General features: G+C 35.8%; 5 protein-coding genes across 6 annotated transcripts in view; all 5 read left to right on the forward strand.

Annotated features, from left to right (window-relative positions):
• Positions 1-799, forward strand: part of LOC138163480 (olfactory receptor 4C3D-like) — a 4990-nt gene extending 4191 nt beyond the window's left edge. The window contains exon 2 of the mRNA XM_069090938.1: positions 779-799. Coding sequence (XP_068947039.1) covers positions 779-799 — 21 coding nt within the window. The remainder of the gene's footprint in view (positions 1-778) is intronic.
• A 9460-nt stretch (positions 800-10259) lies between these two features.
• Positions 10260-11168, forward strand: LOC138163481 (olfactory receptor 4C6-like). Its single transcript, XM_069090939.1, has one exon. The coding sequence runs from the start codon at positions 10260-10262 to the stop codon at positions 11166-11168; it is 909 nt and encodes a 302-aa protein (XP_068947040.1).
• A 12591-nt stretch (positions 11169-23759) lies between these two features.
• Positions 23760-28741, forward strand: LOC138163482 (olfactory receptor 4C6-like). 2 transcript variants are annotated; one of them, XM_069090941.1, is made up of 2 exons: positions 23760-24655; positions 28708-28741. In XM_069090941.1, exons 1-2 carry the CDS (start codon positions 23763-23765, stop codon positions 28739-28741), a joined length of 927 nt encoding a protein of 308 aa, XP_068947042.1. In that variant the 5' UTR covers positions 23760-23762. The 2 variants fall into 2 exon arrangements, with proteins under 2 accessions (XP_068947042.1, XP_068947041.1); XM_069090940.1 differs by lacking the exon at positions 28708-28741 and adding an exon at positions 26744-26746 and having other exon boundaries at positions 23763-24662.
• Positions 28742-37950: 9209 nt separating this feature from the next.
• LOC138163483 (olfactory receptor 4C6-like) lies at positions 37951-38859 on the forward strand. Its single transcript, XM_069090942.1, has one exon. The coding sequence runs from the start codon at positions 37951-37953 to the stop codon at positions 38857-38859; it is 909 nt and encodes a 302-aa protein (XP_068947043.1).
• Positions 38860-55455: 16596 nt separating this feature from the next.
• LOC138163484 (olfactory receptor 4C6-like) lies at positions 55456-56364 on the forward strand. The gene has a single exon (XM_069090943.1). The coding sequence runs from the start codon at positions 55456-55458 to the stop codon at positions 56362-56364; it is 909 nt and encodes a 302-aa protein (XP_068947044.1).
• Positions 56365-72089: the final 15725 nt, after the last annotated feature.

Raw genomic sequence — 72089 nt, forward strand, 5'->3', positions numbered from 1 at the left:
CTCTAGCGTCTTCCACTATTCCTCAGTTTTTTGTATGTATGTCAAGATACAGACATGGAGATATCAATATATCAAGATATTGATATACTTATAAGGATAGATTAATCATTAAGTCTCCACCATAAAATATAAGGTCTTTGAGGATAAAGAATGTTTTACTTTCATCTTTGTATTTCCATTGCTTTGTATAGTGCCTTTTTGTATCAGATATTCACCAAATATTTGTTGATTTACTTATTCCCTATTAAATTCCATTTTATCACTATAGGCACAATGATTTAGTTTATTTAATTTTTTCTGAGTGTCATTGAAGGTATCTATTGTCCCTTCTTGGTTTTGTTGGGTCTAATTGATAAACTTGTTATCTTTGTGCATGAGAAGCATATCTATATCCTCCCAGAAACCCTCCATGGGAGATTTCCCAAAATGCTAGAGGTTTCCCTGTTCTAAAATTTTAATATTTCAAAAACCTTATTGCAGTATTTATGATCTTGATTAAAACTAGCCCACATTCTTGTCCAGTCTTCCATTTTGTTGATAGATGCTAATGACACTTCTTTAATGCAGCTAATTTTTTTTTGTTAGTTTGCTGCAGGCCAGTAGTACTCACTGTACAGTACCTCTCTATTTCCCATAATTATAGTATGGATAAGGAAACTGATGCTGAGAGAAATTAAAACACTTTACTGGAACACAAGACTCATAAGTTTCTAAAGTAAAATTTGAATTTAGATCTTCCTAACTCCAGCTCAATGGTTTATGAAAGAAATAATCAAAGGAAACTTTATTATCATCTTAATGGATTTCTTTGATTTTGACTCATTGCTGGTGAATAGTATTGTAAGTAACGATCAGATTCTATGGAGGAAGTGTGGAGGGCTTATGAAAGACAGATCTCCACATGAATCTTCTCTGCCAGTGTTATGTCTCCAAGATATCATCCCAACATCATTAAGTATAACATGAATCCATTATTACCTCATGGGCTCCATCAAATTTTGTTCACCTTTCAACATTTGCAATATAACAAATCATTAGACAACGAATGTGGTGATTTTTCCTTCGTCACCTGTATTGTTAACCTTACCTAGGGTCATTCACCTCTCCATTCCTCAGTGAAATGATGAACTCATTTGCATGCTGATTAACTGAGCAGTCAACAGAGATCTAGCCTCAGAGGGATCCCCTTGAAATGATGCAATATTACTTGGTGCTATTGCTAAGAAAAAATATATATTACTGCATGCACTTTTCATTTCTAAGTTCACCAAAGGGTGAACATTATTTTAACTATATGTCTTTCTAAAAATGGGTTCCCTATACATCTAAACTACAGTTAACTATAAACTCAGGTGGGCATTACCCCAATGATTTTCCATACTCCTGATTTTTTAAATAATTCACTGTGGTAAAGCATTATTGAAATCTTCTGTAACCATGTGGTGGGCTACTATACTAGATCTTTGTGTTTTTATAGGACCTATGTCACATCTCTCTCTTCAACTGGAGAAATACCAGTTCCATGAAATTCTACTGAAGGTAAGCTTGTCATAAAACCTATAATGGAGGGAGATATGATCCTATTAAATCCTCTCTAAGATGAGGAATTTACATTATAAGCTTGTTATATAAGCTTAGAGAGATACAGTTTGTTCAGGGTCACATAAGTAGGGAAAAGCTGAGGTGGTAGTGTGACTCTTAAGGCAGAATAAAACAGAAAAGGGAACTATTCAGCCCAATGAACTATGCACCCCAGAGAATGGATGCATATTTTCTGATAGTCTGCAGTCATAGAGAGATGCCTCTGTATGAATGGCACCTGTGTTTCTAGATGGAAAATAACTTCAATCCTGAACATATGCCTTGGGAGAACTCGAGCACAGCTCTTGGGTGCAGAGAGAGCTGAGTACCTGAGGTAACAGATGATCATGCCATTGACAGGTGCCCCAAATACTGTGATGAATATTTTCCTGCTTTCCATTTTTTTAATGTTTTAATTGAAAGGTGTTCTGAGGAAAATCAGAGCCTAAAAAGGAATTTGACTTACAATAAGGGAACTTCCAAAGAGCTGCCTGGGAAGGAGAGTGAAGTAAGTGCATTTTTTTTTATTTTGAAGCCTGTTTGAAGATAACAGATTTCTTTTCAAATACTCTTTCATATGCTCATAGATTGAGAGATGGAAGGGATTTTAAAGGTCCCCTAGTCTAGCCTTTTTGTTTTACAGATGAAGAAAATGAAGCCCAATAAATCAAGAGATTTGTCCATGGCAGGGATGCTAAAAGTTCTTTGAAGTTTAGATTCAGTCAAAGGGACACACTTGAGGACCTAGAGGGCTATATGTGGTCTCAAGGCCATATGTTCCCACCCCTGGTCTAAGGTTTTAGAGTTTGTTAACAGTAAAGTCAGTACTACCACTGGATTAAAGTAAAATAAAACAATCAACCTCAAAAGTGTAAGGCACAGAAGTGGATAGCTTTGTTTTGTTTTTCTGAAACAAAAAGGGGGCGGTATGTTCTGGTTGTTTTTAATGGATTGAAAGCTGTCTATAACTTGTGACAATGAAATAAGCTAGTAAAAGTTTGGGTTTCCTTGAGAGGAGGGGGAATGATTTCTATGACTAGTGTGATGACAATTCCACTGAAATCTGCTTTTGTGAAAACTCCTTTGAAGTAATGGTTTTTGATATGGAAACTATGTTTTATGAAGCATTTGTAGGAGAGCAATTCAGAATCTTAAGGGACTTGAACCCATGAAAAATAAGGATTATTAGGTGGGACAAGGCATATTGAGACTGGAGGGAAAAGTATATTGAGAGAAATTGTATTTTTAATCAATTACTTGAGGGGACATCTTGAGGCTTAAGGATTAACTTTATTTAGTTTGCTTCCAAAGGGTCAAAGATCAACAAGAGGGAAAAGTGGCAAAGAGGATAATTTTGACTTGATGTTAGGGGGGAAAATGAAACAAAAAAGAAACAAAAACTTTCCTTTAAATTTGATATGTCCAAAAGTAAAATGGCCTGCCTAGAGCGATTGTGGGTTACCCCTTCCTAGAGGTCTTTATTCAGAAGCTCCACTACCATTCATCATGTATGTCATTGTGAAGATTCTTGAAGTTATGACTTTGCCTAGTACTATGCTTAGGTCCCTTCCTCCTCCCAAATCCTAGGATTCTGAAGGCTGTGATTTCTTTCCCTCTTAGAATTCCTAGCTTCCTTCAAAGAACACATCCAATGTCACCTTCTACATGAGGCAATTCATAATCTGCCCAGTAGTTAGTGTTCACTCCTTCTTAATATTACTTGACATAATTTGCATCTATTTTATATTTGCTAGCATATAGAATGTTTGTTTTAATGAGAAGTCGTGATTTGTTCAAGATCATATAGCAAGTAATATTCAGAACTAATAGCATATCTGTTGATTATTTAGTGTGATAAATATGCATTTTGAACATTGAGCAGCAGTTTCATCAGGAGAGAGGAATTCAGATGTGCATTTTGCCTCTGGAAGCCAGAAACTATACCATTTCTATAATTTCAGGGAAAAACTCTAGAGAATTACTTGAAAAACATAGAAGTCTAGACACTTGATCAAGGTCTCATGATTACTAAGCATTAGAGTTGAGATATTAACTTGGGTCTTCCTGAATCAAAGCCCAATCATCCATCCTCTATAATACATCCCCCTTCCTAAACATCCTGGAAAGGCATTTTGGAGACAAATTTTTAAAGTCTTTAAGAGCTAAACATATGGGATGGTATCATTTGTGTATAACAATATAAAGTGGAATCTAATATTCCTTGAGTTGGGGAGTGATATGCAATGTCACTATGACTTGTGCTTTGGGAATATAAATCAGGCAAATTTTTAAAGCTTGTAAGGAGGAGAAATTAGAGGTGGGGAATCAATTAGGAAGCTACAGCAATACTAAAAATCAAAAGATGCTAAAAATTGAAGAGAGAACTAGGGTGGTAGCTATAGAATGGTGACATAAGGACATATTTAACAGATTATATGGAGATAGAAATAATAAGATGTAACTAGTCAGATGGGGAAAAATAAGAAAGAGTGACTATTGAAGAATTACTCTGAGATTGAGAAACTTAACTGGGGAACAGGAGGGATACTGATATTTCCAACAGAATGTCTAGAAAGCTAGAAAAATGTAGTGGTTGAGAAGATTTAAACTGATCCTATATTAGTAATTTGTTAGTCCTAATTTCAGTTAATTGGTTTTTTTCATATAATTGCTTTTGTCCTGCAATTGCTTAAGTCATAGTTTTTTTGTTTCTGAACTTTGTTCAGAATTCAACTGGTCTGAAATGGGTTGATTTTGGAAATCCGCCTCTTCAGCTAATCACTTATCTATTCTTGCCTCAATGAATTTTGGTAACCTTAGAGAGTTTGTAAACAATCAGGAGTCAGGCCTGATAGCTTTACTCCACCCAGTTATCCTTTAAATATATCTGGTTTGCTGTCTGAAAGTCTGGGCCACTGTCTCACACCTGGACTCAAACAAAGAGGATTTCTTATTCTCATGAGATAGGAAAAGTGGTCATTGCTAGTTCCCATTACCACAATTCAAATCAATCATGTTGTGCCTTGTGCCTCAGCTTTGTAATCAGTTATGTTCCACTCAATCCCATGACATCACCTCTCCTATTCTTTTATCTGTACTCCCCAAAATGTATTAAAGGGGAACTGTCCTTTTGTTCGGGGTCTATGACATACATGGAGACAAGGCATTGAACCATTTATGGACAGGAAGCATGCCCCTGCTAATAAATATTATGCTTGGAGATTTGCTTCCTTTATCTTTATCTCAACCTTTACTCAAGACAGGCTTTAAAGGAAAGGTAACATGTTAATGTAATTTATTTTAGATATATGACTTTTGAGCTTACCATGGGATATCCAATTCTAAGTAGTATCAGAAAATGGTGATGTGTGTGATTAGAGCTCAAAAGAGACAACTGTGAATATACATACACATGTGTATACATGTGTGTGTCTATGTACATACTTCACATACACAGTATATAGTTGATGTCTGTATAGGTAAAGCAAAGATGCAAATAATGCATACATACATGCACACACACTCACCCAAACACACAACCATAGAGTTCCAGTTTTTTTTTCCTCAACTCTAACCACCACCACCACCTAATTTGTTTTAAGGATTAGATGAAGTGTTGCTCCCTAAAAGAGGACTATTTGGATCCTTCTAGTTATCAGTGCCCTTTTAATTCAATTTTTATATGCCTCAGTTTTGTGGATTATCCTTGTACCGCAAGTACAAGTTTTATTTTATTTATTTTTATATTTATTTTATATTTATTTTATATATTTATTTTATTTATTCCTTCTTACCAGTTTTATTAAATCTTGACAGAAATAGAAGATATAATTCAAGGAAATAACAGTAAATGCAATAATACAAGGCTACATTTTGTCTATCTCTGTCGCTTCCTCTCTGCCTCTCTCTGTCTCTGACTCTGTCTCTGCCTCACTATCTGTGTCTGTCTCCCTTTCCCTAACACACTTACACACACATATAAACACACATGCATATTCAGGAGTGGTCAACATATTAGAGGTTGAGACATTTATTATGATCCTTCAAAGGAGATTTACCTGGTACTTGGGGTATCATCAAGAAAGCCATATTACCAAAATTAAAATGGAGAAGTATAGGCTATTCTGAAGGTGAAGTAGGTCAACAGTATCAAATGCAATAGATTTGAAGAAGGACATGGATGGAGAAAAACACTGTAATTATAATTATAATTAAAATATTGTGTAACTTTGGCAAGAAAGATTCAACTGAGTGATAAGGTTAGAATACACATTGCCTAGGATTTTAAAGTGAGTGAGAGGAGAGGAATTGGAGGAAAAATATAGATGAATTTTTGTAGGAATTTATCTGATAAGGGGAGGAGACACATAGGGTCACAATTTGAGAAAATGGGAGAATCAAGTGCATTTTTTTCTTCCAATATGAAGAATATTTGGATGTCACTTTAGGCAACAAAGAAGTTGTCAGTGGATGGAGAGAGTTTGAAAAATGTAGCAAGGTATGTTTTCAAGAACAAGCTTTTGGACAAGATAGGAGGGCATGAAATTAAGGCCACGAGTAAAGATTTTGGCCTTAGTGGCCAAATGATTCTCCTATGATTCAACAGCTGGAAGAAAGAACAAATGAGAAGCAATATATAAAGGAATAGAGATTTAGAGTAGGGGAGAAGAGAAAGATCAAAATTGATTGCTTTTATTTTTTTACGTATGAAAGGTTGCCATCAAGAGAGAGACAGATAGAGAGAGACAGAGACAGAGATGTAGAGACAGAGACAGAAACAGAGAGACAGAGAGACAGACAGAGACAGATACAGAGAGAGAGAGAGAGATAGAGACAGAAAGACAGACAGAGAGAAGTGATGATGTCAGGTAGTTTGAGGAACGTAGGTGGTGTAGCTCATAGAGAATAGGACTTGGAGTTAGTTGAATCTGAATCTGACTTAGCTACTCATCATCTATGTGAACCCGATCATTCTGCTTAGACTCTTGCAGCTTCAGTTTCTTCATATGCAAATAATAGGGATTTTAATATCAACTACTCAACAGGGTTATCATGAAGATAAAATGAGATAATACATAAAGAGTGTTTTGAAAATCTTAAAATTCTTTATAAATATGAACTAATAGTTATTTTCATCAGAGTATTTTTTTGCTATAACCTTTATAGTGAATTAAATAAATTCAATTGAAGAAGAACATTTTTTTGTCCTTCAAAAATGAGAATCCTGATAAAATATGATTTTAAAAGTCTATTCAGGATGCAATGATGTCCTTCACTGCTTTAAAATATTGTATTTTATTTTTTTTAAATGAGAAAGGAGGGGGAGCTAGGTGGTGTAGCAAATAGAGGACTGGCCCTGGAGTCAGGAGGACCTGAGTTCAAATCCAGCCTCAGACACTTTGATACACTTACTAGCTGTGTGAACTTGGGCAAATCACTTACCCCAATTGCCCAGCCTTCCCCATTCAAAAAAACATGAGAAGGGAGATGTGTGAAATAATTAAAGTTAGAGTTTGTCAAGTCATGAGAAAAGGGTAAGTAATTTCAGCATTGAGGTAGATGAACTGGTTTACAATAGAGTGAAAATTGAGAACAGATGATAGTGAAACTAAAATACAGTGAGATAAATGAAGATAATTTAAGGAGAAGAAGTGGGAGGAGAAGAAGTAGGAGAAAGATAAGTGAGAGAAGGAGGAGGAGGAGGAGGAGGAGAAGAAGAAGAAGAGGAAGAAGAAGAAGAAGGAGGAGGAGGAGGAGGAGGAGGAGGAGAAGGAGAAGGAGAAGAGGAGGATGAGGGGGAGGAAAGAAGGAAGGGAGGAAGGGAGGAAGGAAGGGAGGGAGGGAGGAAGGAAGGGAGGGAGGGAGGAAGGAAGGAAGGGAGGGAGGGAGGAAGGAAGGAAGGAAGGAAGGAAAGAAGGAAGGAAGGAAAGAAGAAAGGAAGGAGAGAAGGAAGGAGAGAAGAAGAGAAGGAAGGAGGGACAGAAGAAGGAAAGAAGAAAGAAAGAGAAAAAAAAGGAAGGAAAGGAGAAAGAAAAAAAAGTGATAGAAGACAGGAAAAATGCCTTGGTATGCTAGAAACACCCTGGGGAAGGAGCATTACAATTGCCTCTTCTCCTTTCAATCAATAATCAACTAGAATTTATTAAGTTCCCATTATGTGTCAAACACTGTGCTAAGACTGAAGATACAAAGAAAAACCTATTTAGATTGAAAATCATTTTTTGTTTTGTCTGAAGATCAATTGCTATTATCTAGTCTATATAGTCCCATAGAGTTTAGTTCTTTTTTTAATCATGCTGAGGCTTTTTTCCCTTCTTACTGCTCCTTAACCAGTCTCTTCATTCATGTCTATTATTGTGGAAAAAAGGTTTGCAAAGGTCAGGGATAAGTAGTGTAGGTTTGGACAAAAACTATTCTAAATCAAATATTAGGAAAATGGATTAGATACATTTAACTAAACTCTAAAATCTGTCTCTTTCTTCTTTTCTCTGTGCCCCAATCATTTCTTAATCCTTTCTTACTTGTGGTAAGGGAATGTGGCAACATTCTGAAGATCAATGATTAATATTCTAGGACTGAAATTGAAAGGGGAGGAAGGAGAGGGGAGGAAAGTGTTATAATGAGCAAAAATTTTAGCTACAGCTAAGAAATTTGAATCCAGAGGCAAGAAACTGACAAATATATACTACAGAAATTTTAAAATTTGGGGGCAGCTAGGTGGCACAGTGAATAGAGCACCAGCCCTGGAGTGAGGAGGACCTGAATTCAAATATGACCTCAGACACTTAACACAAAAAACTAGCCATGTGACTTTGGGTAAGTCACTTAACTGCAACTGCCCTCCAAAAAAGAAAAAAAAAAGAATAATAAGAAGAAATTTAAAAACTCACTGTTAGAGGTCTACGATGTGAGAGATTAGAGAAACCCTTCCATGTTTCAAAAGGAGGGAGAACATTTGAAGTCTTCTGTCAGTCTTTTGGAAATGGTTTTCTTCTGTCAATAAACATTTACTAAGAATGTAGTATATTCCAGACACTAAACTATACATTGGCAAGGATGTAATTATAGTTATTATAGATACACACATACATAATGTGTGTGTATTTATAAATAGTTATAGATAAGTAGATGGAGGGAGAGAGAGAGAGAGAGAGAGAGAGAGAGAGAGAGAGAGAGAGAGAGAATGAGGATAAAGTGAATCTTTGTGGGAAGATACTATCAGCAAGCAAAGAGAGAAGTCTTTTTCAAAAGTTGGGAGTTCAAACTGAGATTTCTAGGAAGCTAGGAAAGTTTATATATTTCAGATGGGAGAAGGAAGCATTACAGATACAGAGGACAAAAAGGCACATAAATGAGAGATGAAGTGTCATTGGCTGGCCAAAACAAGAGAGACCATTATAGCTGAATTGTAGAATGTATGGAGGGGAGGAAGGTGGGATAATAAGAATATAAAGAAGAAATAAAAAGGTTATTATGAGGATCAAATTAGATAACATAAGTATAGTTGCAAATTAAAACCAAACCAAACCAAACTGGAAGAATAGGAAGGGTGAAGGTTGAGAGGGGTCACAGTTCTGCAACCAGTGGCAAGACATTTAGTGTTAAACAGTAGTTTTCCCCTGTGTAAAATGGGGGTTGATAGCTCTTGACCTGAGCGTGAATGATCCATTGCCCAAGGAACTCATGAGTGAAAAGAACTTTGAAACATTAGTGTATAACATAAATAGCAGTTTAAAAAAAAACATTTCAGGGTTTAAGAAAAAAATAAACCTTTAATTTTATGATTTCAGGACACTCCCAATGAAGAAATCCCCCATTAACAATACCTTTAAGGAATTGCCTTGTAAGTGATGTTTGTAAAGATTTGCATAGGGCTCTTATAGGTGAAAGGATGTTCTCAGCAATGTAGAAGAAATGTGCCAGCAGTGAGAACAAATAGTACTTGTTGCTTCTAATTGACTTTTGGCTAATCTTATTCCCTTCCTTCCAATGGCCCTTTGGAATAGCACTTGTTTATATGAACAGGTTCATGAAAATTTGAATTTTGTGCCTTTAGCATAAATAATTTAAAATTGTACCTAAATGATATGTTTTCTGTTTCATTGTACTTTTTCAACAGGAATGCTGATTACTCATTTTTCCCTCCATTGGGCTTCCAAATCAGATGCTTGCTGACATCAAAGAAAATAAAATCTGCTTTTTAATGATGATGATTGCCAATTTCTATAATTCATGAAGTACATTTTTTCCCAGAAAGAATTAAAGTTCCATACAGAACATTGAAAATTATCTGAAATTGTGAGTGAATCAATTAGATTTTTATGAAGAGTAATAACTCATAGATGTATTGCACTTTAAAATATTCAAAAAAATTCACATAAAATATTTCATTTGTTCCTCATAAAAACTATTTTTTAAATTTTTTAATTTGAATTATTTTTAAAATTTTAAAATTATCTTTATTTTACCGATGAGAAAACAAAAGGCTGAAAGATGTTAAGTGATTAAGCAGGTTGAGAGAACTCAATGTTTAGAAAAATATTTGAATTCTGGTCATCCTTACCTCATGCCCAGTGCTCTACGAACTAAAGATAAGGAAGAAAGAGAGAAAAGAGAAAAACAAAATACAAAACAAAAGAGATGAGAATAATCAAGAAATTGGCAGAGGAATAAACAAAATGGAAAATAAAAATAACGTAACCAAATTCATTCTGTTAGGCCTTACACAAAGTCCAGAGCTTCGAAAAATTTTCTTTGTCAGTTTTTTAATCATATATGTCATCACCATCACAGGGAATCTGCTCATTGTTTTAACCATGACTGCCAGCCAGACTTTGAGATCACCCATGTACTTTTTTCTAACCTTCCTATCCATCATGGACGCTACTTACTCTTCAGTCATTGCTCCTAAGATGGTGGTGGATTTACTCTATGAGAAGACAACCATCTCCCTGAAAGGTTGTCTGACCCAGCTGTTTGCAGAACATTTTTTTGGTGGTGTTGGAATCATTCTCCTAGTGGTCATGGCTTATGATCGCTATGTGGCCATCTGTAAACCCCTGCACTACATGGTGATAATGAATCCTCGTGTGTGCCACCTGCTGGTTGCAGCAGCCTGGGTGGGGGGTTCCATTCATGCCACCATACAACTCCTCTTCATGGCCCGTCTTCCTTTCTGTGGCCCTAATGTTATTGATCACTTCATGTGTGACTTGTTCCCATTGCTGAAACTGGCCTGCATGGACACCCAAGTTCTTGGCCTTTTAGTCATTGCTAACAGTGGTGTAATGTGCCTGTCAATCTTTCTCATACTAACTGTATCTTATGTCGTTATCCTCTCTTCCCTGAAGGGTGGTAATTCAGAAGGAAAGCGGAAGGCCTTTTCCACCTGTAGCTCTCACTTCACAGTGGTGGTCTTGTTTTTTGCTCCCTGTATATTTTTGTATGTGAGGCCAGTAGCTACTTTTCCTATAGATAAAGCTGTATCTGTATGTTTTACTGTGATTACTCCTATGTTAAACCCCTTGATCTACACTCTTAGGAATACAGAGGTTAAAAATGCCATGAGGAAGCTCTGGATCAAATGAATGCTTTTGATCCTTCTAGGAAGTTAGATTAGTAACTGAAAATCACTCATATGTGACAGAAGGATACACATGGTTTTTTTTTGGGGGGGGGAGGAAGGGCATTTGTGGTTAAGTGACTTGCCTAAGGTCACACAGCTAGTTTTTGTGCTAAGTTTCTGAGGCCGGACTTGAACTTAGGTCCTCCTGACTTCAATGCTGGTGCTCTATTCACTGTGCCACCTAGCCATGCAGATACAAATGTTTTGTTTGAATATTTTTATCACTACACATACTCCCTTCATATAAAGCACTACAGAGGTATATTTCTAAATGAGCTTCCAGAACTTAAGAAAAATATGTATGGCACACTATTAAATTTAATCTTCATTATTAACACTTTCTTAAATCAAAATGATGAATATAGCCATTAGTCAATCCATGATTTGATTGCTAATTTCTGAGGTTTAAATTTTCTCACTGAAAATTTAACAAATCCCTCTTTGAAAGACAGTTACAGCCGGCCCCAAGTATAGCTCTTTTTGTACCTGCACTGCCTATTATTTCCAGTGCCATAAGTTGTGATAGATTTTTTTCTGACAGTTAATTTCATTTTACCCTATCGACCCATTAGACATCAAACTACCAGATTTTCACTTGCAAATTTACATGGATGAGTGAATTTAAAGAAACCTGTCATAGTCTTTACAGAAATGTCTAAAATGCATGGTGCTCTATAAAGAGGGATAGAATTGCTGAAACTCAGTCTGAACTAGGAGTTATCTTTTAAAAACATATTCAAATTCAATAAAATATGTTTTCAAAACCAAAACCCAAAGTGCTCACTCCACAAGAAATATAAATGTTGCTCTCCCCCGAAAAGGTAACAGAGTAGAGAGCAATGAAATTTTTATTTCTATTAGAAGAATGTGTATTTGAATCATTTCTCTCTCTATTTACTGTCTAATTTTTCTGGAACAATTTACTTAAATTTTGTGACTCATCTTTGATACACTTCCGCTAGTTCTCTTCTGGGTAGGACTGGCATAGATTAATAATTACTTTATTCATTTAATTTATATCTACATCTTCCATCTCAATATACATCTAAATCTATGTATATATCTATATCCACCCCCTTTTCCATCTCTATTTCTTCACTATTATCTTTTGAGGAATACTATCCTTGAGAGTAATGTACACTCCTTGAAAATAGAAACAATTTTTCATTTTTGCCTTTATGCAAACCGTGCTAAGCCTGTTCCCTTGCACACAGATACTCGATAAATGTTTGTTGAACTGAATGAATGAGATGAGTTACTTAGCTGTGGTTGTTTCATTTGCACCAGTTAAAATATCAGCTTAATGTGGGCAAAACTGCCACTGCTTTGTAACACAGCCTGGTATAAGGAAGTTAATTAAACTTATTGATATATTTATACCTACTAAATTTGTCTTTTGAAATCAGATAAAGCATAATCTTTGAATTAATTTTTAAATCAGAATGTCATTCAATATATATGTTGTCCTATCCTGCTTTAAGTCATATCCAAATTAATAATTGTGTGTGAGATGTGTATCCAGGTCCTAATAAAAACATTCCGGAGAGTCTGTTCCAAACGTGGTAACAGTTTTCCTTTAGGTGTTTATTTTTAATATTCAGAGGAGAGTAGATCAGCATTAGAGCTCTTGGTATGTTACATGCCCTCCTTCTTTTATTTGTCTTCCATTTTTGGAGGATAGCTTTTTCATGAGACTTACTTTATGTGCTACATTTTTAAAAATAATTAGCTACCAGTCACTTATACTCTCTATACTACATTTTTTCAATTTCCTTTGAATCATATGCAATTTTAAGTCTTCTGCAGTAATAAAATAATCATATTTTCTTGCTGAATTTCATCACCAGAAGGGAATTTTTGCCTATAAGTTGGGCTTTGGCCCAACTGAAAATTGAAAATCACTGAAATTTCTACATGATATCAAATTCCAATTAAATTATTTGCTTATGGCAGTGCTCAGAGATATCCATAGTGATGAAACTTGAAACTTTCATTTAAAAAAATTTCCATTGAAACTAAAATAAATATGTACACTCTTAGGAATGCAGAGGTTAAAAATGCCATGAAAAAACTCTGGATCAAATGAATACCTTTGGCTCTTCAGTAAAAGTCAGCTTACAACTGGATAAACATTCATGTGTGGCAGAAGGATACAAATATTTTGATGGAATAATATTTTAATAAAAGCACACACTCCTTTCTCTAGCTAAGATCACAATTCTTTCATAAATTTCCACCTGGAGTTTTCCTAGGCCATATTTTTGGAAATCTTTGAGAGAGGTTATAACTGACATGTTAAAGTCATGACAAAAACTCAAATAGTACCTAAGACACACGGCATGTAAGATTTTTCATATACGTAGATTTCTATGTATAAATAATTAGTGTAGTTACTATTTTTAAAGCCCATTAAGCTTTGTAAAATACTTTAGATATAGTTTCTCAAAGGAATTTACAAATAATGCCTCTTTTTGTTCTCACAACATTCCTCAAAGGCATGTGCTATTATTATTATTCTCATTTTACTTGCAAAGAAATTTAGGCAGATACAGTATATAACTGATTTCCATAGCGTCCCAAAGATACTCATTGTCTGATTAAAAAAATCAAAATAATATCTTGCTGATTTAAGCCCATTGTTCTATCTACTGTATTCCATACCTCACCACCTTCCTCCATTTATGGCTCTGCAGAGAAGGGAGAGAAGTGCATTTCCTCATGTTTTCTCTGTGATTAGATACAGGTATTATGATTACATATTATTCAGTTTCTTTTTTCACTTTGTTTTAATGTCAGCTTTCTGTGTATATTGTCAAAGTGATTGTGAATATTGAATGTTGCTTTTATTTAACTTTTTTTTCCTTGCTTCATTTGTAAGCATTCCCATGATTTTCTGATTTCTTGAGTTATACTTAGAGTACTATCCAGCTGTGTATTCCATTCTGGTTCCATGATTTCTGTAGCCATTTTCCAATTAATTGCATAAACTTTCCCCCACCAGTTCTTCACCACTATGGAACAGCATTATGAATGTTTTTAATTATTTGGATTTAATCCTTAGAATTCTTTTTTTTGTATAAATTTATTTCTAGAAGCTTTGGGCCAAAAGTGTCTGTTTATATGATATTTTGTTATTTTATTTTTTTCCACATCACTCTAAACTGTTTTCCTAAATGGACTGAGTAACTCCCATTTTTGCCCCATTGCGTTATTGTGCTTGTCTAATTAGTTCCTATGAAATTGATTATTTACTTCTCCCCTCCATTTTTTCCCAATTTAGTAGGAGGGAAATGTCACATTATTTCATCAAAAATGTCTCAAAAGATAATTACATGGAGTTAAAAGATATATGTGCATCATTAGATAAATGTCATTCATTTTTCTTTGCCTTAGTACCTTCCCATATTCTCTTCTAAATCTGATTACATACTTTCTGTTTCAGACAGTAGACAAGGATAAACTCTTCCTTTGGCCTTCATTTTTGGATTCTTAGCTTGAAAAATATCATCAAGGATGTATAAGAAGACCTGAGTTTTAGGCCAAACTCAGATACTCACTACCTGTATGGTCTTTAACAATCCGCCTACGCATCACATGCCTTTGTTTCATCTGCAAAATGGAAATACCTGCCACAAAGAATAGAGCACTAGGTTTGGAATCAGAGAGATTCATCTTCATGAGTTCAAATATGGCCTCAAATACTTACTATCTGTGGGATCCCTGGGCAAGTCACTTAACCCTGTTTGCCTCAGTTCCTCAACTAAAAAATGGGCTAGACAAGGAAAAGACAAATCACTACAGTATCTTTGTCAGAAAGAAAAAATAATCTTGATTTTTTTTTCATGATGGGGTCATGATGATTTGGAGACAAATGATATCACTAAACAATAAAACTTCCCAAAGTAGTTGTAAAGCTATAATGAAATATTTGGAAAGGTCTTTGAAAACCCCAGAAGACTATATTAATGCTCGCCATTCTCTTCCCCCTCTCCTGTATATTATTTCTCGTCATCTTCCTCCTCCTTCTCCTTCTACTATTACTACTACTGCTGTTGCTGTTGCTGCTGTATCTTTGAATACTGCTATTTGCTTATCCTTGGTCCCACTTCAAGCAATAACTAGGTTAAGGCAAACGTGAATTAAAACAAAATGGTGCTAATAGCACTTACGTTTTCATATCTGCATAGAATCCATTTATCACTTATTTAGCACCAATTAGTTAAAGCAGGAAGCTATTGACAAAATCTTTCACCTCTCAAGCACATCCTCCTAAGCAGCCATACCATCCCCAATATCCTACTCTACTTTCCCCTAACACATACACCAACATGCAGCCTTTCCAGAAGTTCCTTCATGGTATCCTGGAGTCTCCTTCATGAATGGTCTTCATCCCTCTCCGGCTGCTCTGCTATCTATCTCATTTCCTCAGGACTTTGTCTATCAAAGTTTCCAGTCTGAGTACCTCCCCTCTAGCTTTTCAGCTCCATTTTATGTTACCTTTCCTCATTAGAATGTAAGATCTTGAATGGCAGAGTATCATTTTGTTTACTTCTATATGTATTTAGAGAACACTGCTTGAAACAAATGAAGTTCTTATTACATGCTTTATGGCTGACAGACTGGTTGCCATGCTTGGATTTTCAGATCTTTGTCACATGCCTAGACAAAAGTGCAGTCCCTGGAATGTAATGGGATTCTAATAAATACTTGTCAAGTTATGCTGTGTCTCCCTACTTTAGCAGGCTCCACATGTGATGAGAAAGCTTCAAACACTAAGGAAATAGAGAAAGCCAGTACCCTTAAATAATTTAATTTACTTCTTAGAAGGCTGGCATGGTGAGAATTTTTGCTGTTGTTTTTCTCTAACATAAAACCTACATTAGTCTAATTACGATATTAAACTTGTTCCTAGAATAGTCTTCTGGAGAAAAAACAGATTTAACTCTTCTTATTTCCCTTCCACTTGACATCCCTTCTAATATTTTAAAAAAGTAATTGTTTCCACTGCTCCCCAGCCCACGACACACCCTGACTCATCTCTTTAGGCTCACCTTAGAGTTTGCATAGGATTATTATAACGGATTGGACATTGAGTCAGTAAGATATAGTTCCAAACCCTCTCTCTTTTCAATGTTCCTTTCTCGCTGACTCTCAGCTTTTGCATCCATTGTATGTGGATAAAACCAATCAATGATCACATATTCTATATCAGTCAATGAGCAATCACTAATCACATATGTCTAGAGTGATTTTTTCTGTTTGTGCTGGTGAATCAATGACCATCTCCAGTTGTTAAAAAGGGAAACCTTCTCTCAGAATGTCAAACTTTCAGTGAGAAAGATAGCATTACCTCAACTTGCTTTGTTTCATTGTATTTCATGGGTTGATATAGTTAGAGACTGTTTAATTTCTTACATTTCTGGGTTCAATTAAGACATCTCGTTTCTTCATTGGAAGATAGGATCTGCTTCAGTAAAAACTTTACTTAAAGAGAAAACCTGATTGGAATAATTAAAAAAAATCTCTTAGAACCTTATTAAACTTGAGATACTGAAAAGGAATAATCAGAATTTAGGAAGTCAAAAAAGTGCCCTGAAAAACTGCAAGGGGTTCTAGATTTCTGCTGAGTTACATCCATTCATGGGGAAAAATTCTCTGTAAAACTTTTACCTAACTTTAAAGGAAAGAGAGATACTGAACTGCATTGGTTTACCTTTACACTAAGACAACTTTGGGCCCGATGTGTCTACACTGGATGTCAATAGGCAACCTTACAAAACCTCATAAGTAAGGTTTAAAGAAGGGCTCTATGGATAGGTTGAGCTAATAGCTCAGGATTAAAAAGAAGGAAAAAGAATTTTAAAACTCAAGGAATTCCCATTCCCATGGGTCAGATAATATGTAAACAATCTGTTATGTAGGAGAAATAGATAGAAATTGGAAGGAAATCTCAAATGCGAAGGGAGAATAAGGAAGGGCTAGGAAAGGGATGATGATGATTGATGATGATGATGATGATGGGCCTCTAGTCACCAGCCTCCACTCTGGTAATGACTTCATTCCCTAAGTGTACTAGCTCACTCCTGCTGAGCTCAGCAATAGCTATAAAGAAGGACAGAGGTATGATACTATATTTATAATGGAGCTTTCAGGAAGAAAAAAAAAGTATACATGTACTTTTACATTTAATATTCATTATTAATATTTTCTTAGCTATAAACAATGAACAAAATTATAAATCAAAGCTTGATTTGATTGATAATTTCTGAGATGTAAATTTTTTCCCTGATTATTTAACAATCCCCTTCTCTGCAAGGTGGTTGGAATTGGTCCAACACAGCACTTTTGGAATCTGCACTGTCTCTTATTTCCAGTGCAGTAGGTTGTAATGAACTCCTGCCAAATAACTTCATTTTAACTTACCACCATCTCCCATTAGATATCTAGCTATCAGATGTTCAGTTGTATATTTCCATAGAGCAGATTTTAAGAAACTTTCTACAGTCTTTTGTTTTCAGAAATGCCTAAAACACACTGCTCTGTGAAGAACTGAAACCAGTCTGAACCAGGAGTTGGCTTTTAACAAATTCACATTAAATAAAATATACTTTGAAAACCAAATGTTTCCACCACAAGAAATATAAGTCTTACTCTCTCCTGAAAAAGAAAGCAGAGAAGAGAGGAATTATTTATTTTTTTTTATTCAGAGAATCTGTACTTGAATTCTTTATCTATCTGTTTATAACCTAATTTTTCTGGAGCAATTAATTTAATTCTTGTGACCTTTTCTCCATACACTTCCTCTGCTCCTCTTCTAGCTAGGCCTGGAATAAATTAATAATTATTTCATTCATTTAATTCATATCTTCATCATCTATCTAAATCCACTTCTATATCTATATTTATGTTTTTTCCCTCATTCTTTCTCTGTTTCTTATCTATCATCTTTTGAAGAGTAGTATCTTTGAGTAGAAGGCAAACTCCTTGAAAGTAGGAACAAATTCTCATTTTTGTCTTTATCCACATCATACCAAGTCTGTTCCCTTCCACAAAGTAGATAACTTGATAAATGTTTGTTGAAGTGTGTGAATGAGATAAGTTATTTATCTGAGGATGTGTCAGTTGCACGAGTTAGAATATGAGCTTACTGAGAAGAAAACTGTCCCTGCTACTTAACTGTGCCTGGTATGCAGAAATTGCTTAAGATTCTTATGGACAGATTTATGTCCACTAAATTTTTCTTTTGAAATCAGGTGAAGTGGAATCATTGAATTAATTTTAAAATTATAAAGTCCTTCAATGTACTTGCTGTCTCATCTTTCTGTGGGTCATTGTAATGTAATGCCAAGGAAAGGCAACTTCCCAAGGTTCAGAATACCAGCATAGGTGCTCTCCATTTTATTCAGTGACAAACCAAGAACAGAGAAGATCAAAACATGACATCATTCAAAATACAGCATTTACTAAGGGTGATTAAATAATCTCCAAGTACTACCCCACCCCAGGACCTTACATTATGGTGTAGTCAGCAAGGAGTACAAAGCATAGTGCCTCTATTTGTTCCAGGATCCATGGCCATTTAGATTGAGATTGTAAGGCCAAGGATCCTGGAGGGGTGGAATGTGATAGTAATGGAATATAAAGATCCCCCTGTATTGGCTTGGTCTTCAAATTGATTGTGTTAAAACCAAGCCAATACAGGGGGATCTTTATATTCCATTACTATCACAGTCATGTGAAAAATAAGTATGTGTGAGACACACGCCCATGCCCAATTAGAAACATTCCAGAGAGTCTGTCAAAAAGAGATGAGTTTTCCTCCAAGTGTTTTAATATTCAGAGGAGAGCAGGTCAGCATTAGTCCTCTTGATACTTTAATGGCCCCCTCTTTTATTTTCCTCAACCATTGCTTGAATGACACTTATTTTGTGCACCATGTTTTTTTGTTAATTTCTACCAGCCATTCACACTTGAGTTAATTAAAAGAAAACATAAGTCTGAAGATGTTGCGTTCCTACAATCTGTGTGACATTTGACAAATCAATTTCTTTTCGCTTAATATCCAGGCAAAATCTGATTCCCACTAGAGAAGTATATTTGACACCAAGGAAACACAAATGCTGAAGTCCATGGAGATGACTCTAAAGTTTTCTTTAGTTAATGTGTTTATAACATTGCAATTATCATCAAGAGCTGTGACTATTATTTGTGATAATGAATAAAACTTTTGGAGGAGTTGCAATTATTTTGATGTGTGGTTGTAAGTGTATAGTGGGTACAAGATCTTTTTTTACACCTTTCAAATTTGAAAACACATTTACACTTCCTCTGTGTAAGACTGGTTGAACTGAAAGAGACAGTGCTAAGCTTCTTATAACACAGAATTCTAACTTCTTGTTCTGATGTGATGCACCTTCATATGATTGAGAAATACAAAGAACCTTAGAAATCGTTTTTCTATCATAAGCATTTTCTCTCATTTAAAGATGAGAATAGTGAGGCCCACAGAGATGAAATGACCAAAGACAATTGCACAGGGTACAAACAAAAGAGCTGTTTTTCACCTAGGTTCTTTGACTCCAAAACCAGATATGTTTTCATTATATCACTGTCACATAGAGGCATCTCAGGGACAGTTTTCTGGATGTTATGAACACATAAATAAAAGGGAAATTTAGAATCATGTCTATGGATATTCCTATGGGGTTCTGTGGTAGCAAATGGACCTCTCCAGTGGGGATCATATTCTTCTGGTGCAGCAAGTATCTCCTTTGTCATTGGGACATCAGCACCATATTCTCTAAAATCAGTAGGGATTGACGGATTTCACTACTATTTCATGAGTGCCACTACATTTTATTCAACTATCTGCTTTAGGGCTATAGCCACAAATTAACAAGGGGAAAGTAGGAGTTGATTTTCTCTTCACCACCACCAATTTTATCTGACTCAATTGATGTTCTTTCCACAATTCACACTGAAAAAAAAATAACTCACTATCATGCTGGTTAACTTACCAGTCACAGGAGACACATTCTCAATGGGACACCAGTGCAATAATGAAACAGTATTTAATGCTTTTGTTATCTAGAAGATAATCATTGGATGTCCCTGAAATTTCATCTTCATCACAAGATGAATATTGTTTTAACTATTTATCTTTCTGGAAAGAGGTTCCTTATGAAACTACACCATGATTTCTTAAAATCTCAATTGAACAGTGTTTAAAACACTTCTCAAACTCTTGGGGTTTCCTTTTCCTATTTCCCCCAATCTCCAAGTGTTATATGACAATTCAAAACCTCTTCTGAAAATCACAAGGTGGGTTTTTATGTAAGGTGTTTGAGTTTCCATAGCAGACACTTCAATTCTTCATCTGAAGGAGTGCCAGTTTTATCCAGTACTACAAAAGGTAAACTGTTCAGAAGAGCAAGAGAGGAAAGACATCTTCGAACTGAACATCCTCTCAGGTAAGAAACTGAAGATCTGGGAAATCAAGTGATTTGTCTAAAGTCAAGATAGTAGGAAGTAAAACAGGTGGGATTCTGACTTCTTATACTCTATAAAATAAAATGGCCATAATGCAAAGAGAGGAAGGAATCCTGCAGAGTAATTATTCCATGGTTTATGCAAAGTTTTGTTCATATAAAGAGGAAAAGAAAAAGCACTTGTGCAACTGGAAGGCAACCAACTTGTCCATGAGCACGTGGGTGAGGAGGACTTATTTCTGAAATCTTGGGTACAGAGTTTGGTAACCAGGGCTCCAGATCATCAGGCTATTGACTGGTTCCCAAATGCATTCTCTTTCTTTCTATGAATTTTTCCTTATATTTGTTAGTTATAAGAGATTACTCCTCAGTCAGAAATAAAAATAAAATTTAACAAAGGAGCACCACACAATAAAAAGGAATTGCTAAAGGATTGCATTGAAAAACCCATAGAACATGGGCCTTTTAATGTCTGACTGAAAATAACATTTCATTTCAGAAGATATTTCATAGAATCATAAATTTTGTGATTCAGATATACTTAGAAGATATCTTTTGTATCCCCAATTATTCCAGATGAGGTTAATGATGCTTAAAATTGCTAAGTGACTTTTCTCACAACCATAGATTTACAATTTGGAAGCTTGAAAATGTTGAGCAAGATTTTTACTTCCAAATCCAGCGTGAATTTTAATCGACCACATTGCCTGGACAATTAGACCATAGACTGTCAGAGACAGAAGGCACATCAGATATTCTGCAGTTCAGTTTCACAAAACATATGGGAAAAAATATTTTCCAATTTGAAAGGATTATTGAATCTGTAGATAATGGGAAGTTTGAAAATACAGTTCACTAGTTCACATAGATTTTAGCAAAGATTTTGATAAATTATTCTTTTTTATCCTTGTGGATAAAATTGATGGTAATACAGTCAGATGGATCCATGAGTGGATAGGGGGTGGTAATTAAGGCATGTTATTGTTCAGTGTCAGCATGGGAGCATGAATGCTGTGGGCTTCTCCAGGGATCTGTGTTTGGTGCTATGGCATGCTATTTCACAATGTTATTATTATTCAAATAAAGTATACTTTGAAAGCTTATCAAATATTCAGATTAAATAAAATTTAAAGGAATAGTTAGGATAGTTAGAAAATTACAGAATGAGGATTCAAAATTATCTAGACAGCCTAGAACATTTGGATGAATTTGAGATCAAATTTAATAGTTCTAAATATAAAGTCACACTTTGGATGATATTAAACTGAAATTAACTTTAAAATACATGAAGAAATAGGCAAAGAAGGACTGTAGTTTTCTTTTTGAAAATCTCGGGATTTTAATAACTACAAGCTAAAAATGGCAACAGCGTGACATAGTCATAACTATAAAAAAGACTATGAATTCTTGAGATGTCTGAAGAGGAATGTGAAAAGTGACTTCCAAGAACAGGGAAGCAACAGTTACAGTATATTCTAACCTTGTCAGAATTCATCTGTACTGTTGTGTTTGACTCTAGACAGTTTGATTTAAGGAGCACTTTCCTAAAATTGCAATGTAATCATAGTGGGGGAACCAGAGGAGTGATGAGGTGGTTGTTGCGGGAGTAGTGACAATGGTATGGTAGTAATATATATTGAAGTCATAGCAGTCATTGTGATTGTCATAGTGATAGCAATAATCGTGGTAGTGTAGAGGGTGGTAGAGGAGGACAGGGAGGAAGAGGAGGAGGAAGAAGAGCAGAAGAGGAAGAAGAGGAGGAAGAGACGGAGTAGGCTCAAGACAGTTTGATTTAAGGAGGACCTCAATAAAATTGCAATCTCTTCATAGTGGGAGAATGACAATAGTGTGGTAGCAGTGGAAGTGCTATGGCGGTAACACTTATTGAAGTCATAGTGTTGATTATCATTGTCATAGTAATAGAAATGGTGGTGGTGGAGATGGTGGCAGAAGAGGGGGAGGAGAAGGAGCAAGAGAGAGGGCAGGAGGAGGAAAAGGAAAAGCAGTAGTTCTCATCATTCTACATGCAGAGACTAGATATTCCTTCGTCAGGTACGCAATAGTGAGGGTTCTTTAAGAATTAAACATACACATTTGACTTCTGGGATGTTGAGGTCCTTCCTCCTCTGAAATCATGAGATATTGTGGCTGTGCTAGTGCATTCCCTCCCTGTCTGATTCCCTAGTTATCTTCAAAGGGAAGATACAATCTCTTATGTGTTGCTTCTCCTGCTTCACCATATTGTAAATATTTGAACCTTTCAAAAATTACTTTGAATAGTTTTGTACCTTTTATATTTATACAATTTTAATTATCAGCTATTGTTATTATTACTCATACTCACTGATCTTTTTTTTCCTTTTTTTTTTAAACCAGATATGTGATTTCATTGTATTAAAGAATCTCCTAACAAAAAAAGCTTCCATTACCCCTGCACTCCATCCAGTGCTTTGCAGCTTTTGGACTTAAAGAAATACCTAGGTAACTATAGACAAAGTGATTTGCCCAGAGCTACATAGCCAGAAAAGGGGCATGAAAGTTTTCCTGACTCCAAGATTAGTATTCTATCTACTCTCTTATCTCAACTAAGCTTTTTAGATCATCCCTTTCCATTTTACTTTAAAAAACTCATTAAATTTATATACAATTTCAACTAAAATATGAAATAAGTAGTTGCAACATAAGTATGTAATTTAAAACAATAGGAGTTATATTAATCATTGATATACATGAAGTTTACTCATTTCTCCCTTCACTGGGTTGCAGACAAACTACTTACATGACAGGAATTTACTATCACCAATTACTTCTAGGATGAAAAGTTGAATAATATTTCTTAGCACAGAGGATGAGCTTTCCCTTCTTTCCCACTGTACAAAATTCATGCCTAGAAGAATAAGCAGTTGCATGTGGAAGACTCATTCATGACTGACTCAACGTTGAATTAAAATAACTGGATATTTGAGGTGAGATATAGGCAAAATCTCATTAAAGGTAGAAATGAAGAGAAAAGGAAAGAACCAGTATGGCTATGGCAAAACCAGGATGTTGCCAGATGATTGACCAAAATGGAGAATAAAAGCAATCTAACTGAATTCATTCTGCTAGGCTTTACGCAAAGTCCAGAGCTTCGAAAAATATGCTTTGTCACTTTTTTAATCATTTATATAATTACAATTATAGGAAACTTAGTTATTATCATAACCATGACTGCCAGTCACACTTTGAGATCACCCATGTATTTTTTTCTCACCTTCTTATCTATTGCGGATGCTATCTACTCTTCAGTCATTGCTCCAAAGCTGGTTGTTGATTTACTCTATGAGAAGACAACCATCTCCCTGGAAGGCTGTCTGACTCAGCTCTTTGCAGCCCATTTTTTTGGTGGTGTTGGAATCATGCTCCTCGTAGTCATGGCTTATGATCGCTATGTGGCCATCTGCAAACCCCTGCACTACATGGTCATCATGAGTCCTCATGTGTGCCACCTGCTGGTGGTAGCAGCCTGGGTGGGGGGCCTCATACATGCCACCATACAACTCCTCTTCATGGCCCGTCTTCCCTTCTGTGGCCCTAATGTTATTGATCACTTCATGTGTGACTTGTTCCCATTGCTGAAACTGGCCTGCATGGACACCCAAATTCTTGGCCTTTTAGTCATTGCTAATAGTGGAGTACTGTGCCTATCAATCTTTCTTGTGTTAATTGCCTCCTATGTTGTTATCCTCTCTTCCCTGAAGGGTTGTAGTTCAGAAGGAAGGCGGAAGGCCCTTTCCACTTGCAGCTCTCACTTCACAGTGGTTGTCTTGTTTTTTGCTCCCTGTATATTCCTGTATGTGAGGCCAGTAGCCACTTTTCCCATAGATAAAGCTGTATCTGCATGTGCTTCTATGATTACTCCTATGTTAAACCCCTTGATCTATACTCTTAGGAATGCAGAAGTTAAAAATGCCATGAGGAAATTCTGGATTAGTTCAATGCTTTTCACTGTTCAGGAAAAGCCAGCTTACTAATTGAAAATCATTCAAATCGAGAAGAAAGATACACGTGTTTTAATGAAATAAGATTTTAATCAAAACACATATTCTTTTTAATGGGGTGCTTGGGGTGTCTATGTTTGTAACATCAGTTTGTAAAATGAATTTGTTAAACCACTTTGTAAAATCTCATCCCCCCCCCCCCCCCCCAGCCTCAGAGCATTGACTCTGCCCCTTACCCCTGCCAGCACTCTGCCCAGCAACAATTCATGAACTGTTTATCTTTGCTTGGTACAATAACAAGCTACAGCTATTAATCCTTCACTAAACCATGTATAAACTTTTTAGCTTAGGCAAATGTTACCTCCCCCTAGTATAATGGCCAGCTGCACCTATGAATCCTTCAATGCACTATCTGTAATCATCTTCAATGCACTTATCTCCTCAGCCAATTATACACACACTGATTCCCCATTAGCCTTGGTTCCCACCATCCATCTTGTCAAACATGACACTGATGGGTGGCAGATTAGGTTCTTCTCAGTCAGCCCTAAACTCTAGTTGACTTAGTGACGTTTCAAGCCTAAAAACCCACCTCCAGGTAGCCCCCACCCCCGAGTATTTTCCAGTGAATTATGGGCAATACTCCTGCACAGTGATATTAAAAGTGTATGTTCCTTTAAGCACTGCACACTCCTTAACTCCTCCATAACCCCACCCTTACTCACCTAGTTAGCATAATTGACATCTGATTTACTAATGTAACTCTTTATAAACTATACCTATGACTTTTGTAAGTTTGCACGTTCCCTAAGACCTGCTGCCCGCTGTATAGAGTAACAATAAACTTTTACAATCCTGATTTAAAAGATTGCTTGGACCTTGTGAATTCCTTCCAGACTGCTCAGCAGGGACTCCGGTCATTAGAGCCCATGTGACACCTATCACCCCCTCATCACTTTCACTAGCAAAGATCACAATCCTTTCATAAATTTCCACAATGACATTTCCAAGGTAATTTCCAACATATCTTCGAGAGAGGTTAAATTGATTTGTTAAATACCTGACAAACCTAAATATTAATTCAATCTGACAGCATGTAGAATGATCACTATCCATAGTCTTCTGTATAATAATAATGATGATAGTTACCATTGGTATAGACCATTAAGGTTTCTAAAATGTTTTAGATATAGTTTCTCAAAGCCCTTTACAAATATTAACTGAGTTTGCCCTCACAACACCCTTCAGGGGTAAATGTTATTATTATCCTCCTTTTACATTCAAGAAAATTTAGGCAAATATACTATATAGTTCCCCATAGTATCACACATATAATCATTGTCCAATAGGAAAAATAAATTCAAGCTGATATCTTGCTGATTTAAAGTCAATGTCCTATCTATTTTACCACCCATCTACCTCCACTTATACCTCTACAGGGAAAACAGAGAAGTGCATTTCCTCATATTCTCTCTGGGATTAGACTAAGGAATTACAATTATATATTACTCAATTTATTTGTTCACTTTGTTTTTAATATTAGCTTTCTGTGTATATCGTCAAAGTCATTGTGAATATTGTTTTTCTCCTTTCCTTTCCTTTCCTTTATTGATAACTGTTCCCATAATTTTCTGAATTCTTTATATTCCTTACTTCTTGGGATATAGTACTATCCTTTTTTATATTCCGATCTTGTACCATAATTTCTGTAACTATTTTCAGACAAACAGGATATACTTTACTTCTAACTATTTGCCATTAGGAACAAGCAGTCATGAATATTTGTTTATTTGGATTTAATCTCTGTAATTGTCTTTTTTGAATATGTCTGATTCTAGAAGATTTGGGCCAAAGGGTATCAATATTATATTTAATTATTTTATATTTAACAATTTTTTTTAGCATCACTCCAAACTGGTTTCCAGAATGGAAGGACTAATTCAAAATTCTACGATGTTGTAGTATTGTTTCTGTCTTTAAAAAGGTCCTCCAAAATTGGCTATTTCCTTTCCCCCCACACTTTCCAATTTGGTATGAATGATTTATTACCTTATTTCATTGGAAATTACTAAAAGATAATTACATTGGGTAAAAAGATATATTTATGTCATTTGATAAAAGTAGTTTGTTTTCCTTTGCCTCAATTCTTCCCATATTCTCTTCTAAATTTGATTATATACTTTCTGTTTGGGACAGTAGTAATAAAGATGAACTCCTCCTTTGACCTTCATTAAAAATATTATTTACTCTAAGTTTACAAAATTCAGTTCCACAAGTTTTTGAGTTCCAAATTTTCTCCCCTCTTCCTTTTCACCTCCCCCCATGTTGGCATATGATCCAATATAGGTTCTACATATATCTTCATATTAAATATTAGTCAGGTTGTAAAGAAGAATTATAACCAATGGAATGAATAACAAGGAAGAAGAAACAAAACAAAACAAAAAATGAACAAGAGAGAGCAAGTATTTTGCTTCAGTCTGCATTCAGATTCCATAATCCTTTCTCTGAATGCAGATAGCCTTTACCATCATGAGTCTTTTGGAGATGTCTTATAACCTTGCATTGCTGAGTGAAGCCCAGTCTATCAAAGTTCGTCGTCACAGATCCAACATGTCTGTAATTGTATACAAAGTTCCCCTGGTTCTGCTTTCCTCACTGAGCATCAGTTTATATAAGTCTTGCCAGGTTATTATGAAGTTCATCTGCTCCTCATTTCTTATAGCACAATAGTATTCCATTATATTTATATACCATGACTTATGCAGCCATTCCCTAATTGATGGGCATCCCAACAATTTCCAGTTCTTGGCCACCACAAAAAAGAGCTGCTACAAATATTTTTGTTCACGTTGGCTCTTTCAGGAGTTAGCTTTTAAAAGTAAATTCAAATTGAATAAACTTGCTTTAAAAACCAAGACCCAAAGTGTTTACTCCACAAGAAATATAAATCTTGCTCTCTCCTGAAAAGGCAACAGATTAGAGAGGAATTTTGTTTTTTAATTTTTATTCAGATAATCTGTACTCAAATCTGTTCTCTATTTAGTACCTAATTTTTTTAGAACAATTTACTTAACTCATAACTCATCCTCCATACATGTTCCTCCAGGTATAAATTAAAAATCATTTTGTTAATTTGATTTATATCTTCCATATGTCTAAATCAAAATGTATAATTACATATATATTTATAGAAATTAGCAATTCATCTTTCTATCTCTATTTCTTATGTATTATCTTTTGAGCAATACTATCCTTGAGTATCCTGCTCCTTGAAAGCAGGAACAATTTCTCATTTTTGTCTTTATGTATCACATACCAAGCCTATTCAAGTAGATACTTGACAAATGTTTGCTGAATTATTATGAATAAATTGTAATATTTCTAAGGATGTGTCAGTTCCACCAGTTAGAATATTAGCTTATTGAGGGGAAATTTATCCCTGCTATGTATCAGTTCCTGATACATAGAAGTTGCTTGAAATTATTTTTGATGGATTTATCCCTGCTAAATATATGTTTTGCACTTTTCACCCAAATAAAGTCAGATCTAAATAATTGGAAGAATATAAGTTATTCGTGGTTAGGCCGAGTTAATATAATAAAAATGACAATTTTACCTAAATTAATTTGCCTATTTAGTGTCATACCAATCAACTACCAAGAATATTTTATAGAACTAGAAAAAATAGTAACAAAACTCATGTGGAAGACCAAAAGGTACAAAATATCAAGGTAATTAATGAAAAGAAATGCTAGGGAAGGTGACATAGCCATAACAGATGGTAAACTATGTTATAGAGCAGAAGGCATCAAACTACTCAGTATTGGTTGAGGAATAGAGTGGTAGATCAGTGGAATGAAATACATACTCAAGACACAGTAGTAACTGAATATAGCAATCTACTATTTGATAAAGCCAAAGATTCCAGATTTTAGGATAAAAAACTCATTATCTGAAAAAAAAACTGCTGGGAAAACAGGAAAATAAAATGGCAGAAAGTGGGCATAGACCAATATCTTAAACCTTACACCTTATACCAAAAGAAAGTCTACATGGATTCATGATTTAGATATAAATGGTGACACTGAAAGCAATCTGGGAAAACAAGGAATAGTTTACCTGTCAGATTTGTGAAGAAGGAAAGAATTTATGACCACAGAAGAGATAGACAACATTACAAAATGGAAAAGGGATAATTTTGCTTACATTAAATTGAAATGTTTTATACAAATAAAGCCAATGTAACCAAGATTAGGAGGGAAGAAGAATTTTGGGAAATAATTTTTACAAACAGTGTCTCTCACAAATGCTTCATTTTTAAAAACATACAGAGAACTGAGTAAATTTTCATAAGAATACAAGTTATTCCCCTATTAATAAATGGTCAAAGGCAGTTTTCAGAGGAAGAAATAAAGATATCTATAAACATATGAAAAATACTCTAAATCACTACTGATCAGGGAAATGCAAATAAAACAACTCAGTTACCCTATCTCAACTGTCAGATTGGCTCAGATGACAAAACAGGAAAATGACAAATGCTGGAGGAGATATGGAAAAAACAGAACACCAATTTCATTTTTGGTGGAGTTGTGAACTGATCCCACCATACTGGAGAACAATTTGGAACTATACCCAAAGGGCTATCAAAAAGGGCATACCCTTTAAGCCAGCAATACCACTTCTAGGGATGTATCCCAATGAGATCATAAAAATGGGAAAATTACCCATATGTACAAACATATTTATAGCAACTCTTTTTGTGGTGACAAAGAACTGATAGACATCTGGGAGAGGTCTATCAATTGGGGAATGACTAAACAAGTTGTGGTATATGAATGTAACAGAATACTATTGTGCTTTAAGAAATGAGGAGCAGAGGAATTTCATTATGACCTGGAGAGATTTATAGGAACTGATGCTGAGTGAGGGGAGAAGAACCAGGAGAACATTGTACACAATTGCAGATACATCATATCTGTGACGACTGACTTTGATAGACTGGGCTGTCCTCATCAATGCAAAGTTATAAAACAATTCCAAAGGACTCGTGATGGAAAAGGCAATCCACATGCAGTGAAAGGAGTATGGAATCTGAATACAGACTGAAGTCTAACTCTCTTTTTTTGTTTTGTTTCTTCTTCCTTGTTATTCATTCCATTCCATTCCATAATTCTTCTTTGCAACTTGACTAATGTTTAATGTGAAGGTATATGCAGAACCTGTATAAGATTGCATGCCACCATGAGGTGGATAAGGGGAAGGGGGCAGAAAATTTGGAACTCAAAAACTTGTGAAACTTAATGTTGCAAACTACTAGGAAATATTTAAATTGTATATAATATAATGGATTTATTACATATACATATATGTGTATGTATGTATGTATATATATATATATGTATATGTGTATATATATATATATATATATATATATATATATGAAACAAACAATTTTCCATTTTGAAATTAGGTAAAGCAGAATAATGAGATTCATTTTAAATCAGAATATCATTCAATATATATTCTGTTACATCTTGCTTTGGGTCATGTCTAAATTAAGTATGTGTGAGATGTGTTTCCATGTCTTATCAGAAAAATTTCAGAGAGGCTGTCCTAAACCTGGTAACAGTTTTCCTTTAGGTATGTTTATATTCAGAGGACAGTAGGTCAACAATAGAGCTCCACATACTTTAAAGGACCATCCCTTTTTTTGTCCTTATTAACTTGTTCATTTACTTTTAGTTTACAAGATTCAGGGCCCCATTTCTTTGAGTTTTAAATTTTCTTCCCCTCCCCCCCCTGCCCCACCCCATGGCAGCATACATTCAGGTATAGGATCTACAGATGCTTTCACATTAGCCATTGGTCAGGTTATAAGGATTGTATAAGATGGAATGAACAATGGGAAAAAGGAAACAAAAATAAACAAGAAAAAGAGAGCAGGTAATTTGCTTAAATCTGCATTCAAATGCTGTTCTTTCTAGTTCTTTCTCTGAATGTAGACGTCTCTCTCCATCATGAGTCTTTTGGAGTTGACTAATAGCCCTTCATTGCTGAGTCCAGTCTATCAAATTTGGTTGTCACACATATGTTGTGTCTGTAATTATGTACAAATTTCTCCTGGTTCTGCTCTTCTCACTCAGAATCAGTTTGTATGAGCCTCTCCAGGTAAATATGAAGTCCATCTGCTCCTCTTGTCTTATGTCACAATAGTATTCCACTACATTCATATACCATAACTTGTTTAGCCATTCCCCAATTGATGGGCATGCCTTAATTTCCAATTCTTTACCACCACAAAAAGAGCTACTGTAAATAATTTTGTACATTTGGATCTTCCTCCCACCTCTGTGATCTCTTTGGGATACAAAGCTAGAAGTGGTATTCATTGGTCAAAGGGTATGCAACTTTTTATAGCCCTTTGGACATAGTTTCAGATTACTCTCCAGAATGGTTGAATGAGTTCACAACTCCACCAGCAATATATTAGTGTTCCAATTTTTCCACATCCTCCCCAGGATTTATCATTTTCCTATTTTGTCATCTTAGCCAATCTGACAGATGAGATGTGGTACCTCAGAGTTGTTTTCAGGGTGAGAGGGGGTGATTGGAGCAGCTGGGGTTAAGTCTGCCATCCTGGTCCCTGGAAGTCCAGATAGGGGCTTTTAAAATTTCTGGGCTGTGGATTGGTAGTCCCAGGACTAGAAGCTGCCCCTGGAAGGGGCCCTGCACTTGACTCTTACCCTGCTCCATACAGTCCCAGCCCTACAGTGATAAGCCTGGCAATGGCCCTCATGTTTGGTTGGTCAACTTGCTGCCACCTTGATCAGGCCTCATCCGGGCCTCTGCATGCTGTGTGTCCATGACTCTGCTCCAGTTGGGGTCATCTTCCAGGCCTCTGTGCTGCCTAGGGTCATCTTTCAGGCCTCTGTGCCACTGGGGTGGGAAGTCCACTTCTGGAGGACATCTTTTTATGAGGCCTATTTTATGCACAACATTTTTTGATACTTTGCTGATAGTCATTCACACTCTCTATTAAATCTTCTCTATTCCCTTTGAGTCACATGTAATTTCAAGTCACACACACACACACACACACACACACAAACAAACTAGCCCTGTAACCTTGGGCAAGTTACTTCTACCCAATTGCCCTCCAAAAGGCAAAAAAAAAATTATTAGGTAATTGAAGGAATTAAAAATGTTGATAGAAAATCAAGACTGAAAGCCAGAAGACTTGAGTTCAAATAAAGACAATGGGATCGTACATATTGAAGCTTATAGAAATGATTCTAAAGATTCCTTTGAATAATATATTCATAAAATCATCATCATTATCAATTATTGTTATTATTTACAATAATAATATAATTTACTTTGAGAAGCTACAGTCATCATTATGTAATTGTATGGGCTGTATATAGTGGTGACAAGATCTTTTTAAACCTTTCATATTAGTCAGCAAATTTACTGCCTTCGTATAAGACTGTTTGAATTGAAAGAGATAGTGCTAAACTTCTTGTAAGCTCACATCCTAACATCTTCTTCAGAAAAAAAATGATGGAATTTCATAGGATTTAGAAACCTATGGGAACTTAGAAATCATCATTTCATTATAAACTTTTCCTCTCATTTTATAAATGACAAGAAATGGGTCCATGGAGATGAGTTGACCAAAGAAATGTAACAAAGGGTATTAAGAGAAAAGTACTGTTTTGTTCCTAGATTCTCTGATTCCAAATCCAGAAGTATTTTTTTATTTTACTGCAAAAATGACAAATCGTTAAGGATTGTTTTCTGGGCATTATGAACACATTAGCAAATGGTAACTTTACAACTATCCCTATGGACTTCACTGTTTTGGGTTCCTTGGTTGCAAATAGACTTGCCCTTGGGGATCAGATTCTGTTGGAACACTAAGGATCTCCTTGACCATTGATACATCTTTAATATTGTCTTCTCCAAAAATAGTAGGGATTGATTGTTTTCCCTAGTATTTCATAGGTGCCACTACATTTCATTCAACTATGTGATTTAGTGATATAAGCACCAATTAGCTAGTGGCAATTATGAGATATTTTTTTCTCTTAATACTACCAACTTTACCTTACTCAGTTGGTATTTTCCCCCTCCCCCCACCTCATTTGGAAAAAAAATGAGCTCACTGTCATGCTGATTAACTCACCAAACACTGGAGACACATCTTAAATGGGACACCATTGCAATAATGAAACAGTGTTTAATGCTATAGTTATTCAAAAGGTAATTAATGGATACACCTGACATTTCACCTTCATCATAAGATGAACATTGTTTTGTTTGTCTTTATGAAAAGAGGTTCCTTATGAAGTTAAATGATGATTTATTGCAAACTCTATTGAACAGTGTCTAAATTATTTCTCAAACTCGAGTTTTTTTCTCATTTTTTCTCCTCATAACTAAGTGGTGTATGATAATTCAAAATCTTCTACAAAGCACAAGGTGAGGTTTTACATTGGATATTGGGGCTTCTACCCCAGTAATTTCAATTGTCACTCTTCATCTGGAGCAGTGCCAGTTTTATCCAATCCTGCAAAAAGGTAAGCTGATCAGAAGAGCAAGAAGGGAAAGGCATCTTTCAATTGAACTTTCACACAAGTAAGGAGATGATGTTTCAAAAATCAAGTGATTAGTTCTAAGTAAAAATAATAGGATTCAAAATAGGTCTAATTCTGACATCTAAACCAGTGTATAACATAATAGCCAATCTTACATAGGGAGAGAATTTGGGAACCTTAGAGAGTAACAGCTGCATGCTTTCTCGAAGGTTATGGTCACAGTGATAGGAAAAGAAGCAACACAGATATGGGAAAAGAAGTGCATCTGGAAGGAATCCAATTTCTGTCTGAGTATGCAGGTCAAGAGAACACAGTGCTGACCTCCTTCCTACTGAGAGTCTGTTAAACAAGGCTCCACACCATCATGCAATTGACTGGTTCCCAAAATGCATTGACATCATCTTTTCTTCTATGTATTTTTCTCCCATCGTTTTTAGTTATAGGACTCTATACTCCCCCACCCAAAGAAAAGTAAAATAATATTTAGCAAGGGAATACCACCCAATACAAATGAATTGCTAAAGGGTTGCACTGAAAAGACCATTGGGTTGTGGGTCTATTAAAGCCTGAGCAAAAATGATATTTCTTTTTAAATATTCATGACAAAAATCAATTTCATGAAGTAAATGTTATTAGAGGACATTTAGTGTATCCCAATAAAATCCAAATGAAAACAGTAAAGTCTAAAGTTGCTAAGTAGCTTTCCTCCAATCTGCAAATTACTATTTAATAGCTTGAAAACCTGGAACAAGGCTTTGGATTTCAAGTCCAGCAAAAATTTCAAAATACTACATTGTCTATGAGATTAGATCCAGGACTTTCAGAGCTGGAGGGGTAGTCATATATTTCATAGTTCAACTTCATAAAATATAAGAAAACATTTAAATTTTCTATTTTATAGTATTATTAAATCTTTAGATAAAGGGAAATTTGAAGATATACTTTACATTGTTCATCTCAATTTTATGCATTTTTTAAAAAATTAATTATCTCTTCTTATTCTTGTGCAGAAGATAGATGATAATACAAAAATATGGATCCATAAGTGCTTGAATGGTGATAGTAATAAAGACATGTTGTTAATTGTTCAATATTAGCATCGGAGTATGACCTTAGTGGGCTTCTGCAAGGATCTGTGTTTGGACCTATGCTATTTTGCAATGTTATCATCACTCAAATAAAGTATACATGGTTAAATTTATCAAGTTTTCAGATTAAATAAAGTTTAGTTAAGATTGGTTAGAGGATTACAGAGTGAGGATTCAAAATTATCTAGACACCCTAGAGCATCAGGTTGAATTTAAGAATATCAAGTTCAATAGGACTAAATGTAAAGTTTTGCCTTTGGGTTATATTCAACTGAAATCAACTTTAAAAATATATGAAGAAAGAGGCAGAGTTAAGTATATAGTTTTATTTTTTTAAACCTAGGGATTTCAACAACCACATGGCATAGTCAATCATAAAAATATCTAATGAAATTTTGGGGTGCCTCAAGAGAAATGTGTCTTCCAAGAATGGGTAAGTTATAGTTATACTATATTCTGATCTTATAAGACCTTATCTTTAGAGTTTTGTTTGGGTCTAGGCACTGTGATTAAGGAGAACTTTCATAAATTGCAATGTCATCATACTAGAGGAACTAGAATATAGATAAGTGGGTGATTGGGGAAGTGGTGGTAGTGAAACGGTAGTAAAACTTATCATAGCCATAGATGTCATAGTCATCACCATGGTAGTGGCAATTGTAGTAGTGATGGTGGTGGTGGCGAAGGAGCAGGAATTGAAGGAGGAGGAAGAGAAGGAAAAAGAGCAAGAGGAAGAGGAGGAGGAAGACACAAAGAAGTTCTCATGGTTCTACATTCAGAAGCTAAACATTCCTTTGTCGTTATTCCTTGTAATATTGAGGATATTTTTTTAAGGATTTGTTTTGAATACTTGAATGTTGACATTCTTCCTCCTCTGAAATTTTGGGGCTCTATTGTTTTACTAGTCCTCTCCCTCTCTCACCTCTGCCTCTGGGATTCCCTACTTATCTTCAAAACATGGGATAAGATCCAATCTACTAGGTTCTGGTTATCTTCATTCACCTCATTGTCAATGTTTGCACATTTTAAATGTTACTTTGGATAACTTTGTATTTCTTATATTTACTCACTTATATACATTTAACAAATAAATATCAAGTGATTTGCTAAATTCATACTGTTAGCAAGTGATATAATCAGATCTGTCAATAAATTATGGATAATCAGTACAATTAAATGAATTTTGAGCTCTGATCAATTTTATCAGAATAGTTATTCTAGTGTTTGAAATTCCTCCAGAAGCAACATTGTACATTTTTTCCTAAACTCGAATAAGTCTAAATGCATTGCTTGAGGGAGAGAAATTAAATTACTTCCTTGAAATCACATAACCACTATGCATTAGAGTTAGTATATAAACCTTGTTTTTTCTAGCTCAAAGTCCAGCATTATTACAATTGTCTCTGAAACATTATTTCATTTATTCATCAAACATTTATTGATAACAGAAGAAAAAGGCATGTTGACAGACATTGAGTATGCAAGGGTATATATGAAATAGTCCTAACCTTAAAGAAAACCTCTCCTTCCTTAATGTTGAAAACTAGATTACGAAACGAATAGACAAGGCAAAATGGGTCATGTGTCATTGCTTGTGCTATTTATTTCTGTGGAAAATGATTCAAATAAATATGTAAGAAAACCAGGGGTAGACAGATACCACCATAAATAAAAATTGTAGATAATCCCTAAAGGGGTGGGACATTAGCAAGCAGTGTATAAGAACAGACCTTTCAGAAGGAGAAACCCAAGCTGAGCTTTGAAGGAAATTAAAGATTAAAAAATGAGTTGCAGGACTGCATTTCACACATGAAGAAAGGGCCTGTGCAAAGCATGGGAGCTAGAAATGGGATGTCTCTCCTGACTGGTCATTTTATTGACTGAATGGTACTTGTCAGTGGGCCAGTGTGGCTGGAGTATAGAGCAAATGATTGGAAGTAATTTGTAATACTTCTGGAAATTTTCAAGTGATTCAGAAGCTTAAAAAGCACTTTGCATTGCATTTTAGGGGCAAGAGGCATTTGAGTTTCTTGAGATCACTGAGGCTTCTGGAGTTAAAACATTGGATGGAGTATCAGTATCATCTGTATAGGAATATTAATTTCCCAGTTAAATGAAAATGAGTGGATTGTAAAGGGGAGAAATTGGAGGTAGCCTAACTAAGTGGTTGCTGTTATTCAGTTATTCCAGTTGTGTCCAACACTTTGTGACTCCCTTTTGTGTTTTCTTGGCAAAAATCCTAGAGTGGTTTATCAATTCCTTATCCAGCTAATTTTACAGATGAGGAAACTGAGGTAAACAGGGGGGAGGGACTTGCCCTAAGTCACACAACTTGTAATTTTCTGAAGTCAGATTTTAACTCAGGAAGATGAGGAAGAAGGAAAGAAAGAAAGGAAAAAAGAAAGAAGATAGTAGTGAGGGAAAAGAGAGGTAGAAAGACATGTTCTAGAGGAGGGGAGTTAATAATGAAGGGAGGGAGGCAGGGAAGCATAAAAGTTAGGAAAACTATAACAAGAAACCATAGGGGAGCATTACTACCATTGGCTTTTCTCTTATGGTCTCAACCAATTTCTTTATTTCCTACCAGAATACGAAAAGTAAAACCAAACCAAAACAAAACAAAAGCTATATAAGCAAGACTAAATAGGTGGCATGTTAGCAGCATATTAACGTATATGTGGGTGTATTAATGTGTGTGTTTTGTATGTGTGAACACATGTTTATGTAAATGTAATATATAATAAATACATACATACATACATAATCTTTCCATCCTCCCCTACAACAAATTCATATGTATGTGTCTATGTGGAAACTTTAAAGTGTCAGTTATTGTTATTATTATTCATATTCAATGAAGTTTTTTTTTCATTTTAAGCAGACATGATTTCATTGGATTCAAGAATTTCTTAAAAAGGAAGCTTCCATTACCCCTGCACTCCATCCACTGCTTGCAGCTTCTTCCCTTAAAGTGATACCTAGGTAAATATAAGTGAAGTTATTTGCTGAAGGCCATATGTGGCCAGGGGCAAGGCAGGAAAGATTTCCTCACTCCATGAATATTATTCTCCCTTATCTCAGTCAAGTTTTACACCTGCCTTTCTCATTTGACTTAAAAGAGACCTACTCATTAACATTATGTACAATTTCAGCTAAAATATGAAATATGTAGTTGCAGCATAAATATATAATTTAAAACAACAAATAGGCATTCTATTAATCTATTGGATTTCTGTCATTGATAAACATGATGATGACTTATTTCTTCCTTCATTGGGTTATGGACAAACTAGTTAAATGAAAGGAAATTACTATCACCAGTTGCCTCTGAGATGAAAGGAAAATGAATCACATTCCTTAGCATTGAGGATGTTGTATACTTTCATTGACACTGTACAAAATTCACCTGAAACAGAATAAACAATTTCATTAAGAAGACTAATGACTCATTCTACTTGTAATTAAAATAACTGAAATTTTCAAGTGAGTTATAAGAAAGGGATCATTAGAGGAAGAGATGAAAACAAAAAGGAAGAATGAATAAAACTTTGGGAAAATCAGGAAGTTACCAGATGATTGACCGAAATGGAAAATAAAAACAATGTAACTGAATTTATTCTGCTAGGCCTTACACAAAGTCCAGAGCTTCGAAAAATTTTCTTTGTCATTTTTTTAATCATTTATATTATCACAATTATAGGAAACTTACTCATTGTCATAACTATGACTACCAGCCAGACTTTGAGATCACCCATGTATTTTTTTCTAACCTTCTTATCCATTGTGGATGCTATCTATTCTTCAATCATTGCTCCTAAACTGGTTGTGGATTTACTTGATGAGAAGACAATCATCTCCCTGGAAGGCTGTCTGACTCAGCTCTTTGCAGAGCATTTTTTTGGTGGTGTTGTAATCATTCTCCTTGTGGTCATGGCTTATGATCGCTATGTGGCCATCTGCAAACCGCTGCACTACATGCTCATCATGAATGCTCGTGTATGCCAGCTCCTGGTGGTAGCAGCCTGGGTGGGGGGCTCCATACATGCCACCATACAACTCCTCTTCATGGCCCATCTTCCATTCTGTGGCCCTAATGTTATGGATCACTTCATGTGTGATTTGTTTCCATTGCTGAAACTGGCCTGCATGGATACTCAAGTTCTTGGTCTTTTAGTCATTGCTAACAGTGGTGTAATGTGCCTGTCAATCTTTGTCATTCTAGTTGTCTCCTATGTTGTTATCCTCTCTTCCCTGAAGGGTGGTAGTTCAGAAGGAAGGCGGAAGGCCCTTTCCACCTGCAGCTCTCACTTCACAGTGGTGATCCTGTTTTTTGCTCCCTGTATATTCTTGTACATGAGGCCAGTAGCCACTTTTCCTATAGATAAATCTGTATCTGCATGTGCTACTATGATTACTCCTATGTTAAACCCCTTGATCTACACCCTTAGAAATACAGAGGTTAAAAACGCCATGAAGAAACTCTGGATCAGATGAATGTCTTTCTATATTTGGGAAAAATCAGTTTACTTATTGAAAATCATTCAATATAATCATAAGGATACAAATGTTTTAATGGAATAATATTTTAATCTGTGTACATACTCCTTTCATTTGCAATAATAACAATGTTTTAAAAAATGTCCACCTCTATATTTCCTAGGCCATTTTTCCCTATAAATCTTTGAAAGAGATTATATGTTAAAGACATGACAAAACCCAAATATTAATTGAAATGGAAGGCATGAAATGTATTCTATATTCATAGTTTTCCACATATAAATCATGATAGCTCACATTCGTATAGCCCATTCAGGTATGCTAATTCCTTTAGATATAGTTCCTTACGTCACTTTACAAATAATACCCAATTTTGTCCTTGTAGTGTCCTTCAGACACATGTGCTATTATTATCCTCCTTTGACAGGAAAGGAATTTTAGGCAGATGCATCTTACTGCCACAGAGTCTCACAGATACTCTGATAAAAAATTTCAAAATAATATCTTGGTGATTTAAGGTCAATGTAATTTCTTTTTTACATTCTACCTGCAGAGAAGTCAGAGAAGTGGATTTCTTCACATTGTCTCTCGGATTAGAGCCAATCATTATAATTACATATTATTGAGTTTGTTTTTTTTTACCCTTTTTTAATAACAGCTTTTTGTACATATTGTCAAAGTGATTGTAAATATTATTTTTGCTTGTTTTCTTTGTTTCATTTATAAATATTTCCATGATTTTCTGATTTCTATGTATTTTTAATTTCTTAAGTTATAGTTATACTACTATCCTGCTGCATATTCCATTCAATTTCCATGATTTCTATAGCCATATTCCAAACAATTGGATATACTCCCTTGTGATAGTAATGGAATATAAATATTCCCCTGTATTGGCTTGGTTTTCAAATTGATTGTGTTAAAACCCAGAGCTTGTTAATCCCACCTGTGGGATGGACTTGTTGATGTGAAAAGAGAGTCCTGAACTGGGAGGAGCTGGTGATGTAGATTTTGGAGAGACAAGAGAGAGGCAGAAGAACTTTTTGGAAGCAGCACCCTCGTGGAGGCAGAGAGAGAGACTGAGAGGATTGCGGAAGGCCACTTTGAATCGCCCTGGACTTTTGAGACCTGTCCCCAGAGCTGCCAAGGACTGAGGAGACATGGCTGTTTTGCTGGTACTTTGTCTGTCTGTTTTGATGTTGTTTTGCCAGATTTGTCCACTGGTGAAAGACAGTCCTGACAAAGAAGTCCTGAAACCTGGCTGTTGGCTAAGAGTTACTGAGACTGTCCTGCAGACACAGAGTGAATAGTGTCCACTGGTGAAGGGCAGTGCTGTTGTTGCAGGGGTCTGGGAACATTTCTGTTGGTTCAGAGCTACTGAGACTGTCCTGCATACAGAGAGTGAATACTGTCCACTGGTGAAGGACAGTGCTGTTGTTGCAGGGGTCTGGAGACTGTCCTGCAGACAGAGTGAATACTGTCCACTGGTGAAGGACAGTGCTGTTGTTGCAGGGGTCTGGGAACCTTTCTGTTGGTTCAGAAGCCCTGAAGAAGGATTTTCTTGTTGTATGTTTACAGAAATCCTGGGAGAGGGTTTTGCTAATGTTTTCAGGGGTTCTAGGACTGTTCTACAGACAGAGGATGAATTAATGAAGAGACTGGCAATGTATCTTGTGGCCTTGCTAAGCCTTGTCTCCCCAGGAACTAAGATTGCTGAGAACTTGCCTCATGTCAAGATGAAGAAAAGATCTCCATTTGGGTATTAAGTGCTGTGCTTAAACTTGATGTAACTCTGGGGTAGATTCAATTGTGATCCAGGGGTGGGTAACTTTTGACCTTTTTGTGTTCTATGGTTGAACAAATGAATATACTTTACTTATGTTTGGAAACTAATCTCCATTTGAGAAGAGGGGCTTTGTGTGGACTAAATGAAGGTACAGCCTAGGGGTGGAGTAGTATTTAGAACAGGGACTTTGTAATTGATTGAATGAATGGAAGGTCCTGGGGTGGGGTAGTACTTGGAGATTATTTAATCACACTTAGTAAATGCTGTATTTTGAATGATGTCATGTTTTGATCTTCTCTGTTCTTGGTTTCTCACTGAATAAAATGGAGAGCACCTATGCTGGTATTTTGAACCTTGGGAAGTTGCCTTTGCTTGGCATTACATTACATCCCTGTAGCAGCAAGCACCCTAGAATACCCAGGGTGGCTGCCAACACAGATTCTTAGATCTGCTTTTCTAAAGGAAAGCAACTCAAAATGGGTTAACAATATTGCTTTAATCAATCAAACATATATAGTTTACCTAGTTCAGGGAAAAATTTCAGCACCCAAACTTCAGATTATACAGAGGTTACAAGGAGAAGTTACAAGACAGAGAAACATTTTAGCAGACAGGCTTCCAAACTGTCGAACCATTACATACATCCATACCTAATCACAGGTACTAGAGAGGGAAGCATCAACATCTGGGTTTTTCAAAGCCTGGGGGCTCTCAACGGCTGCCCAGAGTCTCATCTGGTCAAATCACACCACATTTCTCAAAGTGAGCCTCCCGCAAAAGTCTCACATCAAGGTTTATATTGCTTTCTCCAGGCTCAGAGAATATAACAATCCTCTTGACCCACTGCCCAATCACAAAGTATCTCTTGAAAAACAAACCTCCCACAAAAGGCTCCAGGTGCACTTAAGCTTAGGTGCAGGGAAGATCTTAAAAATTTACACTCCCATAACACACCCCTCTCCTTACTAATTCTTTGTCATTATGGAGGTGCATATAGGAATGCTTTTATTTATTTGGATTTAATCTCTATAACTGTCTTTTTTTGCAGACATCTATTTCTAGAAGCTTTAGGCCAAAGGTTATCTATATTTTATTTTGTTGTTTTATAGTTTAACAATTTTTTTTAGCATCACTCTAAGTTGTTTTCCAAAATGGATTGAGCAATTTACAATTTTACCCCCATTGTTGCATTGTGCCTGCCTAAGTAGTTCCTCCAAAATTGAACATTTACTCCCCCCCATATTTTCCAATTTAGTAGGAGCAATATATTTCATTACATCATTGGAAATGTCTCAGAAGATTATTACATTGGGTAAAAATATATATTTGCATCATTGGATAAAAGTATTTGATTTTGCTTTGCCTCAGTGTCTCCCCTTATTTTCTTTGGAATTTGATTATGTACTTTCTTTTTGGGACAGTTGTAACAAGAATAATTTCTTCCTTTGGTCCTCATTTTTGGATTCTTAGCTTCAAAAATATTAGCTTGGATCTATAAGATAACCTGAGTCATTTTAATCCAAACTCATATACTTACCATGTGAGTGAAATTGGACAATCACCTAAGCACTTCATGCCTTTGTTTCATCTGCGAAATAGGGATAACAATATCACCTACCACAATGGATAGAGCAGCAGGTTTGGAAACAGGAGGATTCATCTTCATAATTTCAAATCTCGTCTTAGATACATACTAGTTGTGGGACCCTGGGTAAGACACTTAACCCTATTTGCCTCAGTTCCTCATTTGTAAAAATGAGATGAAGAAGGAAATGACAAATCACTAGACTATCTTTGTCAGAAAGAAAGGAAAAACAAAGCATGTTCATGTAATTGTGAAAATTTGGAGACAAATGATAAGACTAAACTGTAACATTTCTCAAGGTAGCTGGGAACATAGAATGAAATATTCTCCAAGTTCTTTGAAAACCTCAAAAGACTATGTAAATGCTAGCCATCCTCTTCCTCCTCTATATTACTACTACTGCTGCTGCCGCTACTATTACTATTTCTTCTACTGTTGCTGCTGCTTCTGCATCTAGGACTACCACAACCTGGGTTCCACTAAAAGCATCCACTAAAACAAGGCATATGTGGCTTGAGACAAAATTTAGATGGTGCTAATAGCACATACATTTTTATATCTGTATAGAATCCACTTATAAGCTATTTAGCAAAAATGACTAGTTAAAGCAGAAAGCTATTGATTGACAAATTCTTTCACCTCTCAAGCATATCTCAGTGAAACCCCTCCTAAGTGGCCATACCATCCCTAATGTCTTAATATTTTTCCCCTAATTCAAACATCAGCAGGCGGCTTTTCCAGAAGTTGCTTCATGCTATCCTGGGGTCTCCATCAGTAATGGTCTTCATGGCCTCCCAGGCTGTTCTTCTATAGCTCTCATCTCCACTGGACTTTCTTTATCATGCTCTCATACCTGAGTACCTCACCTCAACTTTTCAGCTCCAGTTTATGTGTTAATTTCCCTTATTAGAATACAAGGTCCTCAATTATAGGAACTGTCATTTTTTCTACTTCTATTTGTATTCAAAGAAAGGGGCCAGGAATAATTGAAGTGCTTTATGACTGACAGGCTGGTTGTCATGCTGGCATTTTCACATCTTTGTTACAAACAGTATAAGTTTAACCTTTGCATCCCTGGAAAACTTTGTAGTCATAGGAATGTACTTGGACCCTAATAAATGCTTGCCAAATCATAGTGTGATTTGTCTCCCTTCTTTAGCAGGCTCTGCACATGATGAGAAAACTTCTACTTATAATACTAAGGGAATAGAGAATCCTCACCCTTGAATCATTCCATTTCCTTATCAGAAAGCTTTTATAGGGGCGGCCAGGTAGCACAGCGAGTAAGAGCACCAGCTCCAGTGTTGAGAAGACCTGGAGATCGAATCCCGGGCTCAGACACTTAGCACCCACCCAGAAACACCTGGCCCTGTAACCTTGAGCAAGTTACTTAAACCCAATTGCTTAGGGGCGGCCAGGTGGCTCAGCGAGTAAGAGCACTGGCTCCAGGGTCTGGATGACCTGGATCAAATCTGGGCTCAGATACTCAGCACCACACCCAGAAATAACTGGCCCAGAAATAACTGGCCGTGTAACCTTGAGCAAGTTACTCAACCCTGATTGCCTTAAAAAAAAAAAAAAAGAAAGCTTTTATAGTCAGAATTTGTTACTTTCACTTTTCTCTGACTTAAAACCTACATTTGTCTAATTCTGATTGCCATCTATCACTCCCAGGACAGTCTTCTGGAGAAAAAAAATATAATAAATTTAGCCCTTCTTCTATCTCTTCCACTTGATATCCCTTCTAACACTAAAAAAATGTTTCCACTGTTCCTGACCCCACAATACACTGAATCATCTCTTTATGTTCACCTTAGAGGTTGCATAGTATCGTGATGAGACTGGACTTAGAGTCAGTAGCATACAGGTTCAAATCCTCTCTTTCCAATTTTCCTCTATTTCTGAATCTCATTTTTTTTGCATCCATCGTATGTGAATAAAATAAACTAATTAGCACAGATTCTAACAATCAATAAGCAATCACTTAACACTTATTATGTGCCTGGAATCTTTCTTTCCATTTGTGTTGGTGAATCGATGATTATCTCCTGTCGCTAAAAAAAGGGAAACTTTTTTTTTCAGAATGACAACCTTTGAGTAGGAAAGAGGATATTACCTCAGTCCTTTTTTTTGTTTTTTTTTTCCCTTTGGATTCAATACATTATATCTAGAGACCATGGAGTTTGTTGCATTTTGAAATTTAATTGACATCTCTTTTCTGGATTGGCAGATAGGATTTGTTTCAGTAAAACCTTCACTGAAAGAGAAAACATATTTGGCATGATTTTTAAAAGTCTCTTATAACCTAACTAAACTTGAAGCAATGAAAAGAATAAACAGGGTATAGGAAGTCAAAGAAATGCCCTGAAAAAAAAAAAAAACATACTGCGAGAGATTCTAGATATCTGTGCAGTTGGATCCATTTATGGGGAAATATTCTCTGCTTGCAAAGCTTGATTCACTTTTGAGAAAAGAGAATTACTGAACTTGACTGCTTTACCTTTAGACTAAGGGAACTTTAGGCCCTAGATGACTTACACTGCATGTCAAAAGGCAGCCTTTAAAAGAGTATTAGTAAGATTTCAAGAAGAGCCCAATGAATCTACCAAGTTAATAGATGAGGATAGAAACCAAGGCAAAAAGACAATTCTAACCCTCAAGAAGCTCATATTCTCATGGGTGAGATAATTTGTAAACAATTTGCAATATGAGAAATCAATAGAAACCGGAACTAAATAACAAATGGGAAGGAAAAATAAGGAAGGGCTAGGAAAGGGATGATGATGATGGGGAGGAGACTCATGATGCAGATGTCGCTGTTGATTATGATGATGATGTTGAGGCTCCAAGTACAGATCTCCAATCTGGGAGTGTCTTCATTCCCCAAGCCTTCTAGCTCACTCCTGCTGAGTTCAGCAACAGTTAAGAAGAAAGAGAGGTATGATAACATATTTACAAAAGAGCTTTCAGGAAGAAAAAAAGAGTAGGAATATACTTTTAAGTTTAATATTCATTATCAATCATAATGAACAAAATTATAAATCAACCCATGAATTGATTGCTAATTTCTGAGGTGCAAATTTTCTCCATGAATATTTAACGAGTCTCTCTTTGCATGACAATTGGAAGTGGTACAATAAGCACTTTTTAAATTTGCACTGCTTCTTATTTCCAGTGCAATAAGTTGTGATGAATAAATTTCCTGCCAACTAGCTTCATTCGATCCTATCCCACCATCCCCCAGCAGATATCCAGGTACAAGATGTTCACTTGTATATTAACACAGAGTGGATTTTAAGAAACTTTTTAACAAATCATGTCTACAGAAATGCCTAAAACAAACTTCTCTATGAAGACAGTTCTTGATACTCTTATGGCCCTCTCTTTTAATTTACTCAACCATTGCTTGGATGATACTTATTTTGTGTGCAACGTTTTTTTTTTTAATTTGATACCAGTCATTCACACTTGAGTTAATTTAAAAGATGATAAAAATGAATATCTGAAGATGTTGTGTCCCTACACTCTGTGTGATTTTTGGCAAAACAATTCTCTTCTCTTAATCTCTGGGCAAAATCTGATTCCCACTGGAAAAGTGTCTTTGCCACCAAGGAGCCACAAATATTGAAGTCCATGGAGATTATTCTAAAGTTTCCTCTGGTTAATGTGTTTATAATATTACAACCATTATCTATGGTTGTTAGTATTATTTAAAATATTAAATAATACTCACTGGAGGAGTTAGTCATGTTGATGCATGGTTGTAGGAACTGAAAAGAGGATACAAGATATTTTTACAACTTTCAAATTAGTAAACAAACCTTCTCTACCTTTGTATAAGGTTGGTTGAATTGTAAAAGACAATGCAAAGCTTCCTGTTACCTCAAATTCTAAGTTCTTGATCAGATAAAATTGATGGAGCTTCATAGGATTTAGAAACATAAGGGACCTTAGAGATCTTCCTTCCATCACAAGCTTTTTCTCATTCTATAAATGAGAATAGTTGAGCCCACACAGATGAGATGATCAAAGAGAACTTCCATAAGGTATGAACTCTGACCGCAAATCCAGGAGTACTTTTGGTATATTACTGCAAAGGTGAGGTTTAGGGATTGTCTTCTGGGCATTATGAACACATTGACAAAAGGGAGCTTTAGAATCATCCCTATGGAATTCCGTATGTGGTTCCTTGCTCAGAAATGGACTTCTCCAGTGGGGATCAGATTGTGCTGGGACAGAAAGCATCCCTTCTGCTATTGTGACATTAGCATTATATTCTCTAAACTGGATTGATTTTTTCACTATGATCTCATGGGTGACACTGCATTTTATTCAACTGCCTGCTTTGGTGATATAAACACCAATTAGCAAGAGTAAATTATGAGCTGATTTTTTTTAATCTTACTACTACAAACTTTACCTGACTCAGCTGTTTGTCCTTCACCTCACACTGAAAAAGTGAACTCACTATCATGCTGATTAAATCCACAGTCACTGGAGACACATCTTCAATGGGAGACCATTGAAATAATGCAATAATATTTAATGCTATTGTAATCCAGAAGGTAGTTATTGGATGCCACTGACATTCTGCATTCATCACAAAATGAACATGGACTTAACCCCTTGTCTTTCTGGAAAGGAGTTCCTTATGAAGCTAAACTATGATTTATTAAAAAGTCCGTTCAACAGTATTTAAATTATTTCCCAAATGCTTGATATTCTTTATCCTTTGCCCACCCCCCCCCTTCTCTAAGTGGTATAAGATAATTCAAAACCTTCTGCAAAGCTCTAGGTGGGGTGTTACATCAGATATTTGGGTTTCTATACCAGCCACTTCAATCCTTCATCTGGAGTAGTGCCCTGTTTTATCCAGTCCTACAAAAGGTAAGTTGGTCACAAAAGCAAGAGAGAAAAGACATCTTCCAATTGAACATCCTCCCAGGTAAGGAACTGAAGTTCTGGGAAATCAAGTGATTTATCCAAAGTAAAAATAGTAGGAAGTAAAATAGGTGGGATTCTGAATTCTAATCAAGTATAAAACATAATGAGCAATCATTTGCAAAGAGAGGAAGTAGGAATCCTGTGGAGAAACTTATCCATGATTTATGGCAAGTTATGATCACATAGGAAAAAAAATACCACTCATTCATCTGGAAGGAAAGTAATTTCTCCACAAGCATATAGCTCAGGAGAAATCAATTCTGACTTCTTGGGTGCAGAGAATTTGATAACCAAGCCTCCAGATCATCATGCAATTGACATGTTCCCAATGTAGTTTCATAATTTTCCTTCTATGGATTTTTCTGTATGTTTGTTAGTTACAATGGGTTACGTACCAATAGGAAAATAAAAATAATATCTAAGAAAAGAACATCACCCAATACAAAGGAATTTCTAAAAGGTTACATTGAAAAACCTATGGGACATGGGTCTTTAATGCCTGATTAGTGATATTTCATAGGATCATCAATCTTGTGATTGAAATATACATAGAGCACAGCTTTCCCGTCTTCATATAATACAGATGAGGATACTGAAGCCTAAAGTGGCTAAATGGCTCTCCTCATAACATAAGATTTACAACTTGTAAGCTTGAAAATGGGGAGTAAGACATTTTTTGTTCCAAACCCAGTATCAGATTCTATTTACCACATTGAACTATACAATCTATCAGAAACTGTCATAGAGCTAAGGCAAATCAGATAATCTGTAGCTCAATTTCATGAAATATGGAAAAATATTTTCTATTTTTATGGAACAGTAAGTCTATAGAGCAGCAGAAGTTTGAAAATAGTGTTATTCTAGTTCCTATCGAGTTCAGAAAAAGTTTTGATAAATTATCCCACAATATTCTTGAGGAGATAAGCGATGATAATACATTCAGATGGATCCATGCCTGGTTGGGTGGTGGTAATCAAGATGTGTTCTTAATTCTTCAATGTCATCATGGGAATATAAATCAAGTGGGTTTCTCCAGGGTTCTGTGTTTTAAGCTATGTTATTTTGCAAATTCATCATGATTCAGATAAAGTACAGATGGAAAGGTTATCAAATATTCAGATGATATTAAATTTAGAATAGTTAGGATAGTTAGAGGATCATAGAGTGAGGACACAAAATTATCTGGAGAGTCTAGAGCAATGGGCTGAATTTTAAAAGATCAAATTCTACAGGGCTAAAAGTAAAGTCTTGTCTTTGGGTGATAAATTAAAATCAACTTTAAAAATGCATGACAAAAAGAGGCAAAGTTAGATTATAGTTTTTTTCTAAAAAAAACTAGTAATTTTAATAAACTAAAAGTTCAAAATGGCAACTATATACCAAAGCATAACCATAAAAAACTTATGAAATCTTGAGATGCCTCAAGAGAAATTTGGCTTCCAAGAATAGGGAGGTGATACTCACACTATATTCTGACCTTGTCAGAAGTCATCTGTAGTGTCGAGTTTGGCTCTAGACAGTTTGATTTAAGGAGAACTTTCACAAAATTACAATGTAATCATAGTAGTAGAAACAAAAGAGTAATGAGTGGGAGGTTATGGGAGTAGCAGTGTTATGGTAGCAGTACTTTTTGAAGTCATGTCAGTCATTGCCATTGTCATAGTAATAGCAAGGATGGTGGTGGTGGAGATGGTGGTAGAGGAGGACAAGGAGCAGGAGGAAGAAGAGGAGAATAGGATAAGGAAAAGAAAGACAGAGGAAGGGGAAGAGGAAGAAAAGGAGGAAGAGTCGGAGCAAGAGAAGGGGGAGGAAAAGCAGTAGTTCTCTTCATTCTACTTGCAGAGACTAGATATTCCTTTGTCAGATTGAAAATAGTGAAGATTGTTTCAGAATCAAATGTCCACATTTGACTTCTGGGATGTTGAGGTTCTTCTTATTCTGAAATTAAAATATTCTGTTGGTCTATTGCTGCTCTCCCTCTCTCTGGGATTCCATAGTTTTTGTAAAAGCACAGGATAAGATACAATCTCCCATATTCTGATTCACAACATTGTCAATGATTGCATCTTTTGAAATTTACTTTGGGTAACTTTGAATCTCTCATATTTATTCACATATATACATTTTGTATGGAAATATAAAGCAATTTGTATAACTTTATACTATTATTTAGAGGTACAGTATCAGTATATCATATGAGCAAGTAGAATAAATATTAATTTGGCACTTGGGCATTTAATCAGAATAGTTATTCAACTTTGATAAGTACTGAAGTGTTGCTTATGACAAATAAATTAAATGACTTACCTGGTGTCACTTAACTACTAAGAAATAGAGTTAGGATAGAAACTTTAGTCTTTTTCACTTAAAGTCCAGCATTATTACATTGCTTCTGAAATGATCTTTAATTCATTCATAAAAAATTTATTTAGAACTTAAGTATAAGGCATGTTGATAGAAATTGAGTATATAAACATACATATGAAATAGTCCTTAACTTAAAGAAAACCTCCCCTACCACAGGGTTGGACATTACATGTTGAAATACATTCAACAGCCAAAATGGGTCATGTGCCCCTGCTTTCACTATATATTTCTTGAGAAAACAATTTAAAGGAATAAGAAAGAAAATCAGGTATATAGAGATACTTCCAAAAAAAATAAAAGTTATAGATAATCTTGAAGGGGATGGGATATCAGCAAGTAAGACTATAAGAAGAGACTTCTTAGAAGGAGTAACCCAAGTGAAACTTCGAAGGAAGTTAAAGATAATAAAATGAATTGGAGAAGAAATGCATTTGAGGTATGAGGCAGAGCCAGCAAAACAGAATTAGAAGTAGGATGTCCTGACTGGTCATTCTGTAAGTTGAATGTGCCTTGTCAGTGGGACAGAGAGGCTGGATTATAGAGCCAAGGATTGGAAGTACTTTGTAATGATCGTGGAAACTCTGGTTGGAAATAGATTTTCAAGTATTTTAAATGCTTAAAAAAGGGTTTTCTATTTTATCTTAGGGCCATGAGGTATTTGCTATTTTGGTATTCACTGGGGGTTCTGAAAAAAGGCCACTGCATGAACTGTCCCTGTCATCTGTAGTACAGGAATATAAACTTGCCAACTAAGTGAAGAAAAACAAATTGTACAGGGAGATATTGGAGGTAGACCAATTGAGTAGGTGTTATTGTTCTTTCTTTCCAGTTGCCTACAACTCTTTGTGACTCCCTTTGCTGTTTTCTCTGCAAACATACTGGAGTGGTTTAGCATTTCCTTCTCCATCTCATTTAACAGATGAGGACACTGCAGAAAGTATGTGGAATGCCTTGCCACAGGTCACACATCCAGTAAGGACAGATTTAAACTCAGGAAAATAAGTCTTCCTCACTCAAAGAAGGCACAATATCCAGTGAGTCACGTAGCTGCTCATACACTAATTAGGACGGAATATTAATAAAGCAGATGAATGATGTTAATATTCCAAGGAGAAACTATTTTAGTGACTATTGAATAGAGAGGAAGGTTGGATACAAGATATCATGTGGATTTGGAACAGGCAAGATTTAACAACTGATCAGTTATGTAGTATTGATTGAACAATCACTTGAAGCTGTGGCCCTGGGAGATTACAGGGAAGGAGGTACCAGCAAAACATAATAATGAGGGCTCGGTGAGATCTTTTTGTCTGAATTGGTTCTGAGATGTCAATATTACATCTAGTTACAAAAATCCAATTGTGGACTTCAAACTTAAGAAACAGACCAAGTGTGGAAACACAAATCTTTTCTGTATCTTTTTACATCTATCTATTGGTCAGTCTATCTATCTATCTATCTATCTATCTATCTATCTACCTACCTATCCACTTTCTATCTATTTATCTACCTACCTTTCTATAATCTATCCACCTATATCATTCTATAATTAGATCTCTATATACACATTTACATACACATACACATTTATATAAATACATACTACATATATGTGGGTGTATTTATGAGTATGTATGTTATATGAATATTTTTCCGGAGTAATCTATACAGAGAGGATAATTTGACTTATGCAATCTAAAAATATTACTGAGAATGAGTATAAAGAAAAGAGGAAAATGTATAAATAAGAGACCTTTTGGTGATATCAACAGTTGGGGTGTAGTATATTAATTATGTTCCAACAAAGGAGCCTCAGGAATTGCCAGACAATTAGAAATAGTATCTGGAGAATAATATCACCAAAAAACAAGAAGGAGAGGATGTCCAGGAGCCTGGTAAATCATCAATGGCAAATGGCACAGAGAGTTCTGTATCATGTAAGTTAAGTTATGAGATGTTTATTAATTTAAGAGTCACATAATATGCAAGTTAAGCATTATGAAAAGTGAAAAAAGACCTCTAATTAAGAAAACTTTGTCATGAAGAAGTAGTGGTTGCAGATAACTTTGCTGGTCAAAACTCAGATTACTTTGTGTTGTGGTGTATGAAGAGAAATAAAAAAAATCAGACAGCAAAAGAACACAATTTGACATAAAAGGTTGACTGATTACAGGAAGGAAAAATAAAGATTGGTAAATTGTGGTCCATGAGAGAGACAAATGAAGTTATTTTTATACTATAAGAGAGGCTTGGCAATTGATAAAGACAGCTGAAAATTAACATAAGAAGTTAATTGCCATTTCAAGCTTCTCTAGGATTTCAGAGACATTGAGATCAATGTACAGGTAGAGACGTATTGTCCTTGGTGAGTAAAAATTCCAAGATTTCCTAGAAATGAGAGAAAAAGAGAGAATATGGCCTATTATTGAGCAGATTTCTTCTTTTAAAAAAATTCTCTCAATAAAGTGAATTCATCTTCTGAAAGAGATGGATTATTAATGTTAGAGGTTTATGACTGCTATGTTGTTTCATGGATCAAATATTGACCCCAAAGTCAGGAAAACCTGCTTTTATTCCTAAAATATGTACCAGTTATGTAATCTTACGCAAATTATTTAAATTATTTTGACTTAGTTTTCTCGTCTTTTTACTTATTAGCATCCAAGGAGGTAACATACGGAAAGTGCATTACAACCACTAAATCACTACCTAAATTTTATCTACTTTTTTTTTTAAATTCGAAGAGGACAAATACATCAGAACATTTCCATGTGGTAATATAATTTGTGTAAGAATGTGCAAATAAAAAAATACCTTTTAATGGAGAGAAATCAAATATGTTAAATAACATATATGCAGGGAACCCAGGACCTTCTTCCAGCCTTGTAACTAATATATGTATAAAACATGCAAGTATAAGTGGTGGCCTTATTCCATGATGGGAATGTGACAAGGCATGGCTATCAATTGGAATGGAAAAGAAATTACTCCAATATATTAGATTGAAAAAAATAATTAAATAAAGGGTTGGAAGTGGAAGGGAGGAAAATAAAATTTTCATATGAGGAAATGAATGAACAGAATAACATAAGAAGTAAGGACAGGATGGAGGGAGATGTAGGAATGAAGAAGGAAAGGAGGAAATTAAGGAGGGAAGGAAGAAAGGGAAGAAATGGACATGGAAGAAGGAAGGATTTTTAAAAAGGAAGGGAAAAAGAAGGAAGGAAAGAAGGAAGAAAGGAAGAAGAAGAGGCTGAAAGAGATGTGGTAGAGAATGGGACATAATGAGGAGGCAGAATGAAATGGAGGCAGACAGGCATATAACTTAAATGTACAACACATCCTAGTGGAGTATTACTAATATTGACTTTTCTTCTATGGTCTTAAATCAATTCCTTTCTTTTCTACCAGAAAAAAAAAAACAAAAAAAATATATGAACAAGATTAAATAGGTTAAATGCCAGTGGCATATGAGTGTATGTAAGTATGCATGTACATGTGTATGCATATGCATATATGTAAATAAAATATAAAATAATTAAATACCATTATATGGGAATCATATGTAAAATACAGACATGAATAAGGCCATCTTCTTTTAGCCTATAATAGGCTCATAATACATATCTATGTAAAGTTTATGTAACATATTAAATACTTATTGTTCTATATACATATAAATCTAAGTATTTTGTATATAGAGATATAGAATAGAAACTGGTTTCAGGGGATGATGGAAAGACCTGTTATACAAATTGGAACTTAAGCTGTCTAGAAGCTAGAAAAACTAAGAAATGGTGGTGAAGAGAGCAAAAACTCATATGGGAAAGATCACCACTTTAAAGGTCCATAATTTCAAAATGGAATAGCATGATGGTATGTTTGAAAAAACAGTAAGGAGGGCACTATAAGTGAGTAGCAAAGTGAATGGAAGGTATTAGAAGAATAGAAAGGCCGCATCAAAGTTATGAAAGTATTTAAATGTTAATTGGGAGAATTTATATTTGATCTTAAAAGAAAATAGAAAGAATAAAAGTGTATTGTTTGTGCTTTGTGTATAGTTGTATGCAAAGTAGGGATGGAGTTATTTTATCCAATTAGACTGATATTTTGGGAAGATCAATTTGGCAGCAGAGTGGTGCATAATGGAGTGTAGGGAGAGACTTTAGACAGGAAGGTTAACTGGAAGGCTATTTTAATGGACCAGGGGAGAGGTGATGAGGGCTGGTAGGAAGGTGATGGCTACATGGGTTTAAAGAAGGAAAACTATCTGGAATTTGTGGTGAAGGTAGAGGATAAGATATGACAGCTGATAAACTGTGTGAGATGATTTTTGTAAGGGATTGAGGAAGACAACAAGATTGAGAGCTTAAGTTACTGAGAAAATGGGGAGAAACAAACATTAACCATGAAGTGCAAAAGAGTGGGACATTTCAAATAGAAAGATAATACATTTTGAGACTATAAATGTCCATGTTTTTTTTATTTCAGTCTAGTAATGTGGAATAATGAAATTCCTTGATGTACCTTTGAAAGTTTCCATTGTTGATCACACTGATGAACTTAGCATCAGCCAATGTGAACATGACTCCCAGCATAGGCTAGATACTTGTGTGGACTTGAGTGACATATTGGCCTCTGATCACTTCAATTTGCTCATCTGTACAAAAATAGGGCTGATTGAGAGGATGTCCAATGGCCCTTTGACAAAAAATCTAGGATTTTTTGCTAAAAGGAGCACTGACCATCTCTGAGTTGGTGTTAAATTACTATCATATGCAATTGAGTATTAGCAGTCTTTTGGGAAGCAGTTTATCTTATGGTGTTTCCACTACAACAATGGCCTCACTCTTAATTAAAAATGAAATATTTCTTCCAGGCATCATTATTTCCTTTTAAATAAGTAACCTTTCTTGAGAAGACTTCCTATCTTCCACTGTCTAGCTTAATGATTAAAATTCAGCTTGGAGCCGGGATTCTTGTGTTTGAATTCTGCCTTTGACATTTACCAGCTGGGTGAACAAGAGTTAATCATTTAACTTCTCTGGGTCTCAGCTGCTTCATCTGTAAAATGGAAATGATGTCTGTATTACTTACCCTATAGAATTATTTTGAGGTTTGAATTTTCCATTGTTGGCAAAATATTTTCTGAAATTTAAAGTATCAGATCTTGCTTTTATCACTCATATTCACTGAACTTTTTCTTTCCTTTTAACCAGACACATGATTTCGTTGGATTCAAGAAGCTCCAAGTAAGGAAGATCCCACTAACAATGCAGTTAATTCAGTGGTTTGCAGCTTCTGGACTTAAAAGTGATAACTAGATAATCACAGGCTAAGAGATTTGCACAGAGTCCTATTGACAGAAGCCGGGCTGGAAAGTTTTCCTGACCCCAAGATTTTTATTCTACCTACTCCCTTATCTCAGGGAAGCTCTAGACCACCTTTTTCCATTTGACTTAAAAGACATTTACTCATTAAACTTTTCTAAAATTTCATCTGAAATGTCAATATGTAGCTGTAACATAACTAGGAATTTTATTTGTCTGTTGAATTGTAATTACTGAGAAACATGATATTAACCCATTTCAACCCTTCCTTGATTTCCATACACACAAGTTATATGAAAGAAATTTACTGTCACCAGTTCCTTCTAAGATGAAAAGCAGGTGAATCACATTCCTTAGAACTGAGGTTGTTGTATCCCTTCCTTCCCACTGTACAAAACTGATTCCTAACAGAATAAGCAGTTTCATGCAGAAGACTCGTGACTGATTCTATTTGAAATGAAAAGAAGTGGATTTTTTTTTAGATGAGTTATAGAAAGGTCTCAATAGAGGAAGACATGAATAAAAGGGGAAAGAACCAATAAGACTGTTAAAATCAAGAAGCTGTCAGAGGATTGACCAAAATGGAGAACAAACGCAATGGAACTGAATTCATTCTGCTAGGCCTCACACAAAGTCCAGAGCTTCGAAAAACTTTCTTCGTCATTTTTTTGATCATATATATTATCACAATTGTTGGAAACATGCTCATTGTCTTAACAGTGACAGCCAGCCAGACTTTGACATCACCCATGTACTTTTTCCTAACCTTCTTGTCCATTGTGGACGCTACCTACTCTTCAGTTGTTGCCCCTAAAATGGTTGTGGATTTACTCCATGAGAAGACCATCATCTCTCTGCAAGGCTGTCTGACTCAGCTCTTTCTAGATCATCTTTTTGCTGGTGCTGAAGTGATTCTCCTTGTGGTCATGGCTTATGACCGCTATGTGGCCATCTGTAAACCCCTGCACTACATGGTCATCATGAATCCTCGTCTCTGCCACCTACTTGTGGTAGCATCCTGGATGGGGGGCTCCATACATGCCACCATACAACTCATTTTCATGGCAAATCTTCCCTTCTGTGGCATTAATGTTATCGATCACTTTGTGTGTGACTTGTTCCCATTGCTGAAACTAGCCTGCATGGACACTCAAGTTCTTGGCATTTTAGTCATTGCTAATAGTGGAATAATGTGCCTGTCAATCTTTCTCATATTAATTGCCTCCTATGTAGTTATCCTCTCTTCCCTGAAGGTTGGCACTTCAGAAGGAAGGAGAAAGGCCCTTTCTACCTGTAGCTCTCACTTTACTGTGGTGGTCTTGTTTTTTGTTCCTTGTATATTCTTGTATGTGAGACCAGTAGTCACTTTTCTGATAGACAAAGCTGTAGCTGTATGTGTTACTTTGGTTACTCCGATGTTAAACCCCTTGATCTATACCCTGAGAAATACAGAGGTTAAAAATGCCATGAAGAAACTCTGGATCAGATGAATGCCTTTGACTCTTCAGGAAGTTAGTTTAATAAGCGAAAATCATTTAAATGCAGCTGAAGGATTCATATGTTTTGATGGAGTAATATTTTAATCAGTGAACATATTCTTTTCACTAACAAAGATAACAAATCTTTAAAAAATCTGTACCCTGATTTTAGCCAGGCTTTATTTTTTCTACAAATCTTTGAGAGAGGTTATAACTGACATGCTAAACATAGGCCACACTCAAATATTAACTGAGTTTGAAAGCTTGTAGAAGATTCCATATCCATATTCTTCCATTTTAACAATGATGTTGCTTAATGTTGTCAAAGCCCATTAAGGTTCACAAAATGTTTAAGATTCAGTTTCTCAAAGCACTTTATAAATATTACCTCATTTTGTCCTCAAAACATCCCTCAGAGGTAAGTGCTCTTATGATCCTTCTTTTACATTCAAGGAAATTTAGTCCGGACCATATTTAGCTGACTCAAATAGGGTTCCACAGAATTGTCTTATAAAAAATAAATGATATTTTGCTTATTTAAATCCAATGTTCTATCTTTTGTACCACTCAGTTATCTCAAATTATGTCTCTGCAGAAAAGGCAGAAATATGCATTTCTGTAGGCTCTTTCAGCAATTAGACTTAGGCATTACAAGCATATATTGTTCAATTTCTTTTTTCACTTAAAAAAAATATCACTTTCCTATAAATAATGTTAATGGGAGTGTACATACTGGTGTTCTTGTTTTCTTCTTTAATTTGCATTCTTGTTATTTTCTTTTTTGCCTTTGGGAGGGCAATTGGGATTAAGTAACTTGCCTAAGGTTATGAGGCTAGTTTTCTTGTGTGGGTGTTAAGTGTCTGAGGCCCAGAACTGAGCTCTGGTCCTCCTGACTCCAGGGCCAGCGCTTCACTCACTGCGCCACTTAGCCACCTCAATTTATGTTATTTTTTAAATTCTTCATATCTCCTATTTCATTTTTGTGTTTATTAATTTGTTTGTTTAATTTTTGTTTACAAGATTCAGTTTCACAATCCCTTGAGTATCAAATCACCCCCCTCAATCCCCCATATCAGCATGCAATCAAGTATGGAAACTGCAAATATTTTTATATTCGACATTAGTCAGGCTGTAAAGAAGGATTGTAACTGATGAAATGAACAATGGGAAAGAGGAAACAGAAGTAACAAAGAAAAAGAAAGAGAGCAGGTAGTTTGCTTCAGTCTGCATTCAAACTCTTTTTTTTCTAGTTCTTTTTCTGAATGTAGACATCTCCTTCCATCATGAGTCTTTTGGAGTTGCCTTACAGCCTTGCATTGCTAAAAAGAGTCCAGTCTATCAAAACTGGTCATCACACATACAATGTAATGGTGTACAAATTTCTCCTCATTCGGCTCTTCTCACTCAGCATCAGTTTGTATATGTCTCTCCAAGTAAATATGAAGTCCGTCTGCTCCTCGCTTTTTATTTCACAATTGTATTACATTACATTCATATATCACAACTTGTTTAGCAATTTCACCATTGATAGGCATTCCCTTAATATGCAAGTCTTTGACACCAAAAAAGAGCTGCAATACATATTTTTGTACATACGGGATTTCTTCCCACCTCTATGATCTCTTTGTGATACAATCATAGAAGTGATATTACTGGGTCAAAGCATATGCAATTATTTATAGCCTTTGGGCATAGTCCCAGATTGCTCTCCAGAATTGTTGAATCAGTTCACAACTCCACCCACATTACATTAGTGTTCCATTTTTTCCACATCTTCTTCAACATTTGTCATTTTTCTGCTTTGTCATCTTAGCCAATCTGACCAGTGAGATGAGGTACCTCAGAGATGTTTGGATTTGGATTTTTCTTATCAATGGTGATTTAGAACATTTTTTCATATGCTTACAGGTATCTTCAATTTCTACCACTGAAAATTGCCTGTTCATATCTTTGACCATTTACCAATTTGGGAATTACTTGTATCCTTATGCATTTGACTATATTCTCTGTATATTTAAAAATGAAGCCTTGATCTAAAACACTGGTTGTAAAAATTTCTCCCAATTTCCCACTTCCCTCTTAATCTTTGTTTCATTGGCATTGTTTGTACAGAACCTTTTCAAATTAATGTAATCAAGTTTATCCATTGTGCATTTTATAACATTCTCTAACTCTTGTTTGGCCCCAATGTCTCCCCTTCTCCATAAATCTGACAGATAAATTATTACTTGCTGTCTAAGATTGATTATGGTATCAGCCTTTGTATCTAGATCATGCACCATTTAGAATTGATTTTGATATGGTGGTAGATAATGGTCTATGTCCAGTTTCTGCCATACTGTATTCCAGTTTTCCCAGCAGTTTTTGTCAAATAGTGAGTTCTGATCCCTAAAACTGGGATCTTTAGGTTTATCAAACAGTAGATTACTAAAGTAATTGACTGCTGAGTCTCATGTACCCAATCTATTCCATTCATCCACTACTCTATTCCTCAGACAATACTAAGTAGTTTTAAAGACTGCTGTTTATAATACAGATTAAAACCTGGTATGGCTAGACCACCTTCCTAAGCATTTATTTTCATTAATTTCCTTGATATTCTGGGCCTTTTGTTCTTCCAAATGTATGTTGTTAATATTTTTCTAAGTCTATAAAGTATTTTTTGGTAGATTGATTGGTATGACACTAAATATGTAATTTAATTTAGGTTAAATCGTCATTTTTATTATATTAGCTTGACCCAGCAATGAGTAATTGATGTTTTTCCAACTAGTTAGATGTGACTTTATTTGTGTGAAAAGTGTCTTGTTGTTGTGTTCATATTGATCCTGAATTTATTTTGGCAGGCATATTCCCAAATATTTTAGAATGTCTCAAGTAATTTTAAATGGGATTTCTCTTTCTATCTCTTGCTGTTGGATTTCCTCAGAAATATATAAGAATGCTGAAGATTTATTTGGGTTTATTTTATATCTTATAACTTTGCCAAATTTATTTATTGTCTCAAGTAGTGTTTTACTTGATTCTCTAGGATTCTCTATGTATGTCATCATATTATCTGCAAAGAGTGATAGCTTACACTCTTCTTTGCCTAATTTGATACCTTCAATTTTTTTTTCTTCTTTAATTGCTACTGCTAACATTTCTAGTACTGGATTGAATAAGAGGGGTGATAGTGGACATCCTTGCTTCATTCCTGATCTTCTTGGAAATGCTTCTAGTTTATCTTCATTATATATAATACTTTATAAAGTCTTTGAAAAGATGCTACCTCTTATTTTAAGGAAGACTCCATTTATTCCTTTACTTTCTAGTGTTTTTAATAGGAATGGATGATGTATTTTTTCAAAAGACTTTTCTGCATCTATTGAGGTAATCATATGATTTCTGATAGTTTTATTGTTAATATAATCAATTATAATGATGGTTTTCCTAAGATTGAACCATCCTTTTACTCCTGGAATAAATCCTACCTAAGTGAGGAGGTGGAGCTAAGATGGTGGAGTAGAAGCACTACCTTCCCCCCGGCTCCAGCTTTCACCTTCCTCAATCCATGTAAAAAGGGGACTCTAAACAAACTTTGGAGCTTCAGAACCCACAAAATGACACAGAGAAGCTAACCTCCAGGTGAGGACAGCCTGGCAGGCAGGCAGGAATCCAGCACACCACTCTGGGAGCTGAGTCCAGCACAATGTCTAGGCTTTAGCCACAGGGGGGTTCTGACCAGCCACCAGCTGGAGGGACTCCAGATCAGCAGCATCTGTGGCCCTTTCCAGATTTATCAACACATAGATATGAAGGACAAAGTGAGAGATCAGTGCAGTCTGGACTTTCGGACCCAGTAAGTGGGAGTGAGTGGCTTTTGCCCCCCGGGGCAAGAAGCCGCTGAGATGCCAGCACAGCAAGCCAGCTCTACATGGCAGCTTCAGCTCCTGGTCTGCAGAGTGTAGAGGGACCAAGCACCAGTCTGAAGGGTAATCATTCTTGCTTTAACCTTCTTGGATCTGGATTGCAGTCTAGGGTGGAGGTCCTGGGGTGTGTGTGTCCAGCTTGCCAGAGTGTGTGAAGACTTCAGAAAGGACACCCATCTAATACCTCCGGCAACTGAGAAAAACCCCAGCGTTTGGGTCAAAAGCTCCCCTGTCTGGTGGCAGAGTCCTACTGTGGCAAAAAGCCCAGGGGTCAAGTGACTGAGTGGCAACATGACTAGGCAAAGGAAACAAAGCAGACAGCAGATTCCTACATTAGACTTCTATTTTGGGTACAAAAAGGAGCAAAGTGTGGAACAGGAGGAAGACAGTGAAGTCAGAAGTCCTGCACCAAAATCTTCTAAGGAAAATACAAGCTGGTTACAGGCCATAGAGGACCTTAAGAAGCAGATAAGAGAAGTGGAGGAAAAATTGGGAAGAGAAATGAGAACAATGCAAGAAAATTACTAAATGAGAGTCAACAGCCTGACTGAAGAAAACAATACCTTAAAAAACAGACTGACTCAAATGGCAAAAGAGGCTCAAAAGGGCAATGAGGAGAAGAATGCCTTAAAAAGCCAAATTTGCCAGATGGAAAACGAATCTCAAAAGCCCACTGAGGAGAATCATTGCTTCAGAAATAGATTAGAGGAAATGGAAGCTAATGACTTTATGAGAAATCAAGATGCTGTTAAATAGATCCAAACAAATGAAAGAAGAGAAGGCAATGTGAAATATCTCATGGGAAAAACAACTGACCTGGAATATAGATCCAGGAGAGATAATTTAAAAATTATTGGACTACCTGAAAGCCATCACCAAAGTAAGAACCTAGAAATCATCCTCCAGGAAGTTTTCAAAGAAAACTGTCCTGATGTTTTAGTACCAGAGGGCAAAACAGAGGTTGAAAGAATCCACCGATCACCTCCTGAAAAAGATCCCAAAAAGAAAATGCCTAGGAATATTATAGCCAGGTTCCAGAATTCCCAGATTAAGGAGAGAATATTACAAGCAGCCAGGAAGAAACAATTTGAATATTGTGGAAACACAATCAGGAAACCCCAGGATCTGGCAGCTTCTACCCTTAGGGATTGAAGGGCTTGGAATATGATATTCCAGAGGGCAAAGGAGCTGGGATTAAAACCGAGTCACCTACCCAGCAAAACTGAGTATCATGTTTAAGGGGAAAATATGGTCATTTAGTGGAATAGAGGACTTTCAAGCATTCTTGTTGAAAAAAACAGTTGAATAGAAAATTTGACATTCAGTTACAAGAAGCAAGAGAAGCATGAGAAGGTAAACAGGGAAGAGAAATCATAAGGAACTTATCAAAGTTGAACTATTAACATTCCTACATGGAAAAACAATAATTGTAACTTATGAAACCTTTCTCAGTAGTTGAAGGGATTAGAAATATATATATATGAGGGTATATGGGCATATGAATACATATGTGAATGAGTATATATATGTTTACAGGTATACATATATAGAGGGCACAGGACCAATTTAACAGGAAGGGATGATACTTAAAAAGTGAAATTAAGAGGTGAGATGCATATAATGAGAGGAGATGGGGAGAGACAGTTTGGGGTAAACTATCTCATACAGAAGAGGCAAGGGAAAATGGTTACAATGGAAGGGAAGAATAGGAAGGCAAAAGGGAATGGATCAAACTTATTCCCATTGAATTTGGCTTGAGGAGGAAATGAAATACACACTAAATAGGGTATCTCATCATCCAGGAGAGTAGGGGAGGAAGGGGATGAGAGGTGGGATGATGGAAGGGAGCGCAGGCTGGGGGGGGAGAGAAGTTTGAAGCACCCACTTTTGAAAAGGGACGGGATCAAACTAGAGAATAGAACAAGTGGAAGGTGGGATAGGAGGGAGGGAAATATAATCAGTCTTTTACAATATATTTACTATGTTATTGTTTTGCATTAGCCACACATGTACAACCTACACTGAATTGCTTATCTTCCCAGTAAGTGTGGGTGACAAGGAAGGAAGGGAATGAATCTGGAATTGAAAGTTTTAAAATCAAATATTCAAATTTATATGTACTATTATTAACACCCCATCTTACATGGAATTGGGAAATAAGATATACAGGCACTGAGTCATAGAGATCCACTGGAAAAGTTGAAAGGGACATGGGAGAAAATATGGGAGAAAGCAAATTGGAGGAGGGGATATCCTGTGGGACTGATATTTTGGGGCGGTGGGTAGGGGAAAAATGGGGAGAATATGTGCAACTCAAAATATGGCAGAAACGAATGATGTAAATCAGAAGTTAATAAAGCATTTAAAAAAAAATCCAACCTAACCAAAGTTTATCATTCTTGTGAAAAGATGCTGTAGTGTTTTTGCTAATATTTTGTTTAAAATTTTTGCATCTATTTTCATGTGGGAAATTGGTCTATAATTTTCTTTCTCTGTTTTGTATCTTCCTGATTTAGGTATCAGTAACATATTTGTGTCACAAAAAGAATTTGATTGGACTCCACCGATTTTTCCAAATCATTTGTAGAATATTGGAAGCAATTGTTCTTTAAATGTTTGATTGTATTCACTAATAAATCCATCTTTCTCTGGAGATTTTTTGCTATGGAGTTTGCTGATGGCTTGTTCTATTTCTTTGTCTGAGATGGGTTTATTCAAGTAATTTACTTCCTCTAGTTAATCTGGGCAACTTATATTTTTGTAAATGTTCATCCATTTCACTAATATTGTCAAATTTGTGTTCATAAAATTGGGTAAAATAATTCCTAATTATTGTTTTCATTTCCTTTTCAACGGAGGTAGATTACACCCATTTCATTTTTGATACACACAATTTAGTTTTCTTCTTTCTTTTTTTATCATGTTGAGTAAAATTATATCAATTTTATTTGTTTTTATTTAAAACTAACTCTTACTTTTATGTATGAATGCAATAGTTTTCTTGATTTCAATTTAATTAATCTCTCCTTTGGTTTTCATTATTTTTAATTCAGTATTTAATTGGGGATTTTTAATTTGTTCTTTTTGTAGCTTTTTCAGTTGCATTCCCAATTTATTAACCTCCATTTTCTCTAATTTATTCATGTACACATTGAGGGATATGAAAATTCACCTAAAAACTACCTTTACTGCATCCCACAAGTTCTAGTATGTTGTCTCATTATTGTCATTCTCTTAAATGAAGTTACTTATTGTTTCTATAATTTCTTGTTTGATCCACTCATTCTTTAGGATTAAATTATTTAACTTTCAATTAGTTTTTAGCTTATCTTTCCACAACCCTTTATGGCATATGATTTTAATTGCATCACGTTCTGAGAATGATGCATTTAACTTTTTTGCCTTTCTGCATTGAATTGTGAGGTTTTTACACCCTAGGACATGGTCACTTTTTCCTACATGCCATGTATTGCTGAGAAGAAGGTATATTCCTTTTTGTCTGCATTCAGTTTTCTCTAGAGATCTGTCATGTCTAGCCTTTCTAAAATTCTGTTTGTCTCTTTAAATTCCCTCTTGTTTATTTTGAGTTTAGATTTCTCAGGTTCAGTATAGGGGAGATTGAGTTCCCCCACTAGTATAGTTTTCCTATCTATTTTTTCATCTAATTTCCTTGACTTCTCCTCTAGGAATCTGGATGCTACACCATTTGGTGCATATATCTAAAGTAATGATATTGCTTCATTCTCAGTGGTGCCTTTTAGTAGGACATAGTTTCCTTCCTTCTCTATTTAATTAGATCTATTTTTGTTTTTGATTTTTCTGAGATGAGGATTGCTACCCCTGCTTTTATTTTTTTTTACTTTATGTGAAGCATCGTATATTCTATTCCAGCCTTTTACTTTTACCCTGTGTATATTCCTTTGTTTCAAATGTGTCTATTGTAGAGAGCATATTGTAGGATTGTGGTTTTTAATCCATTCTACTATCTACCTCCAATTTATGGGTTTTATGGGAGAGTTCATCCCATTTACATTCACAGTTATGATTACTATCTGTGTCTTTCCGTCCATCTTATTCCCTCCCCTATTTATGATTTTGTTTCTTCCTTCTCCGTTCCCCTCCTCAAGTTTTCCTTTTGATCACTTCCTCCCTCTGTATCCCCTCCCTCTCTCCCCTGTTTACCTATCCTTTCCTCTTATTACTATTTCCCTCCCTTCTAAATCCCCCTGTTTTACACCTCCCCCTCCCTTACCCTTCCTGCTGCCTGTAGGGCACAATGGATTTTTGGTTGCTTGCAGTATTTTCTCCTTGAAATTGGAATTCTGGAATGTGTTTACTATATTTATTTATTTTTAAGCAATCGGGATTAAGTAACTTGCTCAAGGTTACACGGCCAGGTGTTTCTGGGTGGGTGCTAAGTGTCTGAGCCTGGGATTCGATCTCCAGGTCTTCTCAACACTGGAGCTGGTGCTCTTACTGGCTGTGCTACCTGGCTGCCCTGGTTACTATATTTATTGAAGTGCTCAATTTGGGATCTCTTCCAGGAAGGGTCTGGTGAATTCTTCCAGTAACTATTTTTAATTCCTATTCTAGGACGTCAGGGCAGTTTCATTTGATAATCTCTTGAAGGATGTTGTCCAGGCTGCTTATTTTCATCATGGCTTTCCAGTACACCAATAATTCTTATGTTTTCTCTCCTGGAGCTGTTTTCCAGATCAGTTGTTTTTCCAGTGAGATATTTAACATTTTCTTCTAATTTTTCAATCTTTATATTTTATTTGACTGACTCTTGATTTATCATAAAGTCCTTAGCTTCAATTTTACTGATACTAATTTTTAGTGAATGATTTTCCTCGGTTAGTTTTTGAAGCACTTTTCCATAGGTTCAGTTTTCATTTTTAGGGATGTTTTTCTCCAGTTAGATTTTGACCCTCCCATTCCAGTTTACTAATTTTACTTTTTAAGGATTTGTTTTCTTAAGTAATATTTTTTTTTCCAATTTTGTCACTGTAGATTTAAATTTATCTTCTACCTCTCTACATTGGATTTTCAAATCTTTCTTGAGCTCCACCAAGAATGCTTTTTGGGCTTGAGACCAGTTCATATTTACTTGAGTGGTGTCAAGTGTGCTTTTAGAGTCCATGTTGTTCTTTGAATTTGGTTATTCTTTCTCACTATAATAGGATCTTAATGTTCTTGATTAAACAGATTCCTTATTGCCCATTTTGATTGCCTATATCCTGAATTTTTAGAGTGGATTTTTGCTTCTGGGGTACAGATGTACTGTGATTTTCAGGCTTGGAGGTAGGGGTTTGGTTGTTAAATTTGTGTTCTGTAGTCTCTGGGTGTCTAGACTGAGGCCAAGCCAGGACTATCAGTGTTTCAGCTGAGTTACCCTGATGCTTAGAGATGCTTCCCCCCACCTGTGGGTGAGGGGTGGTCTGGACACTTCAGGTTTCCACCTCTGTGCCTCTGGGCTACACCTGAGGCAGGCTCAGCAGCTGGTGGTTGGCCACAATGGTGTCTACAGATTCCCCTAGTGGTGCTAAGGCACACCTGGGCTTGTGTCGTTAGTGCTTGCTGGCTCCACCCCCCTGTTCTTCAGGAGGTCCTGCGGGTCAGGTGAGGGGAAGATTTTGGGGACCCCTCCCACCCTTCACTTCAGGCTCAGAACAGCCTCAGTCACACCCTTCCTCAATGTCTCCCAAGCCTAAGGCTTTTTTCCTATAGTTCAGGATTTTACTCTGGGTTGAACATTTATCTCTGGGTTTTCTGAGTCCAGGAGGGGAAGTCATAAGAGCTAGGGTTTACTGTGACATCTTGGCTCCTGGAAGATCAGGTATGTGGCTTTTTTTTTTTAAGCAATTGGGGTTAAGTAACTTACTCAAGGTTACATGACCAGGTGTTTCTGGGTGGGTGCTGAAGTGACTGAGCCCGGATTCAATCCCCAGGTCATCCCGACACTGGAGCTTGTGCTCTTACTTGCTGGGCTACCTGGCCGGCCCAGGTATGTGACTTTTAAAACATCTAGGCTTTGGGCTACTAGTCCCAAGAGAAACTGCTGTCACTGCTTTTGGCCCTGTGCTTTCTCTTACACATTTCCAACTAATCATCTGCCCTGCTGTGAGATGGCTGCAAATGACCCTTGGGGGGGGGGTGAGTCCACTGGCTGGGGCTCCTCCTCACTCCCTGTAGTCTGCTTTCATGTCTGCACTGGAGCAGTCCCCACATGCTCCATGCTCCCCCTGTCCAGACCTATGTGTTCACTTTCCTGGGCTGGGAATCTACCATGCTCCATCTCCCAATAGGTTCTGTCACTCTAAAATCAATTCAGATTTATTTTTTAAAGTTTAGTGATGGAATTCATTGAGCAGATTATAAAATTCCTTCTTCCATTTTGCCATCTTGGCTCCCCATATCTCCTATTTCTTAGAATTTAGTACTATCCTATGTTATATTATATTCTTGTAAAATGATTTCTCTGGCAATCTTTTTCCATCTATTGATTATAATTTTTATTCTTCCAATTTTTGCCATTATAAAATTGTACTTATCAATATTTTTTTTGGATTTAATCCCTATATTTTCTTTTTTTGTCTAATTCTAGAAGATTTGTGCCAAAGCATCTACCTTTTCTTTTATATTTCATCCATCTTTTCAGCATTACTACATTTTTTTCCAGAACTGATAAGCTAGTCCAGAGTTAAGGACATCCTCTAAAATTGTTATTTCATTTTCCCCAGTACTTTTAAATTTGATTGGAATGATCTATTCCCTTGTTTCTTTGGAAATGTCTGAAAAATTGTTCCTTTCAGTTAAAATGATATATTTGTACAATTGGAGAAAAGAAGTCACCTTGCTTTGCCTCAGTCCCTTTCCATAATCTCTTCTAAACTTAAAATCACTCCATTTGGGATAGTAGCAATAAGGATGAACTCTTCCTTTCACCCTCCTTTTTGAATACTTGGTTGCCATAATATTAGTATGAATCTAGGAGATGACCTGAGTTTCAACTCAACCTTAAATATTCACCATCTCTGTGAACTTAAACAATTCACTTGACCGCTTTAGACTTTTGTGTCATCTGCAAAATGTGGATAAAATAATACCTACCACAATGGATGGAGCACTGAGTTTAGAATCAGGAAGGCTCATATAAGACACTTACTAGCTGTGTAACCCTGGACAAGTCACTCAAACCTGTCAAATTCACTTTCTCATCTATAAAATGGGATAGAGAAGTAAAAGGAAAATCTGCCAAAATTTGTCAAAACGAAACAAAACAACCCAACAAACCATCAAACAAATAAATATAAAAAAGAACAGTTACTGTTGGGATCATATATATTTGGAGAAAAATGAAAAGACTGAACAATAATACCTCCCAAGGTAACTGTGGAGATAAAATGAAATATTTGCAAATTTCTCAGAAAATGTTAACATATGATATAAATGCTAACCACCCTCTTCATTCTCCTCTTTAAAATAGTTGTAGCAGTAGTAGTAGTAGAAATATTAGTAGTACTAGTAATATTAGTAGTAGTAGTAGTAGTAGTAGTAGTAGTAGTAGCAGTAGTATTAATAATTAGCTTTAGGGTTAGGGTAGGAGGTCAGGTTGGAGGTTTATGGTAAGAGGTACTATTATTCCTCCAAGTCTAACTATATTACTTCTACTATTAATTTATCATGATTAGGGCCCACATAAAACAATAACTACATGGAGTCAAATGTGGCCTGGAAAAAATAGATGATTTTGATAGCACTTACATTTTTAATTTTCTGCAGAATGCTTTTACTACCACTTCAGCACAAATAATTAGTTAAAGCAGGAAGCTAACAGACTGATAAATTCATTCATATCTCAACCACATTCCAGTGGAACTCCTACGTGGCAATACAATCCCTTATATCTTAGTCTAATTTCCCCTAGCTCATATACCAGCCTTTCCAGAAGTTGCCTTATATCCTGCATTCTCTATCAGTACTGGTCTTCATCCTTCTCCAGCTACTCTAGACCCTCTCTATTAAGCTCTCCTACCTGAGTACCTCCCCTCCATTTTTTGGCTCCCTTTTCTGTGTTACCTTTCCCCATTAGAATGAAAGACCTCAGTGGGAGGAACTGTCTTTATTTTGTCATCTTTTTTTTTATTCAGAGAACAGTGCCAGGAAAAAAATAACTGTTTCATGCCTTCTTAGTAACTAACAGGAATTTTTAGAGAGGCTAGATATTATAAATCTCTTGTGAAAATTGAATGAGGATAAAAAGGATTATACCTTCTTATCAGTGGCACATGGCACATACACAAAACTGACCATGTACTACAGCATAAAATCCTCACAATTCAGTGTAGAAAGGCAGAAATATTAAATGCATCATTCTCAGACCATGATGCAAAACAAACATATGCAATAAAGAGCCATGGAAAGATAGAATAAAAACTAATGGGAAACCAAACAATTTAATCCTAAAGAATGAGTGTATCAAACTAAAAATTATAGAAACAATCAGTAACTTCATTCAAGAGAATAACAATAATGAGACAACATACCACAACTTGTGAGATGCAGTAAAGCAGTTCTTAGGGGAAGTTTAATATCTCTAAATGCATACATGAATAAAATAGAGAAAATGGAAGTCAATAAATTGGTCATGCAACTGAAATAGCTAGAAAAAGAACAAATTGAAAATCCCTAATTAAATACTAAATTAGAAATGATGGGAACTTAAAGGAGAGATTAATAAAATTGAAATTAAGAAAACTATTGAATTAATAAATAAGAACAAGAGCTGGTTTCATGAAAAAAACTATAAAATTGATAAAATTTTAGTCAATATGATAAAAAAGAAGTAAACTGAATTATGAATATCAAAAATGAAAAGGGTATATCAATCTCTAATGAAGAGGAAATTAAAACAATAATTAGAAATTATTTTGCCCAATTACATGGACATAAATTTGAGAATCTTAGTGAAATGGGTGAATACTTACAAAAATATCAATTGCCCAGATAAGCTGAAGAGAATGTAAATAAATAAAGCCATCTCAGAAGAAGAAATTTATTCCAGGAATGCAAGCATGGTTCAGTATTAGGAAAACTATAAGTATAACTGATCGTATCAACAACAAAACTAGCAGAAGCCATATAATTATCTCGATAGATGCAGAAAAGGCTTTTGACCACATACAACTATCATTTCTATTAAAAACAAAAGGAAGTATTAGAATAAATGGAGTCTTCCTTAAAATAATGAGGAGCATCTATATAAAAACATTAGCAAGTATAATACGTAGTAGGGATAAGTTAGAAGCATTTCCAATAACATGAGGGTAAAAAAAGGATGTCCACTATCACTCCTCTTATTCAGTTTGGTACTAAAAATATTAGCAGTAGCAATAAGAGACAGAAAAGTAATACACACACACACACACACATACATACATAAATACATACATATCCGCTCTTCTTGTGGTGGCAAAGAATTGGAAATCAAGGGGATGCCCATCAACTGGGGAATGTCTAAACAACTCATGGTGTGTGAATATAATGGAATACTATTTTTCCATCTATAAGAAATGAGGAGAATACAGACTTCATAATAACTTGGAGAGACTTACATAAACTTATGTTGAGTGAGAAGAACAGAACCAGGAGAAATTTGTATACAATAACAAACACAATGTATGTGTGATGACTGACTTGATACACTGGACCCTTCTCAGCAATGCAAGGCTATAAGAAAACTTCAAACGACTCATAATGGAAAGAGATGTCAACATCCAGAGATAGAAATAGAGTTTGAATGCAGATTGAAGCAAACTACCTGCTTTTGTTTTGGTTTTATCTCTGTTTCCCATTGTTTATTCCATTGGTTATAACCACACTTTACAACCTCGAATAATATTTAATATGAAAGTATTTGACTGGATGCCACCATAGGAGACAGGGGGTGGAGACATGATGGCAGAATAGAAGCATGAATTTGTTGAGATTCCACCCAAACCACCTCCAATATCTGTAAAATATGACTCTAAACAAATTTTAGAGCTACAGAACCTACAAAGTGATTGAGAGACATAAATCTCCTGATGAAGGCAGCCTGCAAAGCTGAAAGGTCTATTGCACTGGACTGGGAATGTAGCACTGTCCCATGTGAGCTCTGCTGGCCCAGACCTGGAGTGACACATCCAGCTTCCCAGACTGGCCATAGCAGACTTCAGGAGAGTGAATCACCAGCAGCTGTAGTTGTTTACAGAATTCTCCACTCATAAACTCCAAAGAGAAAGTAAAAGGTCAGTGGAGATCCATGTTGATCCAGGGTGAGAGTAGAGCACTTTCTGATCCTGTCCCTTGGGCAAGAGGTAGAAACTGCATGGGGCTCCAGTTGCTGTAGTTTAACTAGCAATGGAGCTCCTTGCCTGCAGATCATGGGGGACAAAGAGACCTATCAGAGAGTAATCAATCTTGCTTTGACCTGCTTGGATCTGGTTTGCTGTCTTGGGCTGAGGTCATGGGGTGAGAAACGCCAGTGTGCCAAAGATTGTGGTGGCTGTACACAGAGCAACCTCCTCAGAACTCTGACAACATTTGCAAAAACCCCAGAGATTTGGGACAAAGCTCTCTCCACTCCAGAAACAAAGTCCTCCCATGGCAAAGAACTCAAAAGTAAAGACATTGGCTGGCAAGGTGAGCAAGCAGAGGAAGCACAACTAGACCACAGAATCCTTTTTTGGGGACAAAAGGATCAAAACATTGAACCAGAAGAAGTCAACAAAGTCAAACCTCCTGCATCAAAGCTTACAAGAAAAATATGAATTGGTTACAGGCCATGGGGGAGCTCAAGAAATAGTTTCAAAATGAAGTAAGAGAAGTGAAGCAAAAATTGGGAAGAGAAATTAGAATGATACAAGAATATGATGAAGTGCAAGTCAACAGCCTGCTAAAGGAGACGCCAAAACCACTGAAGAATATAACACCTTAAAAATAGACGAACGTAAATGGCAAAGGAGGCCCAAAAAGCCAATGAGGAGAAATGTGCCTTAAAAAGCTGAATTTGTCAGATGGAAAAGGAATTTCAAAAAGTCACTGAAGAGAATAATTCCTTCAAAATTAGATTAGAGCAAGTGGAAACTAATGACTTTAGGAGAAATCAAGACACTGTGAAACAGATCCAAATAAATGGAAAAAAAATAGAAGACAATGTGAAATATCTCATTGTTAGAACTACTGACCTGGGAAATGTGTATGTGTGTTTGTATACACACACATACATATATATGTATATGTGTATGTATATATGCGTGTATGTATGTGTGTATAAGAGGGTGTGTGTATATAAATATAAAAGTTAATGTGTTTTTATGTGTGTACATGCATACATAGATAGAGGGCACAAGATCACTTGAATATGAAGGGATGATATCTAAAAAATAAAACTAAGAGGTGATAGAGGAATATACCAGGAGAAGGAGAATGGGCAAAATAGAATAGAATAAATTATCTCAAATAAAAGAGGCAAAAGAAAACTTACAATGGAGGGGAAGAGCAAGAAAGTGAAAGGGAACGGGCTTGAATTTGGCTTAAAGAGAGAATAACATACACACTCATTTGTGAACGTACAGGAATATAGGGGGAAATGGGATAAGGGGGATGATAGAAGGGAAGTCAGATTGAGGGAGTGAGTAGTTAGAGGCAGACACTTTTGGAAAGCGACAGGGTCAAAGGAGAAAATAGAATGAGGGGTGGGATATGATAAAGGGAAATATAGTTAGTCTTTCAAAATATAACTACTATGGAAATGTTTTGTGTAACTGCAATGTAAACCTG

The sequence above is a fragment of the Petaurus breviceps genome, unplaced genomic scaffold (genome assembly GCF_028583685.1).
Source record: "Petaurus breviceps papuanus isolate PSGF00001 unplaced genomic scaffold, PetGlider_PUasm1.0 188, whole genome shotgun sequence".
NCBI lineage: Eukaryota > Metazoa > Chordata > Mammalia > Diprotodontia > Petauridae > Petaurus > Petaurus breviceps.

Excerpts from the sequence above, each read along its gene's own strand:
- LOC138163482 (XM_069090941.1), top strand. The coding sequence starts at position 23,763 with ATGGAGAATAAAAGCAATCTAACTGAATTCATTCTGCTAGGCTTTACG. Across the intron at positions 24,656-28,707 it reads GTTAAAAATGCCATGAGGAA|CTTATACCAAAAGAAAGTCT; the intron begins ATTCTGGATTAG and ends TAAACCTTACAC.
- LOC138163484 (XM_069090943.1), top strand. The coding sequence starts at position 55,456 with ATGGAGAACAAACGCAATGGAACTGAATTCATTCTGCTAGGCCTCACA.
- LOC138163481 (XM_069090939.1), top strand. The coding sequence starts at position 10,260 with ATGGAAAATAAAAATAACGTAACCAAATTCATTCTGTTAGGCCTTACA.
- LOC138163483 (XM_069090942.1), top strand. The coding sequence starts at position 37,951 with ATGGAAAATAAAAACAATGTAACTGAATTTATTCTGCTAGGCCTTACA.